The following is a 72,089-nucleotide window of genomic DNA, read 5'->3' as shown; positions in this document are numbered from 1 at the left end:
GGTATAAAGGAAACCCAACCTAGTTGACTGGAGATCTCAAGATCTAGGTTCAAAGGGACAACCTAATTATATAAACTTAGTGATGTCACTGTGGGGGTTATCCCTAAAACCATTCCTATATAAAATAACAGTGATATTGTAATGGAAAGGATAGCATTTTGCTTTAATGATTCTTAAGTGGAGTAAACAAATTACTCAAAATTAAGTAATCACCTATGTGAGAGAGAAGTGGGGCCGCTTCAAAGGAGAATTATTTAAGGGCTAAATTCTTTAGAAACTCTTGTAGAACCAGGTTGATGTTCATGGCCAAAACGAACATAACTATGAGAACTGAACAAACGTTTAGATGATTCCTGTGTGAAGTGTACGGTTCATTTACATAAGAAAGCTGGACAGTTCAAGGACATCATGTCTACTGGACAACTAGTAAAGTAAATATACATTCACAAGGAAAGGTTCAAAGGGTAACACCTACCTATCCTATGCAGGTTTCAATTGTTGAACACTATCACAGAGTCAAAACTAAAACAATTTTAATTCATGTGGGGGATTGTTGGAAATATGGGATAAATTGATGGGTGAATGAATGAGAAATTGATGCTCAAAGAACACCCTTGAGTTGGAAGTGGAAAGTGGAAAAATACTATTCTCACATCGGAAAAGAAAGAAGACTATGGAGTGCTTTATATACAGTTACACTTATTTGAAGTGGTAACTATCATAGCACAAACTCTCTGCCTCGCACGCAGGCGCAGGGGGGTGCAAATCCGACGCCCGACAAGTTGAAACTTGGGGGCGAGCGCACATCCCGCGAACACGATTGCAGGACCGAAAAGTGGGCCTCGCGACGAGCCCAATTTTGCCTTCTGATTTATTTTTTTCAACTCAAACTGTTACGAATTTCGTAACGTGCGGCAAATTTAATCAACCGTTATTCCCATGCGTATTGATTTTATAACGGTAGATTTAATCGTCCGTATTGATTTTATAATGGCAGAATTAATCGTCCGTTATTCGTATTGATTTTATAACGGCAGATTTAATCGTCCGTTATTCGTATTGATTTTGTAACGACAGATTTAATCGGCCGTTATTATTCCCGAAATGCTCTCCCCTGCGTTCTATTTTATCGAAATCATTCTTCCTCTGTTTTAAAAAAAAAAAATCTTTGCATTTGCACTATTTTTCGGTAGTGTTCATTTTCGAGTTTGTTCAAGTTCGCCGAAAGCTTGGAAGTGCCGTGATCTCTTCTTCGCTGTCAACCGTTGTATCCTGGGAGACAGACGTTCACGAAACCTCAATCGCGTACTGGAGGGAACGAATCTGTTTTAAGGAAACTGTGTCAAACACAGGCCTCGGTATTCATTTGTATCGATTTCGACTTTGTTATTGCAATTTCATTTCTTTACAATTATGTATTGTTTGTAATATTTATGCTAATGCCGATTTGGATTTTCGCAACAGATACTAGTACTAATTATGTGGTTAATGTGCAAAGGAAATGGACCACATTGATTTGCGAGTTTTAGTAATTAAAAATTCTTTATTTTTGCAATTCCAAAAATCGAACAATATTATTCGTGGTTGCAGAAGATTTTTCCACCTAACAATCCTCTCTTAGCAAGTGTGCAAAGATAGGTTGAAAATGGTAAGTAGTTAAAGATTGACCGACTGTTTATAGTAAGAATAATTACGCAGAATCTCTTGGTTCACATTTGGATGAGAGGTTGGATGATCTGAACTAAAATAGCAATGATAGTATGATAATCTAAACAAATGAACAAGTTGCAAGGTTGAAAGTGATACCTTCGGAAACCTTGAATTTATGAAAAAGCTGAGGTTGCCCAACTTTCAGATACATGAAAGTGACTGGATTAGGGATACTAACGGAGTGAAGTGGCCCCTTTTAGGATTTTCCACATTTTCTTTTATTATTTTGAAATTTTGGAGTTGGTAACTTAGTGGGGAATCTGGGGACCGCAGCCAGAAGTGCTGATCTTAATCATTTTATCATTTGACTTGATCAAAATAACAAATTTTCCCTTTTTTTTAATTGTCAAATAAGTAAATATACATGCTCGATATTAACCCTCATTATTAACAGATCAACTTCAAATTTAAACATTCTAATGCCATTATTCGTTTATGTGTGAAAAGATTGTTATTTAGCATGTTTGAGTGAGGCAAAAATATTATCACGATTAGGATATATTAGCAATTCATTACATGTGATGTCCATTTACTAAATGTGGCCTAATTTTCTTTTCACATGTAAAGAACTAAAGCATGCAACCTATTAGTCTTATGACTATTAACCTTGCTACATATAATTTCTATATTGGTCACCGCTAAAGTGAAACCGAGTCAAGCTATTCTTGAAATGCTCGACTCGATCAATGATTATAAGAGAGATTAACTTGATTGAGCTCGAGATATTCGAATATCTTATTAAGTTAGAGCTTGCCAACACTTAGCTCGACAGATGAATCTAATCGAGTATCTTTGGAAAACTGGAGGCATCGCCTACCAGCTTCATGTGAGCATGGTGAGGATGGCCGGACCATTGGCCAAGCCCGAAGAGGTGGATAGAAGAGGTTGTTCAGCATCGTTTCATCTCATTGTTTGACCTAATCATTCACCCATAATTCAGTACGCATATAAAGATTGAAGTCTCAAACATCTGGTATTAATGGGTAAAAGCCATTTGGGACTACGACATACACCAACCGCCAGTGTCAGAGATTGGTCAAAATCAATGTCTGCGCACCAGTTCTCGCTGGTGGCAAAGAGGGCGTCATTTTTTGAACCCATTTGACAGTTGAACAAGTAGAAGACCCATACGTAACGCAATTACCAAAAGAATCAGTTGTAGTTTGACTCCAGTGTCAGCACACCAGAGCACACAACTCTCCATCAGATCATCATTGGGTTCCCCCCGGCGTATTATAAGTTATAACGTTATCACAGTGCATGGCATGATACATCGCTCTTCCTACTTAATTAATCTACACCATACCTAACACAGCGGAGAGAAATTATACATCAGAGTCGAGGGGCTGCAAAAGCAAGCGTGTTTGAGCCGCAAGATGGGTTATTATTGGAGAGGGAGGGCTGGGAATTCTTCGCTTCCTATCTATTCAAACATATCTTATCTGGATAGTGGATATGGCTGACAAGGTCAATACAGCGGAACATGATCTAGATCCACCGGCGGCTGCTATTATAGGTTGAGTTTTCTTTTCGCGGTAAGGTGTTGGCTGATTCTTCTTCACCGGCCTATGCAGGAGAGTTCTCACCTCGCGATTGATGAGAGAGTGCATCCTTTGGTCACCGTTGCTGTGGGGCAATATTTGATGATCTTAATTAACAGCTGATTCTATCATGTCAGAGTTGTCCTAAATTGCATACCCTATTACTCAATGAGTATATCGTGTAGCAGTAAATATGAAATTCACCAACATTTTGTATGCCGTACGTACCAATCGACCTATATCTATCGCCGTGTTTCAAAATTTGCAAATGAATAACTTTTCTCCCGCATACTTTTTTAATAACGGATGAGATTACTTTAATTAGTTTCTTTATACCTTAAGTAGTTGGGGTAGATTTGTCCTACACCTACCCGGGGGAAAATGGCTAGAAGGTTCGTGGTAATTTAAGTTTAATCGCAACCTAAACCACTTGGAAAGCACACTCCTGATGTGATAGGCGGTACTAAACTATGTTTCTATTAGGTTGTTGTCCTTTGAATTTTCCCAGTTGGGACTGCTGTGATTGGTGCGAAGATGACATCTTTCTTGCAAATGCATGACATAAGTCAGTGCAACTGAGAGTTGTTAGCCCGTCCCCAGCTGAACCACTTGAACGATTGCAAATAAAGTCGCAGAACCCGGGATGAGTCTCAATATCTTTTCTCGTCCTTAGGCATAGAATATAAACCAAAATTATGTGAAGTCGCGGAGAGAGGTGCACTAATTTGCATTTTATATAGTAATCCCAACCCCAACACAATGTGGCCTGGAGAGATTGGTGCTTCCTGGTTGTTGGCTCGGAGCAGAACGCCGACCGAACTGCTGCCAAAAGGGTTGGTGAGAAAAAAACGAGTCAATATGTCCGTGTCATCTTCACTTTCCGAGGTCATTGTCCCCCATTTTGTAATGGACTCCGTTCACCTCCAGAGATCCCACCCCCTATGACGTCCCGCACGGTTCCCGCCAAGATTGAATTATCTAACCCACTTTATCCAGCGGGTATTTTACAATTTGGAATTCTGATGTTCAAAGATATCAGATCTATCAGGCACATTAACTATTGTCCTCGTGAAAGACATCCTCCAACTGTTACAGGGCTGCAATATGCTTCCGGGCAAGAATAGTCCACATATGATGCCGTCGACGTCAACTCGAAATTGATGTGTCGGCTTCTTTCTTTCTGAATCGACACGACGACGAGGGGAGTACCGCGACGAAAGAGAAATGTCCCATGATTTCCACATTAATGTCCTTGCTGTAGAAAATGTCAGGAAGCAGACAATTACTATTCGTGATGTGCATTGACAAAGAAAGGTATGAAAATGAACAAATGCTTCCAAGCCTTGAAGTCAGCCGTGGTAGGTCGTGATCATTAGTCGGGTTTCCAGCAACCCTTTTAAGTGTACCCAATCAAATAATATCCTGCTAATGTGACTTTATCAACCCCATTACGTGTTTCGCAATCTTAAACATTATCATACTCAATGCGGATCATGACAACAAAGCATTGGCTAAGGGATATCATACAACATTGACTTATCCCAAATGTATAAAATACATTTCTACTAATGCAATTTGGTGATGTTCGGATTAGGTGTACAAACATAACGAAATATGGAGTAAATGCGAGAAAGAGAAATCAAGACACAAGATTTTATCTTGGTTCACCTTTAGACTAGAGCTATATCGAGTAAAGGATTCCACTATAATTATCACTTCCCATTGCTTTGTTACAACTTTATATTACCAAAAAAAAGAGAGATTATATATAAGTGACACAAGAAAACCCTAAGAGTCGATAAAACTCTAGACTACTCACTAACTATTCATGGGTCCAAACCCAAATTATCAATAAAATACGGGTCCAAACTATAAAAGCCCTCCAGCTGTTCGGGAGAGTTACTCCCTGGGGCGGTCCCTTGCAACCATGCTCGCTCGTCGGGGAGTGGGATTCTATACCTTTCTGCCGATGGGATTTATGCATTACATCCCAATAGGTGTCACTCCAAAACAAATAGTCGTCTGCTGGGTGAACAACAAAGAAACTATTTGGTGAACATCTTTGTGCGGGAAATTATAGACTGAAATAGAAGCCACAATTCACTTGTAAAATTTTGAAGATTGTTAGCTTTGTTAGAATTTCCAACAAAAACATTAAGTAAATGGATGGAAGGAAGGAGACCGCGTGTTGTAATTACGTCGTCAATAAGCCTATCCTTAAACTTTTCGATGACCAATAACTAATATCGGAAAGGTAATTTTGTGTTCTCTACCGAAGAATGAAACTAATGGCACAAGTCCCTTTCATGAAAAAAAGAGAGCGAGGACAAAGAAGAAAAACACCAAAAACATGGAAAGGGATCGTTGAAAGAATACCGTATGCAAAAGAATCAGAGGACGCTTCCAATTCAGACAGGAGGCTCTCTTTTGCCAGCAATTATTGGGTAAGCCGGCTTACTGGTTAAATTAAGGGGATCGATTTTGTGAGACCACTGCTAATTATTCTAAAAGTTTAAACTTAATACTTCCCCTCACACGTATGTTATAATTTGAATGTAGGCTGGACTTTGTATTAAGTCTAAAACATAGAAATTTGCAATTGGGGAGACAAATAAGGGCCTATAAAGATTTGAACTTAAGACCTCTTGCTTTGATATCATGTGAGATTCCAACTGTTCTAAAAGCTTAAGTTGTTACATGAAAGTGTGATTTATTATTTAAATATTCAAACAGATCTCAGATGAGTTCGATTTCATTTGATAATGCCTGTGATAGCCAATATGTTTCCTCTTCTGCACCCCTCTCATACGAAAGTTCTCGATCATGGTCATTGGTTCTACTTCTCCATCAAAATCAAGCTTCTGATCTCATTAAAAACTTCCCCAATTTTGATAAACGCTTAATCACATCTACCGTGGATGTTATTCATTGTGGGGCTCTCTTACAATTGCGAGCATCATAGACAAGCGAAGCCATCGTCAAATGTCTAGACAGGTGAGTGTCTAAATCGAGCACATCTTGATCGAGCAACTAAAGTTGAGCACCGTGGGATAATGCAATTTAGTTTGCTGCAATTTAAAATGGTTTCCACATGGTTATATCATGTTCATGTGAGAAGATGTGCCAACTTTGTGACGATGTGTATCTTCATGACTTGTCTTAAATCCGCTTAAATTTATCCACATCCCTTCTTTAGTGTAAGGAGGCTTACAGGGCAAGTTGGTCCCAGACAAAGGAATAAGCTTGACTTGTGGTGTACTTCGAGAACAATAATGCCGACGACAAGACTGGCTTGGACACCCGAAAGGAACACCCCCCGATGTGTGAAGGAGAGACCAACGTGATTCACGAGACAGAGTCGCCTTCGGGGACAATTAGAGCATATACGGGACCTCGAATAGTGCTACTCTTGAAAACAATCAATTGTGGCTGCTCTCGAGGATAGAGCCAATAGAAACGATGATGACGGGTATCGTGCTCTTGTTTTTTGGTTTTGTTTCAAGTCTAACACAAAAAAGAAAGCTAAAGCTAAGGTCTAATAAAAAGACATAATTAGTCATTCTTATAACCCTCGATCCCATTTTTTATGTTCTCGATTCCTTCCAAATCGTAGTCAGCTTTTTAATGTTAACAGCCTGGAGTTGAATACTGTTCATTGAAGAGATAGCTTTACTATATAAAAAGTGCCCGAAGTTTCAATGTGCGTACATGTGGTCTAACTGCTAGCACGGAGTCTTTTGTTAACCAACCGAATAAACCAACCAATAATGTTAGGTTCATGGTTGAATCAGACATACGGTGACAAAATATTTTCACGAGAGAGAAGTACTAGGACCCAACTCGAACCAGTTTAAAGGAAGAAGACAGGAACCAGGAAACATTAATATATTTCATTCTCAAATCACCGACCATGGCGCAATGTGGAAGCCTGATGAGATTCGACTGATTTCGGATGGTTATGGCCTGACATCGTTAATTAAATTACTATGTGTTTCGTATACACTCTTGAATCTTGTCCTATCTTTCATCCATGATCATGCTATTAACTACAGATCAAAATTTTATATGGTACACATGTTATGTGGTTTGTATATTTGTTTGTAATTTATCTTGTGTTGCAAGGAGAACTTACTCCCCCGTACATAAGGTTTCTGTCACGTTCACATATAATGAGCGATTCAAAATGTCCGCATTGGTCAAATTGCTTATGACATTAGACGACAGTGAGTAAGTGATATCATGAGGATCCAGTAAGAAAATACACGAGGAACATAAGGTTTTAATCAAATAGGACAAACAGCAACGAACGACAGGGTTGATGAGACCCATGAGGGTACATACAGACGACGACGAAGAAGAAAAAAGAATCAAAGAAGGCGAAGATAGTGAGGGGTCAGAGGCCTGAAGACGGTGGGAGCTTTGGACTCAATGAAGGCCACCTGAGACCGGGAGAGGTGGAGGTAGACCACCCAGTCGCCGTTGGAGAGCGGGCTGGGCATCGGCATAACGTACCCGGCTTCCCCTCCCCACGGGAAGTGGTAGGACCCCAGCACTGGCTTCCCCCACCCGAAGTCCATCTCGGTCACCGGGAACCTCTGTCCCGATGACACCACGAACGCCGTCGATCCTTCCTCCTCCTCCTGCTCGCTCCTGGGCTTGCAGTATATCCTTGCCACCGCTGGCACTGGCCGGTGCTCTTCCACCCAGTCTATCAGGTCCAGGAAGTGCTCCTTCGTCGCCGCACTCTCCACAAACTCATGCACCGCCTCCGCTACCCAGCTTAACGGCTTCTCCACCACCTCCATCGCCCTCTTCTCTCCAAATGGTATCGACAGCACATTCCCAAAGTAGGACGCCATGGGTGCGGGCTTGTCGTCCACGCCCTGACTCATCAACCTACACCTGCCATCCACCACGATCCCCATCCTCGACATCGTCTTGTTGTCATCATTAGTAGCAACCGAGGAGGATTCCGCCACCATCTTCCAAAGGAAAGCGCTGAACGATTCCAACTTAGACCTCTTGCTTCCGTTGGAGCAGGCCCTCTGCTGCAACTCGCTTAGCTTGGCGGCGGTCACATAGTACATGCGGCTTACCAGACAGTCGTCATCCCTCGATGTCGGCGTCTCGCATTCCTCATCTGCCTTCTGCTTTTGCGGGGGAGGTGGGGGCAATGCGGAGACTGGGATGTACATGCTGTCTAGAGAACGGTCAACGCAGAGCGGATGCCTAGGGTTGAGAAGAGAGCGGCGGAAGGAAGGAGGGAGCGAGATCGGGGCATCGGAGCGAGCCGTCTCTGCCCAAAACACCATGAACATGTTGGCCGAGTGGGCGTCAGCTATCCGATGGTCAAACGTACATGCCACCACTATCCCCCCACACTTTAGCTCCGTCGCCTGAATGTTTTCCATCAAATAAAAAAGAGAAATAATTAACAGTTCATTTTGGATCAAAAAATAAATAATTACAAATTATTGTGAGATCCAATCCTTCATGAATTTGTGGCTCAATATTATTAATTTCACATTGGCCCAAAAACTGTTATATTAGCAATGCTCAATTTAAGGGAAGTTCTAAATATTCTTGACCGAGAACTTATCACATGAAATATTGACCATCTGGAACAATATTATTTAAATAAGTAATAATATGTGTCCCAACATGGGTACACATGATTAATGGTGGAAACGAACTTGATCTTCATTTAGTAATTTTTCGGCATCACCACAGTTTTTTCTTGCCCATTCAGCGAGGCAGTTCAACCACTGAACTATGTTTTAATCCTCCATTTAATTTAACTAATCGCTTCTAGAAGCGAGATGACTTCATCATGTAGACTCACACAGGACAAAAACAAGAGAGGACAGATTCCTTAAGAGTCTCAGCATGTTTCCCCTGAAGTTGATGGTGAAAGAGAGATTCCACCTCTTCCACATAAAGAGAGATTCCGTCAAGTTGAGGGCACTGATAACCCACACATAACATTACGGTCTCAACATATTAATGATTGATCCTGAGGTGCACCCTCGCAAGATTTTTCCATTCGTTCAATGCCGTCCATAATAAAAAAGAAAATGATAATCTCCTCCATCACTATATTACTATCACTCATGTACCATTCTATTATTATCTCACTGTTCCCTATGGGCGCATCTAGTCAATGTATGATCTCAATGATCACATAAATAAACCAGAGTAACTCGTGTAAAGTGTGAGATTCTTTTTCCTTTGAACATTTAGCAATAAATCTTTCTACATTGTTATGTTTCGTATGAGAAATCCTTGATGCATGTAATCACTGATCATGATGTTACGCGGGATCAAAGCCCAAACATTATTCTTCTTTCTGAACAATGGTAAATGGTATCCAAATTGATCGGTCAAATTCGCATACTAAACAATGTAGCTTTATATTTAATACCTATTAAAAGAATTTCAATATCATTGAATAAACCAATTTTGTGAATTGTTCTCAGTAATGTCGGAGAATCCGACCGATAGACTTAGAGGTAGAGGATACTCTATTTCGTTTGACGCTGGTTATGCATAAATAAAAGGTTAAAGAAAAAGACTGTACATTTAGGCTCCATTCGTTTCGCGAAAAATATGGCGTTTCTGGAAAATGTTTTCTAGGAAGTCATTTTCCAGGAAAATAACAATATTTTCCGATGTTCTGCTGAAATATGAAAATAAATTGGAAAATATTTTCCACTGTGCGGTACTGAAAATATTTTCCTTCATACACTACTTTAAAAAAATCGAATTTTTAATTATTCTTATTTTTGGAATTTTTAATATTTCTTTTCTCTTTTTTTTTTCCCTTTCTTTCTTCCTGGCCGGCGACCGGCCGTCGACTGGCCACAAGCGAGGCTCGGCCTCGCTTGCCCAAGGCCGGAGAGGCTCACTGTGACCGGCGACCAGCCTCGGGCGAGGCCTCGCCTTGTCTCGCCAGATCTAGCAAGGCTCGGCCTCGACTCGCCGGTCTCGAATGAGGCCGAGCATCGCCGGATCTGGCGAGGCAAGGCTAGGCTTGGCCTTGCTCGAGCTCGCCGGCCTTGGGTGAGTGAGGCGGCCTCGGGCGAGGCCGAGCATTGCCGGATCTGGCGAGGCGAGACTAGGCTCGGCCTTGGGTGAGCGAGGCGGCCGGAGGAAGAGGAGGAGTGGCTCTGGAGATGAAAACCCCAGGTTGCGTGAGAACGATGGGGAAAAGGAGCAATCCAGAGAGAGGAGGAGAGGACGCGTGAGAAAGAGGGGAGATTGGAAAATGTTTTCCTTCCTTTCAAGAAAGGAAATCATTTTCCCTGGTCTTAGAAGGAAATTCTTCATTGATCGGAAAATATTTTCTTTAACCACTTATTTTCTGCCCCAAACACCGGAAATTATGGAAAATGTTTTCCGGGAAAACGTTTTCCGTGAAATGAACGGAGGCTTAGGTGAAATGAAGATGAAAATGGGAGCATATACAGTGATTTGATCTCTTGAGATGGATAAACGATATATAGTGCGGCCGTATCTAACGTCTATACCTGAACAGCAAGCACGCCTCGCTTCTTTGTGGGCACCAGTTTCCCTTCAATGGTTTCGTCGGGATTATACAGGTTGAGATGGCGGAGTTCTACATCTGTGAAAGCTTCGATGAAGTCGACCCCACGATTGTTGCACAGGAGCTCAGGCTCACCCGCCGAGTTCTGGACCACCTCTCCGGCGAGAGCATAGTAGGAAACCAGAGCTTGGGCCAAGGCGGCTTTCAGAATGCCAACCATGGACCCATATCCCAGCCTCTGTGAGGCGGTGGTGGTGGTTGGGTTGGTGTAGCAGAAGAAGACGCCTACGTCAACCGGAGGCAAGAGCAAGTCGAGGTTGGAGAGGGACAGCCAATGCTCTTGTATGGGCAGTGCTGCCGCCACCACTTCTTTCTTGCCCAACTGCACCGCGAACTCTCCGCCTAGACCTGCAACTGCACCCATTTTATGTACTACGTAGCGAGATTGAGAGAGAGAGAGAGAGAGAGAGAGAGAGAGAGAGAGAGAGAGAGGTCGCGGAGAAGAAGGAAGGGGATGGACCTGTACGATTGAAGATGAGCCGGTATTTATAGGCCCAAATGATTGTCATACTGACTCCCTCCGAACTATTCCTCAACTACCGTCCAGTCCATCTGATCCGGGCTAAATACACACCACAGATCCAATAAATTATTCGTCCCCACTCGTCCCCACAGTACATATGGAGGGCTTCATGGGGTTTGGTTAATCTCATCTACTCTCACCCGGATTGTTCACGTTTACACTCCAAAACTCCGAAGAGATCATTATTTCCTGGCAGAAGTCGGAAGAGGTCAAGCGTGCAGATAACAGTGCAAAGGAAAGGGCTAAGTAAAGAATAAGACCCAGCCAACTTTCCCTCCCGCTCCCCTCATTATTCATTTCCTTTGAAAATTGCAAATTCGCATCAATTATCAGCCAAAATGCCACTATTTTCCAAAAATGTCCGCTCCCAAAGACTAAATTCCCTCACTCGCTCAAATCACCTAAAACCAATTAAAAATTAAACCGCCGAACACTAAGTTTGATGTTTAAATGAGTGCGCAAGGAGGACAATTCAGTCATTTCAACGTGGGGTTTTGTTAAAAAACATTTGAACAATATTTGCAATAATAGAGTTATGTACGTTGTAAAAAGATAATGAACAAAACATGTATGTTTTGAAAATAATAATAAAAAAATGTTTTCTCAAAGGGAGCTTTGACACGGCAAACACATTCCAACTAGAAAAGTCAGGGAAGTTTCATGTTCGCTGGAAAGGGTATCTAATCGCTGGAAAGGGTATCTAAAAGCCCCTGGACATTTCTTGGAAAAAAACCGCATGACAACTGTCCTAGGTCCGCTGTGGCCGGCGAGGGCCCGGTCATGTTCCACGATGTTTTAGAGAGTGGCGTTACATATTTTGTCGTTCGTTGGGAGCTTCGAAAACAATGGGTCCAGGCAGGAGCGTGCAAAAACCATAGTAGTTTTTGTTCGGAGGGGAGGAGGAAGGAGGCGGTGACCCCACCTTTGACCTGCTCCAGAAGGACTGCGATTTTTGAATCGTCAACTTCTCACGTTTAAGCTCAGCGCGCGGAGGACGTCACAATTCCTCACCGGGCGTACATACGAACCAATCTTCGATGGATGGTGAAGTGTTTTCTCATCCTGCTATGGAAAGAGAGAGAGGTTGTGTATTAGAAATAAGAGAACCAATCCGGGAGAGTGACGATGCGATTTTATAATATTAACAGACCGCAAATTTGGAGTTGTTAGGTTGGCCTATCGACTTTGGCAATCATCCAGAACTCCGGAAAACTAATTCATACCGAAAAAGCTCAGACATATTGCAAGAGAGTAGGTGTCAAAACCAAATCCAGAAGTTAAAACAGTCCCAGCTACAAAAGGCCCACACGCGAGAGACCTTTAGCATGGCTCGCATATTCCCACTATAGAGTTATTTTAAATTTCCACTATCCCATCTCATCCCATCTAGTGTGATGCTAATATGTACGTGTCAGGTAATTAGTCTAAAGACACTGGAAAATCGAATGCTTTAGCTGTGTGTTTGGTGGCGTTGGGTAATTCATTTTGAGACTGAATCCGTGAAAATTATCCGATCCAAAGAGAGATTCCTAAACAAATTGGACTTTTGACTGACCCAGCACATGAAACAACAACAAATCTTTATTGGAGTTGAATTTCTAGTTTTGCTTTTAGTACTTGCACTACAAAAAAACATGATTATTGCGACGGAAATTTGCGACGGATTATTTTCGTTGCTAATTTGCGACAAACTTTGCGACGGAAAATAAATCCGTCGCAAATTTGCGACGGAATTATTTTCCGTCACAAATTTGCAACCGATTTATTTTCCATCGCTAGTTCCGTCGCAAATTTGCGACGACTAATTTTCCGTCGCAAATTTGCAACGGATTTATTATCCGTCGCGACGAATATTTTATCCGTCGCAATTTGCGACGGATTTTGCAACGAAAAAGGGTTCACTGCTAATTTGTGACGGAAAATTAATTTTTTGATATGCACCCCACCCCACCCGTCAATTTCTCTCTCTCTCTCAGTAGTGATTCGTCAGGTCGCCCGCTTTTCTCTCACCTTCTCCGTCTATCATTTCTCTCAATAATCCGTGCGTCCAGAAATCAATCTCGGTGAAGCTTTTCCACCGGTAAGTATCGTAGCTAATTTCGTGACTAAACATGCCACTAATATGGTCCTGTCCTTCTGATTCGTCGTTGGATGCGAATTTTTTTTTTATTGATATTTTTTTCTGTTTTTGTTGTACCGGCGACCGGCCACCAATTTGCGACGGACAAAGACCGTTCATCGCAAATTTGCGACGAACAAAATTGGTCCGTCGCAAATTTGTGACGAACCTAGACCGTCCGTCGCAAATTTGCGACGGACACACCTGGGCGAGGTGCCGGTCGACCTCGCCGCCATGGCGGCAAGGTTGACAGGCGACCATGGCGAGGCCGCGCGGGGTGGCCATGGCCGCGGGTCGACCTCGCCGTCACCTAGCCGGGAGACGGCGAGGTCGACCCGCGGCCCCGCCGAGGTCGACCCGCGGCCCGGCGAGGCCGCTCGGCCTCCCAGGACTGGGCGAGGCCGAGCGCCTCGCCCGGGGCCGCCGGGCTTCGACTCGCCGCCGCCCACCGGGCGACGGCGCAGGTCGACCGGCGGCCATGGCCAGGCCGCTCGGCCTCGCCCAGATCAGCCGGACCGGCGGCCATGGCGAGGCCGAGCGGCCTCGCCGGCGTCAACCGGTCGCCGGACCGCCGACCGGAGAAAATTGTAAGAATTTTTTTGTTAAATTCGGAAAAACTAAAAAATTATTTAAAAATGAATGTTAAGTGATTTTGCTTTTATTTAGGTACGTGTCCGATGGAAGGTCTCGCAATTCTCTTCAAATTGACCACTTTCTGCTACCAAGATTTCAGTCAAATATCTGGGTAAGTCTTCTTTTCATGGTAATTTTTTCATTTTTTAAAATTTCAAAGTAATTGTTGCTTGAAAAACAAAATTTTAATTTTCATAATTTTTTTTTAATTAACAACAGTAGATATGATATTTGAAATATTTTACGAGATTTTTTTATTTTAATACAGGCATAATGCAAAGAAACAGGGCTTGGATGTATAATAAGAACTTACCTGGACGTCAAGGATTGACCGATGAGTTTCTTACTGGGTTGGAACTATTTTTAGACTTTGCTAGTAGTAAATATGAGTTCATGGATGGAAATAAGTTAAGGTGTCCGTGTAGAAAGTGCAGTAATGGTAAATTTCATGTGCGTGATACAGTTGGAGAACATCTTTGTAGATTTGGGTTTACTCCGAATTATTATAATTGGACTTGCCATGGTGAACCATTTATATCTGATGAAGGATATCGAAGAAGTAAACAATTTTTAGTTAGGGAAGAATGTAGCTATTATGACCAATTGAACCCATACGAGAGGATGGTGATTGATGCAGCTGGTCAGAATTTTGTTTCAGATTCGAACCATGCAAGTACTAGTTTTACTCCTACACATGAACAAGTGGGCACTAGTCATGCATCACAAATGGAAGAGATAGGAGTAACGGGTTTTGATGAGAATGTGTGTAATGGAGCTTTTTCATTAATCAGTTCTGGGAAGTGTTGAAAGCAGCAGATGAACCTTTATGGTCAGGTTGTGACAACCATACTAAGTTATCAGTGACAGTAAGACTGTTAAATATCAAGGCATAGCATAATGTGTCGCAAGATTGCTCCAACTCTTTTGTTGAAGTAATGCGGGAAATAATGCCTCGTGATAACAGCATGCCAAGTGATTGTTACGATATGAAAAAGCTAGTGGATAACTTAGGTCTTCCGGTTGTAAGGATTGATGTATGTAGTAGGGGTTGTATGTTATATTGGAGAGATGATGAAAATGGAGAATCTTGCAAATTCTGCAGCCAACCTAGGTACAAGATTAACAGGAGGCAGGGTCGTAATCAGAAGCGTAGACCATGCAAGCAAATGTTTTATCTGCCCTTAATCCCCAGATTGCAAAGGCTTTATGCGTCTCAAGCCACAGCTGAACACATGACTTGGCATGCAAATCATGAAACAGAAGAGGATCTAATGTGTCATCCTTCAGATGCAGAGGCATGGAAGCATTTTGATAGAACGTACCCTGAGTTTGCGATAGAGCCTCGAAACATTAGGTTAGGTCTTTGTGCTGATGGATTTGCCCCATTTGGGAAATCAGGAAAAAGTTATTCATGTTGGCTAGTTATCTTAACGCCGTACAATCTCCCACCTGGTATGTGCATGAAGACATCTTATATGTTTTTGACATTGATTGTGCCTGGCCCGTAAAATCCGAAAAAGTTAATAGATATTTTATGCAACCATTGATTGAAGAGTTACAACGGCTATGGGAGGAAGGTATCCTTACATATGATGTTTCTACCGATCAAACATTTGTAATGAAGGCTGCTCTTCTTTGGACGATAAATGACTTTCTAGCTTACGGAATGTTATCTGGATGGAGTACAGCTGGGATCTTAGGATGTCCGATATGTTTGAAGAGATCAAAGTCATTTAGATTAAAACATGGAAAGAAGCCCAGCTATTTTGACTGTCACAGACAATTTTTACCGATAAATCATACATTCAGAAGGAATAAAAAAGAATTCATGAAGAATAGGACTGAAAGAACACGTCCACCATTGAGGTTGACCGGCGATCAAATTTGGGAGCGGGTGCAGGAGTTTCCAACTGTTGTTCAGAACTCTCACGACACGACTTTTGCGTACGGAAGTACACATGAGTGGACAAAACATAGTATATTTTGGGATCTACCATATGGGAAGGCCCATCTTATTCATCATAATCTTGACGTCATGCACATAGAAAAGAATGTTTTCGACAATGTCATAAATACTGTGATGGATGTCACTGGAAAAATAAAAGATAACTTGAACGCAAGAAAAGATATGAGAGATATTTGTGATCGACCAACACTAGATGTGGATGCAAGCAGCAAGGGACCAAAACCAAAAGCAGTTTATACATTGGAAGATGTGTTGATTTGAATGAATGCAAGTTGACAGGTTTGAAGAGTCATGATTGTCACATATTAATGGAAAGACTAATTCCAATAGCTTTCAAGGAAGTTCTACCGAATTTTGTTTGGAGCTCCATTACAGAGTTAAGCAATTTCCTGCATGATATTTGCTCAACAGTGTTAAAAGCATCGCACATGGACAAACTAGAAAGAGATATTCCAATTATTCTTTGCAATTTAGAAAGGATATTTCTTCCATCATTTTTTGATTCGATGGAGCATCTCTTAGTTCACTTGCCTTATGAGGCCAAAGTTGCGGGTCCCGTACAATTTCGATGGATGTATCCATTTGAGAGGTAAATTTTTTTTTTAAATAAAGTTCAAATTACTTTATTATATATTATGTTCCGATAAACTTCTTTCTATTGCAATTAGATTCTGATATCATTTGAAGAAAAAAGTGAAGAATAAAGCACGTGTTGAAGCTTCAATTTGTAATGCATATATTGTGGAAGAAGTGACAACATTTGCATCATACTATTTTGAGCCGCACGTGCAGTGCAAAAGGCGAAGAGCAGGCAAAAATGATGAGGGCCCCATTGATCCCAATTGCAAAGCATTCTCTATTTTCAATTATCTGGGTCGACCAAGGGGCGCATGTCAATCTCGTTACCTAACAGGCGAAGAATTGCATGCAGCCCATACATATATTTTACTGAACTGCCCAGAAGTCGAGCCATACTTCGAGTAAGTGTAAATTTGCAAATATATGTATTGTATGTCAAATATTTGCTAATATATAAATGGTATTTATTACTAGGATTTTCCAAACTTCAATGTATGGACTACCACAAAATGAGTTTGACCGTATGTGCGACGAACAATTTGCAGCATGGTTCAAAACATATGTAAGTTACCTATGGACCGTTCACTTGCCTTATTAAAATTTTATACATCATTTATTGAAATATATATTATTGACTTTGCGTGTGTAACCTTAGGTTCACAATAATCATGATGAACTTGGAGAGCAAGGATTGCTATATTATCTGTCATGGGGTCCACAGTTAAGAGTGCGGAGTTGGCCAGCATATTTCATAAATGGATATAATTTTCACACTCAAGAATATGGAATGGGAAAAGCTACAATGAATAGTGGTGTGTCTGTTCGGTCATCCAATGGTGGCAGATCAAAAGATGATTTTTATGGATTGTTGGATGAAATCATAGAGATAGAGTACCCTAGACCATTAATGATGCGGGTTGTGTTATTTAAGTGCAAGTGGTTCGACCCCGTCAAAGGAATGAAGGTGCATACGAAGTTTAATTTGGTTGAAATAAATCACAAGAAAATGTATATGAAATATGAACCATTTATCTTGGCACAACAAGCAATTCAAGTATGTTATGCATCATATCCTAGTTTGAAACGTGATAAAGTTGATTAGTGGGCTGTATGTAAAATCAAAGAACGGAGAAAAATCAAGGAATACCGGAAGGATAGAGCCTATCAACGAGAGGAAGTTTGTAACACAGTTGAAACTGAGGAATATAACATTCCAACTTTACGAGATCCATGTGGAGCTATGATAGATGTGGATCCAACAGAAATTTGTGAATTAAATGTACAAGATTGTTCAGAATCTGATTTTGAGACAGATGATGAAGACGAAGAGTAAGACGAAGACGAATTGGAAGATGAAGACGAAGACGAAGACGAAGATTAAAATTTTTGTGACAAAATACTAATGATGTGTAATTATTATTGCGACAAGTGTTATTTTGGTTGTCACAAGTATTATTATTGTTCTTGTTATTATTGTTATTGTTATTAACATTATTGTTGTTGTTATTACTGTTGTTGTCGCTTATTCTTCTTAATTTAATTGATCGTCGGAAAATTTGTCGCTAAATGACGACAAGTCAAATATTATTCGTGCGATGACATTTGCGATATTATATTTTCCATTGGATTTGGCTCGTCGCTAATTTCGTCGCTCATTTTACGACAACAACTTATTCGTGGTTACTGTACATCGAAGAATTATTGAAGGACCAAAAAATTCATGGCAATTGTTCGAATCTGTCGCAAAATTTGCGATGGATTCGAAAATCTCCTTTATTTTTGGAATCCGAAATAAATCCGTGGGAAATTTGCGACGGAAAAATATTGTCTGTCGCAAAATTGTGGATGGGAAAAAAATACGTCATAAGTTTACGACGGAAAAATACTATCCGTCGCAAATTTGCGACGGACCAAAAAAAGTCTATCGCAAATTTGCGACGGACCAAAAAAAGTCCGTCGCAAATTTGCGACGGACCAAAAAAAGTCCGTCGCAAATTTGCGACGGACCAACATAATGTCCGTCGCAAATTTGCGACACAACAAAGTCCGTCGCAAATTTGGGACGGGAAAAAATTCCCGACGGAAATTTGTGACGGACAAAAAAGTCCGTCGCAAATTTGCGACCGACATAATGTCCGTCGTAAATTTGCGACGGACCAAAAAACGTCCGTCGCAAATTTGCGACAGACCAACATAATGTCCGTCGCAAATTTGCGACGGACACAACAAAGTCCGTCGCAAATCTGCGACGGAAAAAAAAAATTCCATCGCAAATTTGCGACGGACCAAAATAATGTTTGTCGCAAATTTGCGACGGACCAAAAAAAGTCCATCGCAAATTTGGGACGGGAAAAAAAACTTCCCTCGAAAATTTGGGACGGGAAAAAATTTCCTCTCAAATTTGCGACGGAGAAAAATGTCCGTCGCAAATTTGCGACAGACTATTTAACGTCCGTCTCAAATTTGCGACGGAAAAAAGGTCCGTCGCAAATTTGGGACGGGAAAGAAAATTCCCTCCCAAATTTGCGACGGCAAAAAAAGTCCGTCGCAAATTTGCGACGGACTCACCGGAAATGTGCGTCCGTCGCAAATTTGCGACGGAAGAAATAGTCCTTCGCAAATTTGCTTTCCCGCCTGCACGCGCACGTGCCCCCGTCAGCTTTTCTTCTCTGACAATTTTTGTTGTCTTCCTCCTCCTCTTCTTCTTCTTCTTCTTCGTCTTCCTGCGGGTTGTCTTCGCCGAGTGCACTGATCCGCCGCTGCCGTCGCCGTAGCCGCCGCCCCCGTTGCCCCCGTCACAGTCGCTGCCGCCCCCGTCGCCGTCGCCGTCGCCGCCTCCTTGCTCGTCTGCGCGCCTCGCCGGCCCGCCTCGCAGCCGCCTGAAGCCGTCATCGCCCAGCCTCGCCGAGCTTGTCGTCGCCGCCCAGCCCGCCGCCCAACCGTTGCCGCCCGCCTCGCCGAGCTCCCCGTCGCCGCCTAGGCGCCGCCTAACCGTCGCTGCCCAGCAGCCGCCCAGCCTCGCCGAGCTCGCCGTCCCCGCCCAGCCGCCGCCTAGTCCGTCGCCGCCCAGCAGCCGCCCAGCCTCGCCGAGCTCGCCGTCCCCGCCCAGCCGCCGCCCAGTCCGTCGCCGCCCAGCAGCCGCCCAGCCTCGCCGAGCTCACCGTCGCCGCCCAGCCCCCGCCCAGTCCCTCGCCGCCCAGCCTTGCCGAGCTCGCCGTCGCCGCCCAGCAATCGCCCGAGGCCGTCGCCGCCCAGCTCGCCGCCGTCCAGCCGTCGCCCAGCCGCCGCCGCTCTACCGCCGCCCAGCCGCCGGCCGACACCCGTGCCGAGCCCGCCACTATTAACCAGGCCAAAATATAATTATTGTTGGGTTTTTCTTGGCCTTGAACCAAGTAAGTAACTCTCTAAATCCTACCTACTATAATGAGTATTAATCGGACTTGTTTACGGATTGTTTAGTGTCTGATTAGTTGGCTAAGTTAGGGGTCGATTTCAGGATTGCATGTGGCTTTGATCGATGTTCGACTGGTTAATTTGTCCATTATATCGACGATTAAGCGTTTAATGATCATCGGGTGATTGATTAAACGTTTATTCAGAAAATGCATTAAAATTGAACAATTCTGGAAAAATTCCGAAAAATTTCGTGAAAATTTAATAAAGTCATATTTTGGGAAAATATTAAATTTGGTGAATTTTTTTTTTAAATTAAAAAAACCAAAATTTCAAAATATCACAAAATGGCAAAAAATAACTGTGGCCACCCAATTTGAGTGAAATTTAATTTTTTTTAGGTGCTCGAAAAAGGAATAATAATAAAAAAATTCAAAATTTTCAAAATATTATAAAATGGCTTAAAATACCTGTGGCTACCCATTTTGAGAGAAATTGTAAATTTTTAGGTGCACAAAAATGTAAAAATAATAATAAAATAAATAATTGCAAAACTTCACAGAATGGCTTAGAATAAATGTGGCCATCGACTTTGAGTGAAAAATAATTTTTTTGGGTGGCCAAAAAACAATTAAATATTTAAAAATTTTGAAAACTTCACAGAATTGCTTATAATACCTGTGGCCACCCACTTTGAGTGAAATTTAAAATTTTTTTATGTCGCTAAAAAAATTAAAAAATACAAAAAAAAATATTTCAAAACTTTATAGAATGGCTTAGAATACCCATGGCCACACACATAAGTGACATTTAAATTTTTTTAGGTGCCCAAAAAATTGCCAAAATAATAAAATTAATTTTATTATAAAACTTCACGGAATGGCTTAGAATACTTGTGGCCAGCCACTTTGAGTGAAATTTCAATTTTTTTAGGTGCCAAAAAAAAAATTTTAAAAATCAAAAATTTGAAAACTTCACAGAATGGCTTATAATACATGTGGCCACCCACTTTTAGTGAAATTTACATATTTTTAGGTGCCCAAAAAAATTAAAAAATAATGAAATAAAAAAATTTCAAAACTTTACATAATGGCTTAGAATATCTGTGGCCACCCACTTTGAGTGAAATTTAAATTTTTTTAGATGCCCAAAAAAATTAATGGCTTATAATGCCTGTGGCCAGCCACTTTGATTGATGATCGTGTGGCCGAGAACGAAGATCATGTGACTGAAATTGATGTTTCATGGTTATTCTTGTACTTGATGAATTATCGTGTGGTTTGAAAGTGGATCGTCTGGTTAATTATGGCTAATGTCGGCTTACCATGGCATATCGTGCTCATATATTGATGTTTGATATCAAATTGAGTGCGATTCATAGTATATTTGTTCGTAGGTAATTGCACGTCATAAACACTCGGCATTGGCTAATTAAGAGGGAACATTTTCTGCTTGTCAACCAAAATGGTAAGCTTCGTCATGTACGTCATTATGTGTCCGTAATACGTGTTCATATTTTTGTACATATTTGTCTAACATTCCTACTTGTCAGTATAAACGTGGAGGTCACATGCATAGAAGACCAGCCTCTTCAACGGGGTCGTCCCCGGCCCTTTTCTCGTCTCCTGTCGGTTCATCTAACCCGCAACCACAATATGCTGATGGACAATATGGACACGTTGGTCCTTCCTCCAATGCTCAAGAATATGTTATGGGACTTGGCCACATGCCAACTCAATCTCCTCCAGTTCCATCTCCTTTGGCTCCCTATTCTTCCGTTCCACCTTATTATTCAGCGCAACATTCACATAATGACGGAAACGAAGGTGAAGAAGATAACCGATTCCTGATATGCCCATTTGGAGATTCGTAAGTACTTCAATTTTTTTTTTAGTATATGTAATATTTATGGCTTTCGATATGGATGTCAATTGAATTGTCGATGTTGCACAATATCCGTATGTTTGCAGATTCACGGATGCTACGTTTGTTGTGAGGGAACTGAATAAAATAGTCAAAAACTATTGGATGGGGGAGTATGTTAATTACAGAAGTGTTCCACAAGAGGTGAAAGATTTGTGGTGGAATGAGTTCAAGGTAAGTTTTAGATATTTTATTTTCTTACCAACTAAGTTCGGTGTAGTATATTGATGGTCAAGAATGATGTAAAGGGACCAGAACAGCTCTTTACTTTTCGGTACTAAAGGGACCAGATATTTTCCCCGATATGAACTTAACAAAGTCTATCGGCGAATTGTCTGGTGCATGGTAATGGATATGTGACCATCATAATAACTTTCAGTTTTGCTTGTAATGATTGCAGCGGAAGTTCAGGTGGGATGACCAGCAAGAGAATGAAGTGAGAAGAATTTTTCAGAAGAAAGTCAGTGATCACATACGAAATGTGATGAATAGAGCGAAGAGCAGGAAAGTGAAGCCGGCTTTCATTACAATTGACAATTGGGCGGAAATTAACAGAATTTGGGAAACTGAGAAGAGTCAGCAAATCAGTCAGCAGAATGAAAAGAATCGATTTTCCAGTTCTAGTGAAGGGTCTGCCACATATGCTGGGGGCTGTCCCAACATTGGGGAGCATCGCAAACGACTGGTAAGTCTGTTAAATAAGTTATAAGTTAATTTAATTCAATTACTCATGTTTACATTTTTTAGGCACAAGAATTGGGGACGGAACCGACATTTGCAGCTACATTTGAACGCACATTTCAAAAGAAAGATAAGACGTGGATTGGCGATCGAGCAAAAGCTATTAAGGTATGTAAGGTTATACTTTGGGCTTTATGGAAACTAGAATGAAAATCGTGAATGCTTTTAATATTTATGGTAGATATATATATATATATATATATATATAAAGTTATTTTATTTTCATCTATATTGTTAATGTAGGAAAAATATGATGAACTTTTAATGGGCAATGCTAGTGGTAGTGATGGTTCTGCAAGTGCTTCTGAGCCAGCACTTGACAGTATGCCATTATGGGTGGAGGCAACGGGTGGGGTGAAAAAAGGAAAAATATTTGGGATGGGATCCTTGTCAAGGACGTTCATGCCGAATCAAGCTGGAACTTCATCATCCAATGCGACTGGTCGAAGGAGGACACGACATGACGAGCAATTGACCCAAGAAGTGAACCAACTGAAAATTATAATTGTAGAGAGGGATGAAGAAATAAATGACTTGAAACATCAAATGCAAATCGTTATGCGACACCTCAACATCAATCGCGGTGAGGTTCCTCCTGTACCCCCTGCCAATCCAATAAGTGATGAGCACAATGATGAGCGACACAATGATGATGACATTGATGATGATGCTGATGATTTTCTCGGTCATTTCTAGTTAAAATTGCCAAAATCGGGGGTAAGCTTGCTTCACAATCTTATATGACATAAGTGCAGTTTCACCCAATTTGTTCCTACCCTACAATTACTTTTTGTGCACAACTTTCTTACTGACAGGTTCAACGATCTAATTTTTCCTATTTGATAGAAATACGGTTTACAAGGGTGAAAAAACTACAGTGGATGTCAAAATTGACTCATACTCATATGTAAGAACATTGATGTTTGTCCTGAAACGTTTTTTTGTTAACCCTCTTACTTGTTTTTTTATACCTAGTTCCACATCCATGCATAAGCACTTCTTTTATATTCTTGACTGATTGAATATCTTTATTTATGTATCTACATTTCATCAGGTGTCGACAAAAGTGACTGCTTTTGGTGTCCTACCGAGCACCACAGCTACCCAATCTTGTGTCTGGTTTGTCGATTTTTCATTTTCTAAGCAGAATCTAGGGTTGTCCCGCCTCCTATGAATGTTTTGAATGTATTATAAGATTTGATATCAAATATCATCGTGTCAGGCTTTACAACTTTGCATATATCATTATTTTTTGCGGACTAGCATCTTTCCTTCAGTTACATTTTTCAATTATATGGCATTATGTCTGGTTTGTTTGTTTTCTGTTTCTGAAGCGGAATCTATGATTTTCTCGCGTCCTTTGATTGTTTTCAATGTATTACATGATGTTCATTAATGCGTAGCAATTGATATGGATAAGATTTGATGGCCGAAATGCTGTAAAATTTGCGACGAATATTTATATACGAATTTTGCGACCATTACAGTTCGTGGCTAATTTGCGAATCAAGTTCATGCCTAATTTCCGTCTAATACATTTTGCGACGGATTTTACGACGAATTTTGCGACGAATTTTGCGACGGATTTTGCTACGGATTTCGCGACAAATTTCGCGACGAATAAAGTTCGTGGCTAATTTGCGACGAATTATTTGCAACGAATTGTGCGACGAATTTTACCACGAATTTTGCGACGAATTTTGCCACGAATTTTGCGACGAATTTTGCGACGAATTTTGCCACGAATTTTGCGACTAATTTTGCCACTAATTTTGCGACGAAATTTGCGACGAATTTTGCGACGAACTTTGCGTCGGATAGTGTTCGTGGCTAGTTTGCGACGATTTTTCCGACGAATTATTTGCGACGACCTAGTAGCGACGGAATCTTTTCCGTCGCTAAATTTGTCGCAAAAACGATTTGCGACGGATTTTTGCGATTTTTTCGTTGCAAAATCCGTCGCAAAAAACATGTTTTTTTGTAGTGTTGAGTGAGCAAAGGTGCATTTGGCCATAATAGTCAATTGCGCAACGTGTTGGGATAATTACCAAAAAGGTCTTAAACATATTATGTGAATGCCAATTCAGACCTAAATCTTTCAATTTGACCGATTTGGTCCTAAACTTTCAATTTGATCAATTTAGTCCAAAATATTTTGACGATTTGCTATTGTAGTCATTTTGGCCAGTTTTAATTGGCAACCACTGAACGTGAACGCCAGTCATCTTACGTGGCACAGCCGGCACTAACATGGATAATGTTACAAATTTTCTAAAACTTTTTTTTAATAATTTTTATAATTTTATTCTTCTTCCTTTTTATTTCCTTATTCTTTTTTCTTCTTTTTTTCTTTTTCTTTTTCCTTTTGAATTTTTTGGACGAGTTCGGTTCCTAGTTCTAGGAGTGGAATCGCCCACCTGCCTACTCGAATCGAACAGGTATGTATGTGTATATATATATTTTAAAAAAAAATTCAACTCACTTTCAACAAAAGTGAGTCTTTCTCGCTTGCCTTTTGCCATTTACCCTATAGTCCTACTCGCGTCTCGTGGTCCTCGAAATTGAAACAAAAAGGAAGAAATCCTAGCCTCATCTCTCTCTCACCGTGAGAATGTCATGCAACCATGCCTTCAACTCTATCGCAGACTTGCAATTGCCTCGCGCCTCACCTCCGGTCCTCCTTCACATCTCGCATCAGGCTCTCGCCTCGCCTTCAACTTTATTGCTGAGTTGTGGACTTGCAAGTGAAATTTTCTACTTGAGGGTACTCATTCTTTTTGTTGCTGTTGGCAAATTCGATTTCCGACCTAGGGTGCTTCAAATTATGTTGAAGTTTAGTTTGAGATTTGTTAGTTTTTGGCTTGTCGTTGCCTTTTGCTCTTGCTCTAGTTGTGACTCCAGGTAATTCTGCGCTTACTTGAGCCTCTGTTAGTAGATAATTTCAGGGAATATACTTGGTCACCATGTTTGTATTCTGGTTGTGAATCTGTAGGGATTAAGTTCTGGTTCCATGGACTGACCCAGGAACTGGATCGAACTAGCGGTCCGACTCTAGAGTGGATCAATGGAACCAACGAGTGATTTCCGATTCCAATTTTTTCGGAACTGGTCTTTAGTGGGCGGTTCTTAGTTCCAGGGTCACCCCTACCTGTGGCTAGTTATTGGCCACTGCTGAGGCCTAGCAAACGGCGGAGGAAGAAGCAAAAAAAAAAGAAAGCAAAGAAAAAAATTCAGAAAGTGTTTTTAAAAAAATTGTCACCAGCCGAAAGGATTATATTGGTAAATTGTCAATGGTTTAAGACTAAATTAGCATCCATACAATAGGTTGATGACTTTTTTTTGGGAATTTTGAAACAGTGTTTGTGTGACTCGAGTGGGTTGTTGTAATAATGTGTTTTGATTATTTGTTTCTCGCGACGTATACTGTCCAAATTCAAGCCCATCAAGATATTTAATTAGACCTACATTCACTCAAAAACTTATACAAAATAGTTGTAAGCCAACAATGATATTTAATTACTCTACGCCACATAATTTTCCGACGTGGGACTTTTTTAAGACAACTCTTACATGGTAAAAGAGTTGTTTAGTTTGGTTTTTCATTGAGTCGAGAGAGAATGACACAAGAGAGAGAAGGGAGAAGCGGGGAGGTTGACGTGAAAGGTGGAAAGGGACAAGGAGAGCTGAACGCCCCGGCAGATGCCATCAAAGTGATGGGAGATGATCACCATCCTCATGATCCCACAAAATTATGGTGTTAATGGTTCGATTCGAATTTCCTGAAAGCTCGAACCGTTAGGGCATGCGTTTGATATGAACTGAACCACTACAAAAAAACATGGATTTTGCCACGGAAATTTGCGACGGGGAATTTTTTGTCGCTAATTTGCGACGAAATTTTTTTTCCGTCGCATATTAGCGACGAAAATTATTCGTCGCTAATTTGCCACGAAATAAAAATTCGTCGCAAACTTGAGACGGAAAATAAATCCGTCGCAATGTCCGTCGTAAATTTCGTCACAGATTTGCAACCGATTTTGCGACGGATTCCAAAAATTGTATTGCATTTTCTAATCCGTCGCAAATTTGCGACGGATTCCAAAAATTGTATTTGCATTTTCCAATCCGTTGCAAATTTGCGACGGATTCCAAAAATTGTATTGCATTTTCCAATCCATCGCAAATTCGTTTAGCGACGAATTTTGCCAAATTTTTCGTCGCAAAATTCGTCGCTAAAACCTTGTTTTTTTGTAGTGTTCTAAAACTAAACCTAAGTTCTTCTAAATCTAATCACGATGATTACCATGTCTCAATCTCTCGTGATAAGGACAAGGACTACATAAGGAATATACTCCATCACAAGACAAACTAAATATTGCCTAATGAAATCAATCTAATGTAAACTAACAATTATTAATTGAAATTCAAACTAAATTGGATGATTGTCACAAGTTCAAATTCAAAAGAGATTGGACGATTTGCTACACGTCCAATTCTAAGAGAGATTAGATATTACAAATTCAAATTAGATAAGAAGATCTATTATAAATTCAAGATATTAGATAATCTCTTAAAATGTTCTCATCCCAAATAAGCCTTTTTAGATTCGATAGGTGCAAATCTTATCTTCTTTTTTTTCAAGACTTAGATATAGATAACACAGATATCTATTTAGTTGAATATGGCGGTTTCCTCCGCACGTAGCTCTTATGTATGCATAAATATAGGGGTAAATAAATTATAGCAATTTTCAAATAGATCAGAATTGGGTGGATGTATGAAATGTAAAGTCAATGTATCTATATGGGGATATCTATAGGAGATCATATAAAGAGATATTCTTATTTAGACCTAACTAATTTGATCTAACCAATTAGATGATTTACTCCTAAAGGGTTACATCCGAATGATGAGTGAATAGAGGGCATACATTCTATTAGAGAAATATTTAGAAGATTCCCTATATTTCCTTTAATTGATTGTAATTGATATTTTCCCTTTTAGATAGTTATCCTATAAAACCGATAAATAGGTTCGTGTACTCTTCATTTGACAATGATATATATATATATATATATATATATATATATATATATATATATATATATATTGCTCTTAATTTTTTTTATCACATTCTTGACTTGGTATCAGAGCCCTATTGTTATTTGAGAAAGTGTCAATTGAGTCTCTTTATAACAACGACATCCACATCAGTCATGTTTCTCCACAGTGTTCGTAATGCTAGTCACATCGGCCCATTTCGCAACAACCTCCCGTAGTTGTTTGACATTCCTCCGCTGCTCTAATGAAAAAAAAAAAACATCACTAGACTTGCCGCCCTTAGACGTAGATCATGACATTTACTAATTCGTCAAATATGAGTAATGTGTCATTGTATGTAAAAGTGTAGAAGCATATCTACTCAAGGTTCCGACGGAATTAGCAACAGATTCGAAAAATTGGTCGGTATAAACATTTCCGTCGCTAATTCCGTTGCAAATTAGCGACGGATTTGAAAAAATGGGCGCCATGTGCCGCGAAGATCACTTCCGTCGCAAATTAGCGACGGAAAAATAAATCCGTTGCAAATTAGCTACGGAAAATAAATCCATCGCAAATTTGCGACGGATTTGGAAAAAGCCCTTTATTTTTGGAATCCGTTGCAAAACCTCGCGCGCACGTCCTCTGCTCCAACCTTCTCAGCTCCTTCTTCATCGCAAATTAGCTACTGAAAATAAATCCATCGCAAATTTGCGACGGATTTGGAAAAAGCCCTTTATTTTTGGAATCCATCGCCTCTCCTTGCGCGCACGTCCTCTGCTCCGACCTTCTCAGCTCCTTCTCCCTCTTCTTCCTCTTCCTCTTCTCTCTCTCTCTCTTTCTTGATCTCTGCAGCCTGGCGATCTCTCCTCAGACCCAACGAGGAATCGCCGCGATCTGTCCCCCTCTCCGCTGCTCCAGCTCAGGTAAGATCCTCGCATTCCCCCCTCTTCGCTCCATCATCGGCCATCAAGGTGCAGCTCCACGTGTCTCCCTTTGTTTCTTTTAGCTGTTCTTTGTCTTTGGGCTTCCGGAGGTTGCATTTTGACTTTCTGCTGTTTCGATGCCCGCGTGCTTTTGGAGTTTTGGGTCTGTTCGTTTGCTTCTTCTTGTTGTGAAATTTCGGAACTTGGGGAGGTTCGAGCTGATGGGTGTGTTGTTTTTTTCCCCTCCATCGACTGTCTCGTGCAGGTCCTGTCATGAGCTGATCGCGTCTCGCTGTTGGGTCGTTCTTCCGGCGGAGGATTTTTGCGGGATCTCGAAGCGGAGTGAAGTAAAGTTGTTCCGAAGTTTAAGCTGAATCTCGTGCCTTTTTTGGGGGTCGATGAGGAATACCGCGGCGACCGGCGCTGGGGCGGCCCTGGTGTTTCTGTGCTTGTCCGCGTCATTGGCGGTGGCGGTGGTTTTGGGGGCGAACTATGTGCCCACCGATAAGATCCTGCTGAATTGCGGGGCGGATCCGCAGACCACCGATACCGATGGCCGGGTGTGGACCTCGGACATCGGTTCCAAGTTCCCGTCTTCCACCGCGAACTCGATCACGGCTGCGGCCGCCACGCAGGACCCCTCGGTGCCCCAAGTCCCGTGCATGACCGCGAGGATCTTCCCGTCTAATTTTACTTACAGTTTTCCCGTGGCATTCGGTCGGAAGTTCGTCCGGTTGTACTTTTATCCCTCTTCGTACAATTCGTATAACGCGTCCAATGCCATATTCTCTGTTTCTACTAGGGATTATACTCTTCTGAAGAACTTCAGTGTGGCCCAAACGACGAAGGCTTTGAACTTTGCATATGTTTTGAAGGAGTACTCGGTCAATGTTGAGGGGCAGACGCTGGACCAGTTGGTCGCAAATTAATGACCAAAAAAAAAATTCATCAAAAATTAGCGACGAATTTTGCCACGAATATATTTCGTCGCAATTTTTAGACCAAAACAAAAACATTTCGTTGCAATTTAGAGACCAAAAAAAAATTTCGTGGCACATTAGAGACGAATTTTGCGACGAATACAGTTCGTGGCTAATTTACGACGAATTTTGCCACGAATAATTAGCGACGAATTTTGCGACGGACAATTAGCGACGAATACAGTTCGTGGTTAATTTGCGACGAATTTTTTGCGATGAATTTTGCGACGAATTGTTTTTGTCGCAAATTAGCGACGAAAATTGATATTTTGCGACGCCGAATTAGCGACGGATTTTTTTCCATAGCAAAATTCGTCGCAAATTCGTTTAGCAACGAATTTTGCGACGGACAATTAGCGACGAATTTTGCGATGAATACAGTTCGTGGCTAATTTGCGACGAATAAAGTTCGTGGCTAATTTGCGACAAATTTTTTTTCGTCGCAAATTAACGACGAAAATTGATATTTTCCGTCGCTAAATTTTGCGACGCCGAATTAGCGACGGATTTTTTTCCGTCGCAAATTCGTTTAGCGACGAATTTTGCCAAATTTTTCGTCGCAAAATTTGTCGCTAAAACCTTGTTTTTTTGTAGTGAACCAAATATAACCCCAACAGAAAACTCAGTTCGGTTCGGTTAGGTCGGGTCAAGTTTGTGGCCCTCGAAACTGGAGTATGGGAAATTGAGGCCTCTCCATGTCCAGCATCAGATTTATGCCGTCCTCAGTTTCTCTTACGCCTCCCCCAAATCGAAACACCCAAAGGAGTCATACCATCGTCCATGGTTCAGAGTTAATCGCAAGCCTTGTTCGGATGCTCCGTGACTGGCAAGCCCTAACTGTCTTCTCCCTCTGCTCGATAGAAGGGCCAAAGAAGCCTCGGTTTAGTCTTGGCTCTGCTCGATGAGCGAGTGAGCATTCAAATGTCTTGCTCCACGGTTGTCTGTTGCCGACCTTCTACCATTTTGTGCTTGGCCATGTAAATCTAACGATGGATTTTGGGGAAAATTACCAAAAAAATCCTAAATCTATTACACTTGTGTCAATAATCTTAAGTATTTTAATTGTGCCAATTGAGTCATAAACCTTTTCATATTTTGCAAATTGAGTCCATCCGGCCAATTTTAGCCGAAAATTTCTAACGTGGACGAGGGTCGTCCTATGTGACATGGATAATTTTTACAATTTTTTTTAAAAATTCTAATTTTTAATAATTATTTATTTTCTTTTTCTTTTTCCTTCTCCCTTTGCCCGTTGCCATGACCGGTGAGGCTCCACCTCGCCTAATCCCCTCGCCTCTAGCAGGTTGCCGGCCATGGTGACTGACAAAGGAAGAAGGAAAAATAAAAAAAATAAAAAAAAAAGAGAAAAGAATAAAAAAATTAATTTTTTTTTAAAATTGCAAAAACTGTCCACGTTAGCGCCGATCGTGCCACATAGGACGGCCAACGTCCGCGTCAATATTTTTTGGTCAAAATTGGCTGAATGGTCTCAATTGGCAAAATGGGAAACGATTTATGACTCAATTTGCACAATGAAATGTTTAAGACTGAATTGGTACAAGTACAATAGGTTTAGGACTTTTTTGGTTATTTATCAGTGGATTTTGCGCCGCTTGATTGTGTAGCTCCTTTGCGTCGCCTATGGCTCGTGGGATTTGATTAGGCGTTTCTCTTTTCTCGATTGTTTTCTTAGAAACCAGGTCACCTCTCAATCGCTCTCTAGCCATTCTGCCATCATTTTTTACAAGCATGCAGCACTTAATGACATTAACAGCAGCAACCAACCCATGTACATTACTACCATAACCAATAGTACCGGTCATAATCTGCATTGCCTTCTGAACATTTGTGTCGGGTGTAACTGTGATCAGTCTATAGCTTCGCATTCAGCAGTAGTAATCTTAACCTGCAGCATGAGCTCTTACAAGAGAGAGGCTGTAATTACCTCCTCAGTCATGATGTCTCCAACCTTGGTCTGATTTTGATGATCTTCCCTGTACAATGATCTTCCTGAGGTAATCTGGAAAAAGACGAGTGAAATAGCAAAAAAGTTGCACAGGTATGGAGCCCTGAATTGATTGGAATATAAGGATGCCGTGTCTTACCACCAAGGCACAGTACAGATGACGACACATGAAATAGCATAGGAAGAAGTTACTCATTGTAAAAGCTTTCTCAGCAAAATCCCCTGCAAGTCTTCAATGGGGGAATCACACCTAGCTATTTCGTTTGGATCACACAACTATACTAAACCGTGCAACTTCAGAACGTATCACACAAGACCTAACTAATCACTCTCAAATTGGCAAGAATAACAGCCACTTTATTGAGGACACACACATGACCAATATGTTGGGGACGGATTTAGGGATAAAAGCAATGTTTAATCGCAACTTTTCATAAATTTCAATTTTTTTTGCAAAAATAAAAGTTTCTTTAGACAAGTCAAGCCCAAGATGCCCTAAGTGCCCAGTCAAGATTAAATATAGTAAGGCATATCCAATGCGCAATGTCCACACTTGTGAGCTCATGCCTTCATACAACACTTATGTAGGTGCTCTCATATTTAAACCAAATTGTTTCCTTCTATTTTTTCTAAGTACTACTCTTTTTCACATTCACGCTACAATCTCTCTTAACACTATAATGTTTGCGAAACAGGAAATATCTTTGCCACTAAAATGTTTGTGGCGAAAGCAAACGAGAAAACCAGATGTGACGATACAAATAGCGGTTGTGTATGTTGTCGATGTGGCTGTTCTTCAGATGCAGTGCAGAGGCGGCACCTACATGACTACACCACATCGGTGGAACACTCGAACATTAGGAAAATTGACAAATTAGTTGTACTCATATATAGATTTTATAGCTTCTTTTTTTACTGCTGTTAATGACATACATATAATTTCAATCATAACTACGTATGCCTTAGACTTTTGCTCTATATTGGGGCAATATTTTTTGTAGTTGTAATCCTAAAACTTGTAACTCTGTTACTGATAATGATAGTGAATAGATTGCCTATTGTTGTATCATGGTTTTACCCTTTCTGATTTTGAAAAGGATTTTCCACTTAAAAAAATATGTTCATCTTCTTCTCTATTTTTTCTCTACAATGATTCGTGTTCCTAACAACTGGAGTTAGAGCCTGGTCCAGTGAAATAGTGGGAACGACGAAGGGAAGGTGAAGATCAACTGGTTTGACGGCAAGGACTTTGGTTTATGGAGGATTCAGATCGACGATTTGCTGTATTAGAAGAACCTGCATCAGGCTGTCTTAGGAGATAAACTAGATTCGATCAAACAAGAAGACTGAGAATTGTTAGATCGGTAAGCTCTGAGTGTGATTCGTCTCACGTTGGTGCCGAACGTTGCCTTCAACATCACCAACAAGAAGACAAAAGCAAACTTGATGAGGGCTATGTCAAACATGTACGAGAAGCCATTTGCATCAAACAAGGTATATCAAATGCGTTGTCTTTTTAATCTGAAGATGGACGAATTTGCTTTTGTGACAAATCACATCAATGAATTAAACGTAATCACGACTCAATTGAGTTTAGTGGAAATCAAAATCAATGATGAGGTAAAAGCTCTAATTTTGTAATCTTCTCTACCTAAAAGTTGGAGTGCAACTATGAGTACAATAAGCAGTTTGTCTTGTTAGAAAAAGATAGAGTTTCAAGAAATCTGAGATTTGATTCTTAGCATGGATATTCGTAGAAGAGAGTTATGTGAATCTTCGGGTGTTGCCTTGGATACTAAAGCAATCAACGAGGGTGGAACCAGTACCATGGTAGATCGAAGTCCAAAGGGAGAAGCAAACCAAGACCTTGCGGTGAAATAATTTGCTAGAATTGTGAAAAGAAAGCAAATATAGGATGAGATTGTAGAGCCGAAAAGAAGAAAACTCAGGATCGAGATCGAAATTAAAAAAAAATGAGGAGTTTGTGAATGCTACTCTTGAATAGACGATTGACAACGATGCCTTAATTTTGAGCATTGACAGTCTAATTGAGTCTTGAATTCTATACTCAGGTGTGTCGTTCACTATACTTCGTGCATAGAATTAATGCACAATTTTGTTCCTGGAATGTTTGGAAATGTTCTTCTTGCTGATGATGAACCTTTGGATATTATGGGGAAGGGTGATGTTCACATAAAGATTACTAAAGGGTATCAATAGAAGTGGCAAGATGTCAGATTTGTTCCTGGCTTTAAGAGAAATCTAACCTCCATCGGTCAATTAGACAACACCGGATACATAACTATTTTTAGAGACAGCTCGTTGTTGACTCCTAAATTTTGATTAGCCATTTAGTGATTAATTGCATAGAAAATTAGGGATTAAATTTTAACCCCTAAAAAAAATAATATTAAAATTGCATAGCGTATAGTTTAGGTTCATATAGATTAACTGCATTCCACATCGAACCGGCGGTGGCAAGTGAACTGAAAATCCATCGCGCAAACCGAGCTCGAGCACTGAACGAAACTCGGCTCACTCGGAAGACGGGGGCCGAAAATCACAAGTCTAAAAGGCCTTGGTTGCTTTAATTTGAGCTTAAATTAGCCCATTAAGCTTAATTAAAGAAAAGCCCAAATTAATTCAGTCAATTTGGAATTAAATAAAAATTAAAGGATAAAGCCTAAGCCTAAGCCAAAGCCCATTAGGACTAGAAAACCCGGTCAATTAACCTAGGGTTGCAATATAAATATGTGATTATACCCTTCAATGAGGGGGCTCTCATAATTCCCGGAGCAGAATTTTCAGAGAGAACGAGAAACACACGTGAGCGAGAGTAAGAGTAAGAGAGAGAGTCTGTCGCCAACACGCACGGCCACCCGAACTGCGGACCCCCTGCTCGCGCCGCTGCTGTTCTTCCCCAAAGCCTACCATCGAGCCCAGGCTTTCGACGAGTTCCCGCTGCGCATGATCTCCTCTGTCCAGTTCGGGCGGAGCCTTATTAACTCGGGTTTTGCATACGGTCCCGGCAAGTTCTTGGCAAGATCCACGAAGAGACGACTGACAATTTTGAGGACATCCACGATTGAGAAAAAAGGATTCGTGGACATTGCCATCTCATCCACGTGGGAGCTCATTGGACTTTTCACGCCTCCACTTCCACAATGCATGAAATATTACAGGAGAGAATGCTGAGAGGGCACCAGTGAAATCTGAGCCTTCAAAAGCCAAGTCTTCTCTGCCACGATCTTCACGTCCAGGATTAGAACTCCACTGTCCATCACCAATCCGAGAAGTCGCCTGTGATCTCCCCTTCTTGCCGCTCATCACTGAACGTCTCATCCTTCGCCGCGAGCCACCCCGATGACGTTGCCATCCGCTGAGCCCGACGTTGCCGTCGAGCCGAGCCCGACACGCCTGTTGCCTGTCGAACCGAGCCTGCCGAGCCGCTGTTGCTGTTCTGCTTGTGAGCTGCCCTACCGTGCCGAGCACCACCGTGAGCCGCCCTATCGTGCCGAGCACCACCGCGAGCGCCATCGTCGTCGCCGCCGCCGCCGGCCCACTCGCCGTCGGTCATCCTAATCCGATCCCGATCCCTTGCAAATTCGAATTTGGGAATTATCCGCCAATTAGGTAAGATTATCTGAATATTTCTTTTAAATATTTAATTTCCTAGTTTTCGGATAATTTAGATATTTCGTGAAAATTTTGGTGGATAACTAGATATCTTAGGATAAGTTTGTGATATCCGCAATATTCAAAAGATACCAATTTGGCAACGTATCTGGACGTCTATCCGACCTTATCCCTAAGGTACGATACGCGGCGATACGGAAAATCGTTATCTTATCCATAATCACTTGGATATGATAATAGATTTTATTTGCTTTCCAAATTTGAACAATCAGCTTTCCGTTGATATCTATAGCCCTATAGGTATGACCGTTAGTTTGATTTCTTTGCCTAATTTGAATCTGATAAGAAGAATCTTGCGGATTGCGTGGATTGTTTGAACGTGGTTGTTATCTTCGTTTAATTGTTTTCCTTTTAAATAAAGAAAATCAAAAAAATAGGTTGGTTAGGATTTAAATTAGAAATTTTGCATGCTTAGGGAATCTTAAATATAACCAAAAGAATAAGATAATTATTTGATTTAAATTGGGATTTAGGGTAGCATATTTCCTAGTTTAAATTAGAGATTGTTTTAATCTTAGTGGATTATTTAGGATATTTGATAATTTCGAATTTTAATAAAAATCTCAAAAAAAGAATCACTTTAGGATAGATCAAATCATTTTCTCTAGGATAGATTGCATGTTAATTTGAGTAATTTTTTAATTCCGAATTTCATTTGAAAATACCAAAAATAAATCATTTGTCTGTCATTAGAATTAGGTCACGTCGTCGCATGACATATAGTTTGCATGTTAGGCTGCATTAATCGCATGTTAATTTTTGCACGTCATTACATATAGGTTAGTTTTCATTTAAATAAGTGAAAATCCTAAAAAATATTGAGTGAACTGCTTGTTAATTAGAAATCATATTAGGATTGTTGATGTGATTTTCTAGTTAACAATGCAGATGCTTACGTTGCTTCGAGGTAAGTAATTCTCCCAATCTTGCAATTTATTTAATGTTTTGATTATTGGGTGTTACTTTGGTGGTTTGCGCACCCGCATGATCATCTCACATGCTAGTGACTAAGTTAAAATGGATCCAGACTGCATGCATAAGCATTTTTTGAAAAGAAAAGGTACCGAAAGGGCGTTAGACTAGATCTAGCGTAACCAAGTCCCCGAGCTTAGAATCTCTGGTTCGTAGGAATAAAACATATCTCCTTATGTTTTATTTAGGTTTCTAATCGACCTACCATAAATAGATTAGTGGCGACTCCAAGCATAAAAACTTTTGCATGTTAAAAACTTAAACCCTAAGTTGCGAATTGGTAGGGCTTAGGAGGGCCCGAGTTAAGCTTAGTCTTAAAAATCCATTAGCTTGAGAAATTTTAGGTCGCGATAGCTTGGCGACTCCGCTGGGGACTTGAGTTAAAACTCTTAGTGGACTTAGGCCAGTTTTTCTTTTCAAAAAATATTTTTTGCTTGGCAGCGAGGATCCCAGGTACGTCCCTAATATTTTAGGTGTTAAATGTTTTTGCAGAATGGGAGGTATAAGGGGAGGCGTGATTGTTAACCCTTGTTTTGCAGGGAGGTGTTTGGATGTATGGTTTATTTTATGCACGAAGCGCTGTATGATATAACTTGCTGTGCATGCCTTGCATTTACACTACACCGCACACACTACCCGCTGCCGAACCTGGGCGGCACAGGTTTAGGATGGTACTGAGACAGCGGACACCCCGACCACACCCACGTGGTACGGTGTCATTGAGTTCCCACCACGGTTGCACCCTTTGCAACCCTGGTCGGCTCCTTGACTGAGCCAGAGTCAGGGGAACCCCGGCCTAACCACCGCCATAACTGGTTTAGCTCGGTAATCCTCGCGTCTCCACTTTGCAAGCCAGAGTCTAGATAGAAATCGAACCTCACGTTTCATGCGCGTGTCTATATGGTTGCCATGGTCCTACTAGGTGAAGTAAGTCTTCTGAACTCTCCTTTTTGCAATTAACTTAGTTATTACAATTTTCGGGTCGGTCTATGATAGGTCTAGGTTGGTTTTAAATTTGAAAGTAATAATCATTGAGTCTTTTTTATAAAAAAAAAAAAGAAAAGAAAGAAAGTTCTTTTAGAGAATTTATTTTCAATCTATGTCTTTATTTTCCTAGATGTGTCATAGGTAATTATTTTCCTAAGAAGTTTGCCGTCGTCTTTCTTTTACAAAAAAAAAAACGGCTTTAGAGAATTTGTTTTCAGTTCATAGTTTCTAAGGAGTCTCAATTTTTGTTTTTCATAGTTTTATGATTAGGGATTTTGGTGCTTCTATTTCCTAGGTTGTGTCTAGGGCGTTATTTACATTTCTTTGCCTTGATCACTTTTCATAAAGTCTCGTCCATATATGAATATTTTCATGAATATACAAAAAAAGACTAGAAGCGTGTCATGGACCAATCTTGTCTTTGACCATGTGCTTATTTGGTTCATTTCTTTTACATCAGGTAATTACGGACCGATCACGATCGCCTATTCGTACACGGTCGAGAACTAGAATGGCCGATCAAACTGACTTACGAGATCGTGTCGTTGGCATTGAAGACCAAATGAAGCAATTCCTCGCCGCAATGCAACAGATGTCCTCCGAGATTAAAGCCCTTCGACTGACTCCCATTCCTGCATCCCCTGAGGCATCAACCCTAAAGCAGAAAAGTGGAAAGAATGCCGATAGTGAGGAAGATGACGATCTTCTTGATTTAGTAGATGACCTCGTCCAGATTATCGTCAACAAGGACAAACCTGATAAACGGGTCAACAAACTTGAAGAGAGAGTGAAGCTGCTGGAAGGTTCACAGGATTCACCTTCGATCGACCTGTCTCTGTACACACAGATCAAAATTCCAAAAAAGTTATACAATGGCACCTCCTGCCCAAAAGCCCATCTGCAGCTATACCATGTACAGATGACCCCGTATGTTGATAATGAACTCCTGATGATCCATGCATTTCAAGCAAGTTTGACGGGTCCCGCCTTGAACTGGTATCTCATGAAGAAGATAAATAGCCTCAAAATCTGGAAGGAAGTTAGTGAAGCATTTCTAAAGCAGTACAGGTTCATAACGGACATCATTCCCACCTGCGAAGACCTCGAGCATGCTCAGATGAAAAAGACTGAGTCATTCAAAGATTATGCTATCAGATGGAGAAATATAGCCGCTCAGGTTGTCCCAGAACCCATAGACAGTGAATTGAAGAGGATGTTCATTAAAACTCTCCCGTTCGAGTACCGTAATCGGATGGTAGCCATTCCGGCTGAGAGCTTCAATCAACTCATCCCTAGAGGTGAACAGATTGAGATGGGGCTGAGAGACGGGTGGTTCGTAGATATTGTCCCTGACGGATGGGGAGGTATGGATGATCCGACACCTCCAGTGACAGAAAACCCTGATGATGCGATGGAAGGAATCACTACCCTGTTCGATGATTTCTTTATTGGAGCTATCGAGGAAGGACCGTTGGATGGAATGGGCACTAGCCCACAAGAGTAACATCTTTACCTTTTTCCGCACACTCCCCTGCGCAGGAATTTTTACTGCTTTCTAGGACTTGCCCCGTCTCGGGAGCTGCTTTTTAGGATTTTTCATTTCTAGGACTCATCGTTGCAATTTCCATTCAATAAATGTAATTCATTTGGTGATAATCAATGAAATTACAAATTATTTTCATTTTTGAGGGCATGTTGAGGTACATCAAATCAGTCCGGTGATGATATCCAACCAATAAAAGAAAAATATAGTCCAAGGAGAATTCTGAGACTTGGGCTTCTTCATGCTCCCTCGTGTTAAAACCTTTTTGAAAAGAATTTCAGAAAAAATCACAAAAAAATTTTAAAAAAAATTTAGAAAAAAAAAGAGAAAAATTTAGAAAAAATGCAATGTTTAGCCCTGTTTGTCCTTCTGAATCCCTTACTTTATGTTTCAGAGGCAATCTTGTGACACGTGAGGGTATGAGAACGGTCCAATATGATAAATTATGTGCCGCCGAGCCTGATCTCGATGACACCGACGATCTTGAGGGTCCCTCGGAAATGCTGCATGGCCTAGAATGACATGAAAGCTCCAAAGTTCTCACGTCAGACCAAACTGTCACTATTAACTTGGGTGATGCGGAGGAAACCAGAGAAGTGAAGAGAGGGGCAAATCACCCTAAGAGTGAGACGAAACGCCCGACCCAGTTGCCACATGAGTAGGTAATTCTTTCAACCAAAAAGTGCGTCAAAGACACTTCGATGTAAATGATCTAGTCCTAAGGAAGGTACTGCCAGTCTTTCGTGTTCCTGGGGGTAAATTTGCCCCAAACTACATCGGCCCATATGTGGTCAAAAAGGTGCTTCCTGGAGGTGCCCTGGTTCTCGCAGAAGTGGATGGTCGTGAGTTTTCCACGCCTGTTAATTCTGATGCTGTGAAGATGTATTATCCCTGATAAGATCTAACATTTTTGCGGCAAAAGTTTTCAAGTGTTTGGTTTTATACTCTGAGTCACAAACATTTCACTTATGAATAAATGGTTTCAATCAATTTAAAGATAAGATGTGTGCATTGGCTTTAAATTCTGCATGGTTATTTTGCCGGTCTGCATCATCGATTTCAAAAGGGGAATCTATTTGGACAATCTGATAACTCATGTGGAATGAATTGAATGTGTTGAATGAGGTACATCGGGATGATGAAAGGCAAGCCCTATCCTATATATAGTCCCATGCACTAATCCCCAGTGAGTTGAGTGGAAAAATTCCATGTTTGCAAGGTAAAGGGGTATCTCGCAAAAGGTACGGCAACCGAAGTGACGAAAGGCGGTTCATTTCTCTATCCCAAACACCACAGGTTATCCATTGTTTCACCACTTTGAGCCTAAACGCTTGGAGAAATCCTTTCAAATTACCCCTATCAAGAACCACCCCACATCGGGGCAAACTGGAGGTAAGTCAGCATTATAAGGTGAAAAATGAATAGAGATTGTCTTGCTCTCACTTGCATCAATCTTCGAGTGTTGCTATTTCAGATGAATTCACACGAAGTTCAAATGCCTTAAGATGACGAAGAGCATTTCTTTATCTATCCTATACACACTTTATCCTTTGCTAAGCCCAATTGAGCCTGCAAATTCGTTTCTTAAACCCAATTGGTGATCATCCCCCACACTGGGGTAAGGTAAAAGCCATCACTGTCTAAGCAGCATATCCAGAGCGCCGATAAAAGACAGAAATCCTTGAAAGTCCAAATGGCGAGTCATTCAGTCAGAGTATAGTTGGCCAATGTTTACATTGTAAACAACGTATGTCAAGTGTAAAAAAAAAAGGAGCAAGAAAAAGCAGTGTGCATGATAAAAGCAAGGCCAATGCCCGTGAAAAGAAAAAGAAAAGAAGAAGAAGAGAATGAAAGAAAAAAATGAAGAAAAAGGAGAGAACTTCGGAGTAGAAAATGTTGAGATGTGTCAAAGTCATCCACAGTCTTAAGGAGTCAAGTGATAAGCTCTCGAGGCCAATGGAGCATCTACCGAGAAGACAATCCCTGGCGAAAAAGAGGACCGGTGATAATGCCTAGATGATCACCAACTCTCACCCCTATTTATACACATTTTTTAGCCTTATGATCCATTCATTTCTCAACCCATGAGCCTAGCCTATATTACGTCCCTTACAAAGTCTCTTCAGATTATGGTACTTGAACTAACGTAGGATTTGGATGTTTATAAGCTTAACTCGAAGAAGTACGAGCAAGTCCATTTCTATCTCATTTTGCAGGGTTCTTGACTTGTAAACCCGGAGAAGATTGCGGAGTATTTTCTTTCAATAGCCTTGACTCAAAGAGTCCCCTTTTGCTAAGCCATTGACCAAGCCCACGTTACGGTCCTAGCAAAGACCTCTCGGATTGGTAAGGTTGTACCGCTTGCGAGAATACTCGGACCCTTGTCGACATGATGATGGTGAGATAGAGTGATTTTCATAAATTAGCCACTTTTCGATGAGAGTGAGTGAAAGCCCTTTCAGACCGGAAGTCCCTCATTTGACATTTTCAAGACACCCACTTGTGAGTTCGGATTGTCTTATCATGATTTTCCCCAGTGAAGTTTTGTAATGCCGATTCGATAAAATCGTCATGCATGAAAACCAGTCAAATTTATAATGCATGAATATATGCGTCCTTGATTGCCAATGAATGCATATTACTTGTAGTCTATAACCGTGTCTAGCAGGAGACACGCACTTAAGAGTCAGAGATATCACCAGGTAAGTATGTCTCTACCCCTTCAGGTGCCTATGTTTATCTAGGTATTCATTAACTTGTTCGAGTAATCGACAGGCCTCCAATTTTTAATCAGTTGTGTTGCAGTCGTTCGACGTCTTTGACAACGTCCAAATGTCTATTGATCAAGCCTTTTCAAGTACCTCTGATGATATCCAGGTAATTTGTTAAGCAACCCCTGAGCATTCAGGCTAGCCCCTGGTTCACCGAATTGTTAAGTGTCCATGACGATATCCAGGTATTTATCAATCAAGTCCTTTCAAATATCTTAGATGATAACTAGATATTTTGTTAGGCACACTTTTCATACAATCTCAGAAGATATTCCCCCGTAACACACCTATGAGGAAGGTATAGGTGCAACGGCCAAATCTTTATGAGTACTTATGAAGAAGGTATAGGTATTTCATAAAGATCGGAATATTCTCCTAATCTCAGAAGATTCCCTCGTGACACGCCTATGAGGAAGGTATAGGCGCAGCGGCCAAATCTTTACAAGTGCCTATGGCGATGTATAGGTATCTCGTAAAGGTCGGAATATTCTCCCAATCTCAGAAGATTCCCCTGTGACACGCCTATGAGAAAGGAATAGGCGTAGCGGCCAAATCTTTACAAGTGCCTATGGCGATGTATAGGTATCTCGTAAAGGTCGGAATATTCTCCCAATCTCATAAGATTCCCCTGTGACACGCCTATGAGGAAGGTATAGGCGCAGCGGCCAAATCTTTACAAGTGCCTATGGCGATGTATAGGTATCTCGTAAAGGTCGGAATGTTCTCTCAATCCCAGATGTTCCCCCGCGGCTCACCTATGAGGAAGGTATAGGTGAAGCGGCCAAATCTTTACGAATACCTATGGCGATGTATAGGTATCTCGTAAAGGTCGGAATATACTCCTGATCTCATAAAGTTCCCCCGTGTCGCACCTACGATGATAATTAGGTGCAGCGGCCAAATCTTTACGAATACCTATGGCGATGTTTAGGTAGTTTGTAAAGGTCGGAACATTTTTCATTTTGCTAAATCTTTCTCTCGAGAACCCCAGATGATAACTGGATACATCGAGCTTTCTTTGCGTGTCTTGACTGAATTGCAGGTCACCGGAGTTCATCAGCGTTCATCAGGCAATACCTTTGGGATAGAGTCCAAACATTTGCCAAACAATCTCAAGGATCATGGCAATGCCTCAAATTACTTCACCATTCAAGTTAGGTCAGTAACTCCAGGTATGTTTTCTATTTTACGCCAGCATCCATCATGACATATTGCATTCCAAAATGGGATTAATACTCCCACAAAAAATAACATTCATTGCATGGTTAAAATTTAGGTATCATTTAGTCTTTGAATGCAACCTCTGCGAGCTCACCTTCAAAGAGGGGCAACTGTTGACACCTAAATTTTGATTAGCCATTTAGTGATTAATTGCATAGAAAATTAGGGATTAAATTTTAACCCCTAAAAAAATAATATTAAAATTGCATAGCGTATAGTTTAGGTTCATATAGATTAACTGCATTCCACATCGAACTGGCGGTGGCAAGTGAACTGAAAATCCATCGCGCAAACCGAGCTCGAGCACTGAACGAAACTCGGCCCACTCGGAAGACGGGGGCCGAAAATCACAAGTCTAAAAGGCCTTGGTTGTCTTAATTTGAGCTTAAATCAGCCCATTAAGCTTAATTAAAGAAAAGCCCAAATTAATTCAGTCAATTTGGAATTAAATAAAAATTAAAGGATAAAGCCTAAGCCAAAGCCCATTAAGACTAGAAAACCCGGTCAATTAACCTAGGGTTGCAATATAAATATGTGATTATACCCTTCAATGAGGGGGCTCTCATAATTCCCGGAGCAGAAATTTCAGAGAGAACGAGAAACACACGTGAGCGAGAGCAAGAGTAAGAGAGAGAGTCTGTCACCTACACGCACGGCCACCCGAACTGCGGACCCCCTGCTCGCGCCGCTGCTGTTCTTACCCAAAGCCTACCATCGAGCCCAGGCTTTTCGACGAGTTCCCGCTGCGCATGATCTCCTCTGTCCAGTTCAGGCGGAGCCTTATCAACTCGGGTTTTGCATACGGTCCCGACAAGTTCCTGGCAAGATCCACGAAGAGACGACTGACAATTTTGGGGACATCCACGATTGAGAAAAAAGGATTCGTGGACATTGCCATCTCATCCACGTGGGAGCTCACTGGACTTTTCACGCCTCCACTTCCACAATTCATGAAATATTACAGGAGAGAATGCTGAGAGGGCACCAGTGAAATCTGAGCCTTCAAAAGCCAAGTCTTCTCTGCCACGATCTTCACGTCTAGGATTAGAACTCCACTGTCCATCACCAATCTGAGAAGTCGCCTGTGATCTCCCCTTCTTGCCGCTCATCACTGAACGTCTCATCCTTCGCTGCGAGCCACCCTAATGACGTTGCCGTCCGCTGAGCCCGACGTTGCCATCGAGCCGAGCCCGACACGCCTACTGCCTGTCGAACCGAGCCTGCCGAGCCGCTGTTGCTGTTCTGCCCGTGAGCCGCCCTACCGTGCCGAGCACCACCGTGAGCCGCCCTATCGTGCCGAGCACCACCGCGAGCGCCATCGTCGTCGCCGCCGCCGCCGCCGGCCCACTCGCCGTCGGTCATCCCGACCCGATCCCGATCCCTTGCAAATTCGAATTTGGGAATTATCCGCCAATTAGGTAAGATTATCTGAATATTTCTTTTAAATATTTAATTTCCTAGTTTTCGGATAATTTAGATATTTCGTGAATATTTTGGTGGATAGCTAGATATCTTAGGATAAGTTTGTGATATCCGCAATATTCAAAAGATACCAATTTGGCAACGTATCTGGACATCTATCCGACCTTATCCCTAAGGTACGATACGCAGCGATACGGAAAATCTTTATCTTATCCATAATCACTTGGATATGATAATAGATTTTATTTGCTTTCCAAATTTGAACAATTAGCTTTCCGTTGATATCTATAACCCTATAGATATGACCGTTAGTTTGATTTCTTTGCCTAATTTGAATCTGATAAGAAGAATCTTGCGGATTGCGTGGATTGTTTGAACGTGGTTGTTATCTTCGTTTAATTGTTTTCCTTTTAAATAAAGAAAATCAAAAAAATATGTTAGTTAGGATTTAAATTAGAAATTTTGCATGCTTAGGGAATCTTAAATATATCCAAAAGAATAAGATAATTATTTGATTTAAATTGGGATTTAGGGTAGCATATTTCCTAGTTTAAATTAGAGATTGTTTTAATCTTAGTGGATTATTTAGGATAGATCAAATCATTTTCTCTAGGATAGATTGCATGTTAATTTGAGTAATTTTTTAATTCCGAATTTCATTTGAAAATACCAAAAATAAATCATTTGTCCATCATTAGAATTAGGTCATGTCGTCGCATGACATATAGTTTGCATGTTAGGCTGCATTAATCGCATGTTAATTTTTGCACGTCCTTACATATAGGTTAGTTTTCATTTAAATAAGTGAAAATCCTAAAAAATATTGAGTGAACTGCTTGTTAATTAGAAATCATATGAGGATTGTTGATGTGATTTTCTAGCTAACAATGCAGATACTTACGTTGCTTCGAGGTAAGTAATTCTCCCAATCTTGCAATTTATTTAATGTTTTGATTATTGGGTGTTACTTTGGTGGTTTGCGCACCCGCATGATCACCTCACATGCTAGTGACTAAGTTAAAATGGATCCAGACTGCATGCATAAACATTTTTTGAAAAGAAAAGGTACCGAAAGGGCGTTAGACTAGATCTAGCGTAACCAAGTCCCCGAGATTAGAATCTCTGGTTCGTAGGAATAAAACATATCTCCCTATGTTTTATTTAGGTTTCTAATCGACCTGCCATAAATAGATTAGTGGCGACTCCAAGCATGAAAACTTTTGCATGTTAAAAACTTAAACCCTAAGTTGCGAATTGGTAGGGCTTGGGAGGGCCCGAGTTAAGCTTAGTCTTAATAATCCATTAGCCTGAGAAAATTTAGGTCGCGACGCTCGTGAAAAATTGTTAAAGGTGATATTGGTTGTAGCACAGGAAACAAAGTTGGGAACATTATACATTACTGAGAGTAGTAGAGAAATAGCAGCAATTGCTGAGTCGGAAGTTGATTCCAAATTGGGACACCCCTGGCTTGGACACATGAGCGAAAAAGGGATGAAGGTGTTAACATCAAAAGGAAAACTATCTAATATGAAGTTCATAGATATTGGTCTATGTAAGGATTACGTTCTGGGCAAGCATAAATGTGTCTTTCGAAAATTAGGAGAGAACTAAAGAAAGGAAAATTAGAGTTGATGCATACAGATGTGTGGGAGTCAGCCCCTGTGCATTCCCTTTGAGGATTGAGCTACTACGTCACGTTCATTGATGTACTCTGCTAGAAAACTATGAATTTGTTTTCTGAAAAATAAATCCGATATGTGCTACTTTTGAGAGATGGAAAGCTGAAGTGGAGAATGAGATTGGCCTGAAGATTAAATGTCCAAGGTCCGATAATGGTGGTGAGTATGATAGCAATGAGTTCAAACAATTTTGTGCAGAAAATGGAATAACAATTACAAGAATAGTTCCCAACAGATCACAACAAAACAGAGTTGCTAAGAGGATAAACATAACTTTAAATGAGCATGCAAGAAATATGAGAATGCATGTGGGATTACCCAAGACATTTTAGGCAGATGCAATTAACATAGCAGCATATCTGATTGACAGAGGACCTTCAGTTTTACTTGATTTTAAGCTACTAGAAGAAAAAATGGACTAGAAAGAAGGTGAATCTCTTGAATCTGAAAGTTTTCAATTGTGTTTCATATGTTCACATAGATGTTGAAAATAGAAATAAGCTTAATACAAAAGTAAAAAAAAATGTTTTTTCATTGGATATGAATCTGATTATTTTGGCCATCATTTTTGGGATGACAAAACATAAAAATGATAAGAACTACTGATGTTACATTCAATGAAAACATGCTGTACAAGGACAGATTTGTGGTAGAATCTAGTATAAAAAACAAATGACGTACAATAGAGAGATTGAATTAGGGGGTTTTAACAGTGTTTTGTTTAAGAATTCTGAAATTTGCTATTGTAGACTCTGATAAAAAACCAAAACAAGAATCACATACACCTAAACCCACTTTAAGAAGATAGTATAACATCTAAACTTGTACAGAGGTGTTCTCCATCATTGCATTATTTGCTTTTGACTCACGCTGGCGAACCAAATTTGTTTTTTCAAAAGTAGTACAGGTTAAAATTCTATTAAGTGGGAGTTAGCAATGTGAGATGAGTTGGATTCACTCAAGAAGAACAATAATTGGGGTTTAACTTAGTTACCATATGGGAAGAAGGTATTGCAGAACAAGTGGGTATACTGAGTCAAAGAAGAACCTAATGGCACCAAAAGATACAAAGCAAGGTTAGATGTAAAAGGTTTTCAACAAAAAAATGTATTTACTAAACAGAGATATTCTCTCCAGTTGTGAAGTTGACTATTATTAGGCTAGTATTGTTGTTGCAGAGAACTTGCATCAAGAGCAAATAAACATAAAGATTGGATTCCTCAATGGTGACATAGAGGAGGATATCCACATGGTAAAACCTAAAGATTTCAGGTTTTCGAAAAAGAAAACTTAAGGCCTGTTTGGTAAGTTTCAGTCTTTTTATTTTTCTTTTGTTTTGTTATCTGGAATACAAAAGAACAAAAATCCGTTTGGTAACGCCAGTTAATTTTGCTATTCCTCGGAATAGAAAAGTGGCTAGGAAATATATATAGAACAGAAATAAGAGGTAAAAAAAAATCTACTTTTTTTGTTCCCGAGAACAAAAAGAGAAAGAATAGAGAAACAAGATCAGCTCTCTCTCTCTCTCTCTCTCTCTCTCTCTCTCTCTCTCTCAAGATATTCCAATGTTAAACCCTAAAGCCCAAACCCTAAAACTCAAAATCCTAAACCTTAACCCTAAAACCCTAAATCTCAATACCTAAACCCTAAAACCTTAAACACTAAAACCCCAAACCCTAAATCCTAAACCCTAAAATCCAAACCCCAAAACCCGTATCCCTAAAACCTTAAATCCTACATTAAACCCCAAAACCCAAACCCCAAACCCAAAACCCAAAACACTAAACACTACACCCCAAACCCCTATACACCAAACCCGAAACCCTAAAGCCATAAACCCTAAATCGCAAAACATCGAAACCCTATACCCCAAACCCCAAAAATCAAAACCTGAAACCCCAATCCCTAAATCCTAAACCCTAATCCTAAACTCCAAACCCCAAAACCCAAATCTTAAAACCCCATATCCAAAACCCGAAACACTAAACCCTAAAACCATAAATCCTAAACCTCAAAACCCAAACCCTAAAACCCCAAATCCCAAACCCTAAAACCCCAACCCCAAACCCTAAATGCATTTATTTTAGGAGTTGAAATTTTTAAGGTCGTGCTAAATGCATTTATTTCCTTTTTCTATTCAGGGAATAGAAATTTTATACAGTTAACAAACACATTCTTCTACTCAAAGACTCATCTAGGGAATAGAAATAGAAAAAACTATTTCTGAAGAGAAATTTTTCTCGGGAGTAGAAACGTTACCAAATAGACTCTTAGTCTGCAAGCTGAAGAAATATTTGTGTGGCTTGAAATAGGCTCCTATGCAGCGGTACAAGAAATTTGGTACCTTTATGTGCGGTAACATGTTCACTAGAAGTGAAATTGATCACTGTTGTTATTTCAAGAAATATAATGACTGCTATATTATTTTGCTGATGGATGTGGATGATATGCTCATTGTAGGATCTAGCATGAGGGAGATCAACATATTGAAGTAGCAATTATCAAAAGAGTTTGAGATGAAGGACTCGAGAGTAGCGAATTAGATTCTTGGGATAAGGATCACGCAAGATAGATTTGAAGGAATTCTAAAGTTATCTCAGGAAAAATACATTGAGAAAGTGTTGGACAAATTCAGAATGTAAAGCCCAAAAGTACTCCTTTAGGAAGTCACTTCAATGTCTTGAATGAGCAGTTATCAAAGACGGATGAAGAGCGGGAGTATATGGCTAAGGTACCTTACGCTTTAACTTTTGGTAGTTTAATGTATGCTATGGTGCCTTGCCAAAAAAAATGTATGCTATTGTGTGTACCAAACCAAACATAGCTCACACAGTAGGAGTTGTGAGCATATATATGGCTAAATTAAGAATAACGTATTGGGAAGCTATAAAGTGGCTATAGGATACCTAAAAGGCACTTCATGTATGTCACTATATTTTATGGAAAAACAATTTAACTTTACAAGGCTTTGTTGATGCAGATCTTGGTGGTGACTTGGATAATAGGAAGAGCACCTCAAGTTATGTTTTTACCTTAGGTGGCACTGCAATCAGTTGGATGTCTAGACTTCAGAAGTGTGTGTCCCTCTAAGCCACTAAAGCAGAGTGTGTCGCTATATCCGAAGCTAGCAATGAGATGATTTGGTTAAACAAATTTTCAAAGGAGGCAAGGAGTAGGATAACAATGTTCTTTTTAGTAACAATCAAAATGCTGTTTGTCTTGCAAACAATTTGGTATTTCATTTAAGGACAAAGTACATTGAGTTGAAGTACTCATCATATTTGTCAACTGATAAATGATGGGATATTGTCATTGAAGAAGATTCTTGGTGCAGAAAATCTAGTAGATATGTTAATTAATGTTGTCACCACTAAGAAATTGAGGCTGTGCATTGCCTCAGTTGGCCTCCATGGTTAGTAATGACGAGGCTGCCGCACTAGGACAATTTTGGTTACAAAGATGAATGAAGACTATGAAGACTATTGCCGTTTTGAAGATCAACCTCCAAGTGGGAGATTGATGAAGTCATGGAATTTGAAAGAGAAAATTAATATTAAATCTTAGAGCTTTTACTGCTAATGACATCTATGTAATTTCATGTTAAAGTAGAGAATAGAGCTTTTTTTAACTGTTGTTAATGGGATTTATGTAATTTTCATCATAACTATGCATGCTCTAAACTCCTGTAATATATCGGGACAATATCTTTGGTAGTTGTAACCTTGAAGGCTGAAGCTTGTAACTATGTTACTCATACTGATAGTGAAAAGATTGCCTAGTGCTGCACCGTGACTTTTCCTTTTCTAATTTTGAAAAGGGCATTCCATGTAAAAGTTCATGTGTTTTCTTCTCAATTTTTTTTCTTCAACAATTCGCGTTCCTAATAAGATTTTCAGCGTTAACAACCCATGTTGGAGTTGACTACTGTTCATTGAAGATGTGGCTAGGATATAAAAGATAAATTCCTGAAGTTTGGATGTATGTAGGTGTAGTCTAATTGCTTGCATGGAGTTTTTTCAACACCAACCGCATCAACTAATCGATATTGCTAGTAGGTTCATGGTTGAATCGGACGCAAAGCGACGGAACATTTTTATTGGAGACGGGTACAAGGTCTAACTTGAACGCCTTTGAAGGTAGAACGTCAAATCACCGAACATAGAGCAATAGGAAAATTTGACAAGATTAGACTAATTTCGGATGATTACGGGGTGACATCATTAATTATTTTCTTCGTCTTTCCCGTATGAGAAGTTACTTGCACGATGTTTATGATACAAAATGCCGGCATTCGTCAAATTGCTCATAACTTTAGAAGACAGTGAGCAAGCGATATGTGTTATCAACAGAAAGTAGACATATGCTTCGGATTGATCGATATGGAGAATAAGGACAGAGTAAGATGCATGTCGGGAAAGAAAATACACAAGGAACATAAGGTTTTAATCAAACAGGACAAACAACAACCACCAACAGTAGCGGTGAGGCACGAGAATGTATTCATGCAGAAGAAGAAGAATCAAAGCAAGCGAAGATAGTAAGGCGTCAAGGGCCTGAAGACGGTGGGAGCTTTGGACTCAATGAAGGCCACCTGAGACCGGGAGAGGTGGAGGTAGACCACCCAGTCGCCGTTGGAGAGCGGGCTGGGCATGGGCATAACGTACCCGGTTTCCCCTCCCCACGGGAAGTGGTAGGATCCCAGCACTGGCTTCCCCCACCCGAAGTCAATCTCGGTCACCGGGAACCTCTGCCCCGATGACATCACAAACGCCGTTGACCCTTCCTCCTCCTCCTCGCTCCCCAGCTTGCAGTATATCCTTGTCACCCCTGGTGCCGGCCGATGCTCTTCCACCCAGTCTATCAGGTCCAGGAAGTGCTCCCTGGTCGCCGCCCTCTCCACAAACTCATGCACCGCCTCCGCCACCCAGCTCAGCGGCTTCTCCACCACCTCCCTCGCCCTCTTCTCTCCAAATGCTATCGACAGCACGTTCCCAAAGTAGGACGCCATGGGTAAGGGCTTGTCGTCCCCGCCCTGACTCATCAACCTACACCTGCCGTCTACCACAATTCCCATCCTCGATATCGCCTTGCTGTCCTGGTTATTAGCAACCAAGGAGGATTCGGCCACCATCTTCCAAAGGAAAGCGCTGAACGACTCCAACTTAGACCTCTTGCTTCCGTTGGAGCTGGCCATCTGCTGCAACTCGCTTAGCAGGGTGGCCGTCGCATAGTAGATGCGGCTTACCAGACGGTTGTTGTCCCTCGATGACTTTGGCTCAAATTCACCACCCGCCTGCTGCTTGTGCTGGGGAGGTGGGGGCAATGCGGAGATGGGCACGTACATGCGGTCTAGAGAAGGGTCAATGCAGAGCGGACGCCTTGGGTTGAGAAGAGAGCGGCGGAAAGAAGGAGGGAGCGAGATCGGGGCATCGGAGCGAGCCGTCTCTGCCCAAAACACCATGAACATGTTGGCCGAGTGGGCGTCAGCTATCCGATGGTCAAACGTACACGCCACCACTATTCCCCCACACTTTAGCTCCGTTGCCTGAATGTTTTCCATCGAGAAAATTTGTTCAAATCTTAGCCTATTAGCAACTTATGCAGTGGACAGAATCAATCCCAACAGAAATTATTTATGTCTTGATGAGATCTAGTATTACACATATTATTGACATTTATTTGGCAGCTTGATCTAGTAGACTTCGTCTACATAGAAGACTTACTCATGCATCACCGAAAAGTTATCCTATGATGGACTTGATCTTCATAATCTATCGACCCTACTATATTTTTTCGGCAACAGAATAGTTTTCTCTTGCATTTCAATGAGGCAGTTTAATGTGTAATTTTTTTTTAATCCTCCATTACTTTAACTAATCTCTTCGAGAAGACTTTATCATATAGTTTACTAGCTACTTCTTTCCTCGATGACAACAATAATATCCATTATTTAATTATTTCGCACAAGACTAGCACTCTTGTTTCCCATTTGGCGCATTAATTAAATGCATGAAGTTGTAGTGAAAGAGAAATCCCACCCTTTCCATATAAATATGAATCTTTCGCGCTTGAGGTCGCTGTGAACCTTGCCATAATGGTGCGGTGTCTCATCAAGCTAATTATTAATTCTAAGATTCTTCCATTCATTCAATTCCATCCAAAATCGACAAAACGATAATTTCCTCCTTCATTTATATTATTATCACTCATGCATCACACTATTTTTATCTCACTATTCTCAATGGACTCAATGAGCAAATGCATAATCTCAATGATCACATAAATAAATCAGTGAAGCTCGCACGAAGTGTCGGACTTTTCTTCCTCTGATCATTTATCAATAATCTTGATACATTGTTCTGTTTCGTGTATACTTATTGATGTGACTTTGATTAGGACATCTTTGAATTATTACAAGGAAAATAGTAAACTATAAGAAACCCTTGATAACGTGCGATCACCGGCTATAATATCAGACGTGTGAACAAAGTCCAAACATCATACTTCTGTATCAACAATGTCAAATAGTAGCAAATTTTGATTTGTAAAATTTGCATACTTAGTGCCGTGAACGAAAGGTTTTATTTCGACATTAGATGAAAGAACTTCAACATCGATGAATGAACCAACTTTGTGAACCATTCTCAGTAAAGTTGGAGAATCTGACCCATAGACTTACAGATATATGGTACACTATTCCATTTGACGCTGGTTATACTTATACGCCCATGCATATACAAAAGATTTAAGAAAAAGAATTGTAGATTTAGGCTCCGTTTGTTTGGCAGAAAATGAATAATTTAGAAAACATTTTTCCAAAAATAATAGCTTGTATTGCTTGAAATAATTGACCATTTATATTTAAATATTTTTGTGGGCGATGAAAAAAAATTTCATTCATTCATTCATTTTTGTAAGTGATACAAGCAATAAGTTTTGGAAAATATTTTCTAAATCATTCATTTTTTTTGCGAAACAAATGTAGTCTTGGTGAAATGAAGATAAAATTGGGTGCATATACAGTGATCTAATCTCTTGAGATGGATAAACGGTACATAGTAGGGCGGAATCTAATATCTATACCTGAACAGCAAGCACGCCTTGCTTCTTTGTAGGAACCAGTTTCCCTTCAATGGTTTTGTCGGGATTATACAGGTTGAGATGGCAGAGTTCAATGTCCGCGAAAGCCTCGACGAAGTCCACCCCACGGTTGTTGCACAGGAGCTCAGGCTCACCGCCTGTGTTCTGGACCACCTCCCCGGCGAGAGCATAGTAGGAGACCAGAGCTTGGGCCAAGGCGGCTTTCAGAATCCCCACCATGGACCCATACTCAAGCCTCTGCAAGGTGGCGGTGGTGGTTGGGTTGGTGTAGCAGAAGAAGACGCCTACGTCAAGTGGAGGCAAGAGCAAGTCGAGGTTGGAGAGGGGCAGCCAATGCTCTTGCATGGGCAGTGGTGCCGCCACCACTTCTCTCTTGCCCAACTTCACCATGAACTCTTCGCCTGCACCTGCAACTGCACCCATTTCGTTGACTATGTATGGAGAGATCGAGGGAGATAGAGAGCGGAGAAGATGAGCGGGTATTTATAGGCCCAGATGGTGATATTGATAATGACTCTCGTCGATGACGATTCCTCAACCACCGTCCATCTTATCCTTGGACAATAGTTACACACAACAGACGCACTATATTACTCTTCGTCTCCACGGTCGCTTCAATCTCACTCCACTATAAAACATATGGCGGCTTTATGTGGTGTTTTTTTTTTTGGTCATAACTTCATGTGGTGTTTGGTTAATCATCATCTACTCTCACCTGGATTGTTCACCATTTATACTCCAAAACCCCAACGAGATTATTATTTCCTCTCAGAGATCAGAAGAGGTCAAACGTGCATATATGCATGCTCTATGTTTCTCCGGGGAATTCAAGTCTAAGCAGTTAAAATCAAATAATGATAAACGAAAGAAGAAAATGGGACAAACGCATATCAACGATGCCGTCTGGAAGAAATCCTTCCTTTTAATTAATCATAATCTGAAACGTTGTCCGCTAAACTGAAATCCTTCCCTTTGGTTTCGATATCTAGGCTCAAATGCTATTGTAGAACTAGTCTGCGTATTAAGAGAAGACGAATTACAATGGTCAAAAGACATGTCTTTGGAAGGGCTTTGAATAAATAAATAATCGGCAAAAAAAAAGAATAAATAAATAAAATTGCAATACTAAATAAAGAAATGAAAAATTAAATTGTGGATATATCATTATATTTAGGAAAAATACAAAAAATAAACACATACCTCACATTTCACCCAATGATCGCTTACCTATCTCAATTTTTTAAAAGTACTAAACAGGTACCTGAATTTTACTTCTAGAAACCACTTTCCATCTTCGCATGAATTATTTTATCCAGTTATCCTTATTTACAAAAGTGTCATTGTCTTCCAAGAATGCCCAAACCCTAAATCCTAAATATCTGCTCCCACTCAAATCATCCAAAACTAAATGAAAACAAAACCATTAAATCCGAGAAAAGATACCAAAATGAGTTTACAAGGACAATTTAGTCATTTCAACATGGGGTTTTGATATAAATGTGAATTATATCTGCACAAATAAATATATATTTGTATATGAAATAAGATATGTTCTTGATATTTTTGCCTATATTTAGAAAATACCACAACAAAGTCTTCTCAAGGACTTTGACTGCTATACAAAAATAAACAACCCCTCCAATCCATCGTATTAGATTAGTCTTAAGCTCTTAACTGCTTCAGGCGAGAAAAATACCACAACAATGTCCTTCTCAAGGACTTTTCTACACATCAATTTTCTCAACTACTCTATTTTGTTTGTATCGTCGTTTTTTCTACGTGGTACTATAGATCTTGGGAATTTCCTCTTACGTAGTTGCTGAGCAATTATGACCCCCGGAAAAAATTGCCTGTAGAAATAGACCGAGCTCTTGGCCTATCCATGAACAATCTTTCGATCAAATCATGATCAATCCCCTAGATATCCGTTCCGACCATACTTGTCTATCCATGACCGATCCTCGGATAGTCCGTACACTAAATCCATGGCCATTTTCCTTTGGTCGTTTCGGTCCAAATTGAGGATGTCACAATTCTCTCCCTCTAATAAAATTTCGTTCTTGAAATTTAAATACATACCTGGTTCCTCAAACAAATTTTAGAGCGCGAATGATAACCATTATGTTTCCCTGTTTTTCTATTTTTTTTTTCTCGGGAACAGGTTTGGAACAGAAATCCGTTTGATAAAATAATTTCATTTTGTTATTTCTGGGACAAATTTTGGCCCAAAAATAGATTTGGAACAGAAATAAAAAGTTAAAATTTTTTACTTTTTTGTTTCTGGAATAGAAATAGAAATAAAAACTTTCTTTTATTGCTCACCCTTGCCGCCCACCACCGCCCACTTGCCGCCAGCCGTCGGCTATCTACCGCCACCTTTCGCTGGCTGTCCGCTGCCACTCGCCGGCCGCCCACCCCACCCACCGTCGGTCGCCCCCCCCCTCCCCCCCCCCCCCACCACTAGCCGCCGTCGTTCACCGGCCTTCCCTCCCCCATTGCTGCCCACCGCCGCTCACCAACCGTCCACTGCCGCTCACTGGCCGGTGGGAATAAAAATTTTGCGTCGTTATTACAAGAATTTCTATTCCAGAAACAAAAATTATGTGTTGTTATCAAACACTAAATTATGTGTCGTTATCAAACGTTTCATTTTGCTCAGAAACTCGTCTGGGAAAGAGAAATGTTGTCATTCGCACCCTTAGTTACCCTTAATGGAATTATGTTATGTAGATTTAATAAGAAAATCTCGATTCCGAAGACATCGACTTAGGGTGCGTTTGGTAACCATTTTGTTCCCGAAAACAATTTGTGCTCAGAAATGATTTTTTTTTATTCTGTTCCCGGAAACAATTTCTAAGCATTTGAATACGTTTGGTAACGGCCAAAATTTCCATTCCTAAAATAGAAAAATAGCAGAAATGTGTTTGGTAACTGCACAAAATTTCTTTTTATTAATACTATTTTAATAATATATTTTAAATATTTTAATATTTCTTTTTTCTTTTCCTTCTCCTTCTTGGCCTTGGCCGGCGAGGGCTGGACCCTTGCAGCCTAGGCGAGGGCCGCCGTGGTTGGCCATTTCCAGCCCTTGCCCAAGCCGGCGAGGGCCGCCCTCGCCGTCGCCCTCGCCAGATCCGACGAGGGCGGCCCTCGCCCAAGCCGCGAGCCTCAAGGGCGGCCCTCGTCGGCTCGGGCAAGGGCTGGAAATGGTCGGCCAAGGCCGCCCTCACTCGATCCAGTGAGGGAGACCCTCGCCCAGGTCGCGAGAGTCCAGCCCTCATCGGCTCTGGCCAAGAAGAAGAACAGGAAAGAAGAAAAAGAAAAAGAAATCTTTTCTATTTTTCATTCTTGTTCCCAAAATTAAGAATCAACTTTTTTTTATTTCTTGATTTTGGTCCAAAACTGATTCGGGGAACGAATTTGTGCCCGGGAACAAAAAATTTACCAAATGGATTTCTGTTCTTTTTTTGTTTCCCAGAACAAAAGAGTAAAATCAATTACTATTTGGCCAGTTATCAAATGCACCCTTATACGTCACGAAAGCACTTTTTTTGGTCCTCAGTATTGAGCCCGGCAGATCTAATTCCATAGGTAAATAGACACTGTCGGTGTAATTGGTGGTATCTTGTGGTGTGAAAGTTAACGAAACAAACATTGGAGTTGGATCCAAATTTTTTTTTTCTCTTTTGGCTTTTAATGTGCACAAAATTATTATTATTCGGTATATTCGGGAGAAGAACAGCAGAAGTGTCAAAAGTTGTGTACGGAGCTCACTTTGGTGCCAAAAGTTTCATTTGGATAATTTAAGTGCCAAAAGTTTACGCCGACGGTCACTTAAGTGCCAAATCGGAGAAAAAACGATCACTTAAGTGCCAACGGCGAGAAATTCCGATCAAATTTAATACGTGGCTTTTATATTTAAATTTTAATGACACGTGGCATTTCCATGTGTATAATTCAATTTTTAAAATTTTTTTTTTCTGATGTTTTTTCTTTCTTTTCTTTTCTTTTTTTCTTTTCTTTTCTTTCTTCTTCTTCTTCTTCTACCATGGCCGGTGTCCGGAGGCCAGCCACCGGCCATGGCCGGCCTCGCCGGGCGTCGCCTTCCTCCGGGCGAGGCTCGGCGAGGCAGTCGTGGCCTCGGCGAGGGCCACGGCGGCCTCGCCCGAAGGAAGGCGACGCCTCAGCGAGGCAGTCGTGGCCTCGGCGAGGGTCGGCCTCACCAGATCTGGCGAGGCAAGCCCTCGCCAAGGCCACGGCGGCCTCGCCGAGGCGTCGCCTTCCTACGGGCGAGGCCGGCCATGGTCGGTGGCCGGACGCCGGCCATCGGAAATAAGAAGAAAGAAAAGAAAAAAAGAAAAGAAAGGAAAAAAGAAAGAAAAGGAAAAAAAAAATAAAAGAAATGCCACATCAGCCCCCGGCGAGCCACATCAGCTTGAGAAATTAATAAAAAAATGCCACGTCGGATTTCCGGCGAAGTGACACTTAAGTGAACGTTTTTCTCAACTTTTGGCACTTAAGTGATCCGATTGAAACTTTTGGCACCAAAGTGAGCTCCGTACACAATTTTTGGCACTTCTGCTGTTCTTCCTCCCGGTATATTCGATGGTCTACAAAATTTAATATTATCATATATTGATGTATCGCCTCTGAATCAATTTTTTAAATAAGTGCACCATCTATCGTATTTCAAATTATTCTCGGCACGCTACGCATTCATTCAGATTATATCACATCAGCTTGTGTATTGATTTCTGCATAATTTCGTGGGATCTCGCACATTACCTAAAAATTTAACACATGAAGTACACCAACAGAAACGAGAAGATCCAAAGCATACTTAAAACTTAATCAACCCTCACCTCCAAGTAGCCAAGTCCCGGATTGATAATGGAAATGGTGTTACGTCACTAAAAGTTTCATTTTACGAAACAAGTGAGGGTCATGTGCTGTTTCTTTCAGCTAGGAAACTTTTGTCATGTCAACCTTGACTCTTGTTCATAGATTGCTTCGTCCAAGGATAACATTGGGATGCGCATTTTCCACCAGTTCTGCTTTCTATTTAAGTCATCACTGTATATTGATGGGAACTTTTCGTACCGACAAAGTGTACCCCGGAGAAAGATTTGTTGGAGTTTGATGCTCGAGACATCATTATTGTCTAGAATTTTTGTTGTGAATACGATCGTGTTTTGTAGCCCAAATTTTATTTTTGCATAGGGTATCCATTGATTGTATTCGTCATTTGATGGTGCAATTCGCATCAGAATAAGGGTGAAACAACCTAGAAAAAGACAGAGATATGGAATGCGAAATTCGGAATGGGGTAACTTTATTCCAATGGGCTTGAACATATGAATTTCATGACAAAAAAAGTTATTTAAAAACCCAAAATATATACCTTAGTATTACCATTTGAGACCACTTTACATCTTCAGATAGTTATCCTTTAGTCCTTATTACGAAAATGTCATTATCTTCCAAAAATGCCCACTCCTAAATCCTAAATTCGCAGGCCCACTCCAAAACGAACTGAAAAATAAAAAATCAAACCATCGAATCCTAAACAAATGCTAGAATGAGTTTTGCTTAGAGGAATGTAAATACTATTTGCAAAACTAGAGACATGTAAGTGGCCATGGAATATAAAATAAGACATACGTTCTGATATTTCCCCTGTATTTGAAAGATACCACAACAATGTTTTCCAAGAAACACGTGCTAAACACATTCTAAGTAGAAATTTATTGCTGAAAAGAGCATCTAAAGTCCTTGGACATTTTTGAAAACAATCCTATGGAAAAAAGCGCAATTGTCCACTACCTTCTAGCAAGTGGCATGTGAGGGGAAAATGTACCAATTCAGATATAAACATTTCAATTGAATCAATTTAGTTATAAACATTTTCATATTGGTAATAAATTAGTTCATCCATCCAATTTAGGCTGGAAATTGCTGACGTGGATGCCAGTGCTGACGTGAGCATTTTTAAAGAATATTTTAATAATTTTTGAATATTTATAAATTTTTTTTGTTCTTTTATTTTCTTTTATTATTTTATTATTTCTTTTTTTTTCCTTCATTTTGGCTGGTATGGGTCACCAGCCCCGTCGGCCGTAGGCGAGGCCATCACTGCCTCGCCGGTAGCGAGTGAGGGTGTGAAGGCCCTCACCCTCGCCAGCAAAATTGAAGGAAAGAAAAAAAAAGAACAAAAAAATTATAAAAAATTTACAAAATTATTAAAATATTTATAACTAAATTAATATAAATATAATAAGTTTAAGATTTTTTTTTATTATTTTTGTACTTTTCCTGCATGCGAGAGTTCGGAACCTCAAGTACCATGTTATTTTGTGGTGTTAGGCAACCAGTGAGTCAGTGACCCCACCCTCTCACCTGCACTGACACTGACAGTACAGCCATTACGAATCATCATCTCCTCTCGTCAATTCACGTCCACAGAGGGTATAACATATATTCGTTGGGTTAGTTGAAGTGGTTTCTGATTCTGCTAGGTATTATGCATGTCCATTGTCCATGCAAAGAGAAAAGAGAAGGTTATGATGGACTACAAATAGGAGCTAGTGTATCAAATCCAGAAGAAGTAAAACCGTCCCAGCTACACAAGGCCCCACGCACGGGAGACCTTTCGTTTGGCTCGAATCTTCCACTATGGATTTACTTATATTTCATCACTTAACACACCTCACCCCCGTCTCATCTGATGCTCATACGTACGTGTCAAAGAACAGGAATTAGTCGGAAGACCTTTTGCGTACGTAGGCTATTCAGAAGGAGCCTGGCAGATGCTGGCATGTCACCGCAGGGAGGATGAGGAGGATGGTGGGAAGGGACAAGGAGAGCTGCACGCCCCGGAACATGCCATCAAATTGACGACTAGAGATGAGAAGAAGAAGAGTAAGACTAAGGACGACAAGATAAAGGAGAGGGTCTTGGAGAAGCTGAGGGCGACGGAGGGTGTCTCTGTCTCACAGGAGGCAGTGGAGAGGGTCGATGCATTGGAGCTGCTGCACTAGGGGTGAGCAACTTAGACTACCGAAATCGGGACCGGACCGGACCGGACCGAACCGGACTGGCGGGTTTGGTCCGGTTCTTAGGACTATCGGTCCGGTTCCCGGTTCCTAAAAGCGGAACCGATTTCCGGGCGGTCCGGTTCCCGGTTCCAAGGAGAAACCGGACCGACTATTTAATATATATTTTTGTTATTTTTTTCTTTAAAAAATTAATAAAATGTGAACTAAACTCTAAGTGAACTTCATTATCATAAATTCATTGATAAAAATTAGTAAAATGTGAATTAAACCTTAAATGAACTTCATTGACAAAAATTAGTAAAATGTGAACCAAACCTTAAGCGTTTAATAAAAAAAAAAAGGGACAAGTGCACTACAAGTCCTAAAACTTGTCACAAAAGTGCATTTAAGTCCTAAAACTTGCAAAAAGTTCATTTGAGTCCTAAAACTTGTCAAAATGGTTCATTTGAGTCCTAAAGTTAACACCGTTAGATTTACTAACGGAAAAAGCTGACGTGGCGCCGACGTGTCATTTTTAATTATTTTTCTTGAGACACGCGGCGCCACGTCAGCAAAAATAAAAATAAAAATAGAAAAAGCTGAAAAAAACAAAAAAAAAAGGAAAAAAAAAAAAAAAGAACCGGCGGTGGCCAAGCCCGGTGGCCACCGCCGGTGGCCGAAGCCCGACGGTCGGGAAGGACCGGCGTTCATCACCTGGGCCTTCCCGAAGCCCGGCGACCCTCGCCGGCCCCGTGCGAGGGCCGGCGACCCTCGCTCGAGATCGGGGCGAGGGTCGCGCCCTCCCAGATCGAGGGTCGCCGGCCCTCGCCGGGACTCGCCCGGGGCCGGCGAGGGTCGCCCGGGCCTTCCCAAGGCCCGGCGACCTCCGCCGGCCCCGGGCGAGTCCCGGCGAGGGCCGGCGACCCTCGATCTGGGGGAGGCGCGACCCTCGCCCCAGATCTGAGCGAGGGTCGCCGGCCTTCGCCGGGGACTCGCCCGAGCCGGCGAGGGTCGCCGGGCTTCGGGAAGGCCCAGGCGACCTCCGCCGGTCCTTCCCGGCCACCGGGCTTCGGCCACCGGCGGTGGCAGCCGGGCTTGGCCACCGCCGGTTCTTTATTATTTTTTTTCTCCTTTTTTTGGTTTTTTTTTTTTTTCAGCTTTTTCTATTTTTATTTTTATTTTTGCTGATGTGGCGCCACGTGTCTCAAGAAAAATAATTAAAAATGACACGTCGGCGCCACGTCAGCATTTTCCGTTAGTAAATCTAACGGTGTTAACTTTAGGACTCAAATGAACCATTTTGACAAGTTTTAGGACTCAAATGAACTTTTTGCAAGTTTTAGGACTCAAACGCACTTTTGTGACAAGTTTTAGGACTTGTAGTGCACTTATCCCAAAAAAAAAAAACTAAACTCTAAATGACCGGTTCCATTGGACCGGACCGAAATCGGACCGGACTGGTGGTCCGGTCCGGTCCGCGGTTCCCAAAATTGGGAACTGGTTCTCTCGGTCCGGTTCCCGGTTCCACTTTGGAACCGGACCGGACCGAGAACCGATCACCCCTACGCTGCACTGACTGAAGCAGCTTTTGGTGGACATCTTCCCCATCCTCTCCCCTGCCACCGCCTCTCGCCTGGTGGATGATGCTGCCGATGAGGTTGCGGCTCTCTCCTCTTCCTCCTACCCTCCCTCCAAGCTTTGATCACTGTCTACTTCCTTGCGGCCTTTCTACTTGCCATATATTCCCTTCTCTCTTTTTAATTCCTTTTCTTTTCCCTTTCCAAATGAAGGTTTATCTTATCTTCGTATCCCCTTTTATGGCTTCTTTGGTAACTTATCTTTTGCTTCATTCACATTACGACCATTGTTGTTAAATAGATTTTGTTGAGGGAATCAATAGTTTAAATCTATGAATGGATCGAGAATCGAATTGTCCTAAAATTAATTCATAATTATGCAAAATTTCTATTTGGTAATCTGTCTTTTGTTTCATTCACATTACGACCACGACCGTTGTTGTTAAATCAACTTTGTTTAGGGAATCAATAGTTTAAATCTATGAATGGATCGAGAATCGAATTGTCATAAAATTAAATCATAATTATGCACAATTTTCTATTTGGTAACTTGTCTGGAACCTGAGAACCGAGCCGTGGGAACCTTCCATGTTCCAAGGTATATAAAATATGTTGGAAATATGATTTTACATTGTTGGAAATATGATTTGATTTTGATTGTAGTGCCGACCTCGATTACGGACTAATTGATCCAAAGGATCCGTAATTGGTTTGGTAAATATGAAGTTGCGATCCTTGTATATTATTTCCTGTTTTTTTCTCATTTTTTACGGTATAAATAGATCAATGTAAATGTATACAAATCATATCAATTCAATACATTTTTTCTCCAATTTCCTTTTGGTTTCTGTCATGGTATCAGAGCCACTCTTCCTGGCCTAGCTTTCGTGAACCCCACCCTTGAATTGCCTCCATTTTTTCTGATTTGTTATTATGAATCAAGCCCTTCCAAAACAAATCAACACCCGGATAGGAATTTAATTCAGAGATACCATGGCCAAGAACAAGAACACGGTTACTGGAGAAAATTCTTCAACGGAGGAAACTCCAAAGCCACCTTATAATAGAGTCTTGGATCACATTGATCAAACTGATGATCAACGATCCACAGCACAAGACCCTGTTGATCCTGCTCTTGCTCCAATTCACGTCTCCAGCCCGGTCCAGTGGCCACCAGTCCACTAGTTTCTAGTTCAAGGTCCATGGGCTCTCGGGCCAAACTAGTCATGGGCTCAATACGGCACATCTGGAGAAGAAGCATCCCCGAATCTTGGAGCCCAGCGCATTGAAGGTGGGCCAATTTCTTTCAATGCAGGAGCCAACCTAAACGCAGGGATGGGTTGGACGGGTCTGGGCCATAGACCCGAATTCATTCCACCGGGTCCAGGGATAAATTCCTACCCGAATCTAGGACCCGGTCTGATGCCCTATGCAGTTCCAATCAGCAGTGGCCGCCCCGAGCCCGGCGAACCCCTTTACACATCGTCGGCCGACGGGCTAGAATCGTGCCTCATCAGCTTACAACTTGCCGGACCTAAAAACTACAGTACCTGGGCTCGGGACTTCTGGCAGGCCTTGGTTACCAAGGACAAAGATGGGTTCCTTGACAGAACTGTGCCCTTCCCATCCGACGACCGCTTACGATGGCACTGGCGCAAATGCAACCAGCTCGTGTGCACATGGATTTGAAATTGCTTGGCCCCTGAGGTTGCCACCAGACTCCCACCGACTGAAGATGTGAAGACAATCAGGGACAATATCCATGAAATGTATGGAAAATTAGACCGGGCCAAAATCTTCTCACTCACCTAGACCTTGTTAGAGTCGAAGCAAGGGAACCTATCGATTACCACATGCTTCAACTGACTCTCGGCTCTGTGGAACGAGCTCGAAGCAGCCAAAGACAAGCTTGAAGGGTCCGACGAAACGCTTCGGCAATATAGAGCAATGCGAGAAAGGGAGAAGGCTAAAAGATTTCTAGTGATTTTAAATGAAAATTACTCACATTTTAGGTTGCAAATCCTTGCGATAGAACTCGCGCCACCGCTCGGTCGGATCTACCAGTTGGCCGTCCAAGAGGAGAGCCACCACATAGCTGCGACCGAGTGTGCAAGGGTGAGTGAAGGCATCACCCTCGCCGCTTTCTCATCTAGCTTCGCTCCGGCCGAATCGACGAATGGAGCCCCCACTGGAAGTCGCAGATCTCTGGGGAACTCAGGAACTCGAAGACTGGTTGCGCCCAAAGAAAATGAAGGAAACCCTAGGGTTTCTCAAATGGACGGCTATGATCAATGCATGGGATTGAACGGCTCTTATTTAGCCATCAAATCAGTTGAATCTAACGGCTATCAACAGGCCACATCGGCGTCGGCTTATAAGGGATCCTATGTCTCATGAAGTGCCAAGTCATCAGAGATGGTTAGTGAGCAAAACTCTAAATTCAAAAATAAATATTGTGAGTATTGCAAGCGCCTACACCATACTATTGATACATGCTAGAAATTATGTGGCAAACCAAATGTTAAAGACAAAAAAGAGAAGGAATTTTCTGCTTATCAGGTTTCTGCACATAGAATTGATGGGGCATGTGAAACAATTACTCAAGATCAGTATCAGAATATTATGAAAATTCTGAGTCAACTAAAGAACAGTGACAAAAATGACCATACGACTGGCAAACTGATGGGCTTGGGTAATATTGCACAAGGACTATATTTCTGGGTTGATTCTCCAAGAGATTTAGATTCATTGAATAAGGGCATTTCTTGTAATGCTACTATTCGCAATGAAAATCTCCTTTTTCATCAACGTTTGGGTCATAGCACACATTTTCCTCATCCAAAATGTCCAATATGTCCTTTAGCTAAACAGTCTCGAGTATCTTTTCCAATTAGTACATTTCGAGCTAACGGTGCTATTTCGTTACTCCATATGGACATCTGGGGTCCTCATCATACCCATCATCGTGATGGATCCCGATTTTTTCTCACAATTGTGGATGATTATACACGTGCCACCTGGTTCTTCCTTATGCAATCCAAAAGCCAAACCTTTTCTCATTTGTCGAATTTCCTTTCTATGATTAGAAATTAATTCGAAAAACCTATCCAAAAAATTTGTACAGATAATGGGCGTGAATTCTTTATGTATGATTGCATATCATTTCTATCTGTGCATGGGATACTTCATGAAAGTTTTTGCACCTATACTCCACAACAAATGGAATTGTTGAGCGCAAGCATAGACCATCTTTTGGAAGTAACCCGAGCATTAAAATATCAAGCTTCCATTCCGGAAAATTTTTGGGGAGATTGTGTGGTCACGGCAACCTATTTGATTAATTGCATGCTAATTCGAATTCTTGAAGGTCAAACCCCTTCTGAGATGCTTTACGGGAAATAACCAAAAATTGATCATCTTAAAGTATTTGGTTGTTTATGTTATGCAACGACTGTGGGCCCTCAGGATAAAATGGATCCCTGTGCCACTCAGTGTATTTTCATGGGATATCGTTCTCTTCAGAAAGGATACAGAGTTATGGAGATCTCTACAGGGCATTTCTTTATAAGCAGGGATGTTACATTTCATGAGGATGTATTCCCTTTTCAGAAGAAGATACCTTCATCATCCTCATCATCCGACTACTGTCAATTTTTATCCGATGATGATTTATCCATAACTCCTCAATATGTTATCGTCGCACCAAAACCGTCTATGCTAGTTATGAGAGAATCTTTGAGTCAAGTAGATGAATCACTAGTATTATATGAGGATATTCATTCACCAATTGTGGCTTCATCTCCACCACAGCTTGCTTAGGAATCTTCCTCAGTACCTGAACAAGTACCAACTGAGCAACCTTGACGTTCTAGACTCAATATTTGTCCACCTACATGGACCAAAGACTACATATGCTCTACATTGAGTTCTCCAGGTACACAATATCCTCTGTCTTCGTATGTCCCATTTAGTTGACTCTCACCAGAACATATGTGTTGCATCAGTCACATTTTAGAAGAACAGGAGCCATCTTCATATAATGAAGCAGCACATGATCTTCGATGGCAACATGCGATGGCAGCTGAACTCCACGCCCTCATGGAAAATCACACTTAGGATATTGTTTCATTATCCCCATATCGGAAGCCGATTGGTTGTAAATGGATATACAAAATCAAATTCAAGGCGGATGGTTCTATTGAACGACACGAGGGTCGTTTGGTAGCTAAATGATTCACACAATGAGAAGGTTTTGATTATCATGAAACCTTTTCTCTTGTTGCCAAAGAGGTAACTGTTCGTTCTTTCTTGTCCTTTGCCGCTATTCGTAATTGGCCATTGCATCATATGGATGTGCAAAATGCATTTCTTCATGGAGATCTAGATGAAGAAATTTATATTGAACTTCCATAGGATTTACATAAGCAGGGGGAGTATTGAGTATGTCGTCTCCGTAAATTCTTATATGGGCTTAAATAGGCTTCTAGGCAATGTTATGCTAAGTTCATTGCTACACTAACAAATCCAATTTTTCAGCATTCCAAACATGATTATGCCCTATTCACATGGACTGCAGGTACTTCATCAATTTATTTGCTGGTATACGTTGATGATATACTTATCATGGGGAATAATGACTCTCATGTTGCGAAATTCAAAGAATATTTGCATTCAACTTTCCACATTAAGGATTTGGGACCTCCCAAATATTTTCTTGGGATTGAAATTGCTCGATCTCATAAAGGAATCGACCTTAGTCAGCGAAAATTTATCTCGGAAATTGTTTCAGAAGCAGGAATGTCAGGATGCAAATCAACTGTTATACCAATTGAATAAAATGCCAAGCTGACGACACATGAATGTGATATGAGTTCATCTTCGTCTATCAAGGATCCATTACTTAAGGATCCATCGGCATATTAGCGGCTTGTTGGAAAATTAATATATCCTACCGTGACAAGACCTGACATATGTTATGCAATGCAAATACTTAGCCAATTCATACATAGCCTGAAACAATCCCATATGAATGCAGCATTAAAGGTTGTAAAATATTTGAAGGGATGCCCAAGACTTGGTATATTCTTGTCTCGTGACTACAACATGAAGATGACAGCTTACTGTGACACAGACTATGCTACTTGCCCAATGACCAGGAGATCCATCACTGGTTTTTACATCAAATTGGGAAGATCATTAATTTCATGGAAAACAAAGAAACAGTCAACAATATCATTATCATCAGCCGAATCAGAGTATTGAGCCATGGCAAAAACTGTTTGCGAAATAGTTTGGCTACAAGGACTACTTTCAGACCTTGGAGTGCAAGTTGATGGATCAAGTGAATTGTTTTGTGACAATGATGCTGCACTCAAACTAGCGGCAAATCCAGTCTTCCATGAGAGAACAAAACATATAGAAGTTGATTGTCATTTTGTTCGGGACAAGATTCGAGAAGGGATCCTTGTGACAAAAGGAATTGGAACTGTGGAACAGCCTGTAGACATCTTCACTAAGCCACTATGTTAAATACAACATACATACCTACTAAGCAAGCTAGGTGTTCTCGACATATATAGGCTACCAGTTTGAGGTGGAGTGTTGGAAATATGATTTGATATTGTTAGAGATATGATTTGATTCTGATTGTATCGCCGATCTTAATTACGGACTAATTGATCCAAAGGATCCGTAATTAGTTTGGTAAATAGGAAGTTGTGATCCTTGTATATTATTTCTTGTTTTTTTTCTCATTTTTTTACATTATAAATAGATCAATGTACATGTATACAAATCATATCAATACAATACAATTTTTCTCCAATTTCCTTTCGATTTCTGTTAGCATAAGTTCTAGGTTCCAAAAATTAGGGAATTATTTCGACAAGCAGGTCTAGGTTCTACGTAGAACCTGTAACCTGGAACAAGTTTTTATGTTTTTTTTTATCTGTGTCTTCACGCAATCCTGCTATATTCTATGGCTTCAGATGATGAGTATATAATCTAAAACTACTAATCTAAGCTTGGATTTTATGACTGAGACTATTTCTCATGTGTCTAAGTATGTTGTGTTCAGTAGATTGTAGCAGCAAGCGATTGTTATAAAATGTGATGTTTAATTATAATCGTTCAATTAATAATATATGTGGAACCTAATAGACCTTGGAACCGACCCTAGAACCTATGACAGGGAAGGTTCTAAGTTCCAGGGTATGCAAAGTAGGTTCCATGTTCTAAAAAATAAGGAACCTGTTTCAATGAGTAGGTTCTAGGTTCTAGATGGAACCTATACGAAACCTGAAACTGCTCACCCCTAACAACCATTGTTGTTAAATCGATTTTGTTTAGGGAATCAATAGTTTAAATCTATGAATGGATGGAGAATCGAATTGTCCTAAAATTAATTCATAATTATGTACAATTTCTATTTAAAGTAATATAAGTCACAAAATTTTTGCATAAGAATTATAATTTAGGGAAAAGAAATTTCAGTTTCGATTACACGTTCTCATTCTTATTCAGAAGAAGATACAATTTCATTTTTTTTTTCATATGAAAATTACATTCAAATATCAATCATAAATATTTTATCTGTCTGGCCTCTTAAGGTAGAAGTTCTCCATGAGGCACAGAACAATAAGATTCTGGTTAGGATATAAATCAATCAGTTAAACACTATATTTTTAGTGTTTTCTCTAGCTTGCTTGGCTGCTTTTAAGTTGCGATAAATACCTCGTACACATAAAATATGATAAAGTGATATAATCCAATAGATAAACATAATAAAAAAATGAATCATTGATAGTAACTTTTTAAATCATAGATTGGTTAGTGAATTTGCTTGCTAATTAGAATATTAACGATGTGCGTAATTGATCTGTAGTGTTAAAGCCTCGATTCGAATCAAATTATACTATTGTAGTAATTACAATTATCATAGCACACTTTTTTGCTTCCTCAACTAGGCTAATGATTGGATGTTTTTGAGATAATTGTCCAAAAAGTTTGAAACCTAATGTACATCGGTCAATTCAGTCCTAGGTTTTCAATTTAACTAATTTAGTCATAAACCTTTTCAACGAATTGCTAATATAGTCCTTTCGGCCAATTTACGTGGCGGTGTAGTCTACACCAGACGTCCTAGATGGCACGATTGGTGATTGACCATATCACAAATCTGATCTAATCAGTTCTGTGCTACATATGTATCGGGCTTGTCTTTAGAGTATTAAATTTTAAACCCGTCTATTGATTCATAATTGGAGGGGTCCACCCGCCAATTTATTGTTGGTCCTTTAATTTTCTTAGCAATTCCTATCAACATCAGTCCGCCCAATCCATGATTGAAATGGAATCTGCGGACTTGCATTAACATCACGTAAAAAGCATAAGTTAAATTAAAGTCACCCGAATTTGATGTCCACAAGTTCCGGCGGTTCAGGATATGATAACTTTTGTTAATCGATACTCAATAACAAGTCCAATTGATTCACTCCACTTGAGTTAGAAAACAAACCATGGCTGATGGGTGAAGTAGTCTACTTATTCTGACTGATACTTATTTAGACTTTTAGAGATGTTATTATGATCAAGTAAAAGCGATATACCGAAAATCACTCTTCATTCTAGTAAAGTTTTATATTCAACAAGGATAACTGCTTTCATGCGACAATTATAGGCACAAGGGAATATTCAGCATGCATACATGGGACACGCGAAAAGCGAATAAAAAGAACAGATGATTTCAGAATTTTACAATTGCAAAATGCCAAGGTCAAAGTTACGGATACTTTTAACATTTTGATTTGCGTGTTTAGCAATAACATTGCATTTTTTTTTCTTTTACGTGAGCTAATACATTAAATGAACTAATCGATCTCCTCCCCCAATTAATTAAAGTAGGCGTGGGAAATGCTTGCCCAATTATCAAGGAATAGTTTAAATCTGTTGAGGAAAACTCCTATTGATTTTGAGGTTGACAAAACCTTCTGTGTTATTGTAAATCTAATACTCATTCTGAACAATTTTATTCCAGGTCTGTATATTCTGGAAGTTCAGAAGAAAGTTATTCAGACTTTACAATCTATCAAACATGTTTTTGAAGACCCACATAATCTAAGTTCTGAGATTCAGAAGCAGAAGTTATTCAGATGCAGAAGCAGAATTTATTCGAGATGCGAGATGCGAGACGAAGAAATTATTCGAGACGCAGACGAGAAGTTGTTCGATGCGAGACGCAGAATTTCTTCAGACGCAGAATTCAGAACGTAACACAACAGCTAGTGATCTGGCATGGATTTCACAGAAGGAATGTTCTGATTGTCTCAATCTGAATCAAATTGATTGACAATCAAACATCATGACAAGAATGCATTACAACGGACAAAGTTCTACTTATGGAAACCAAGATTCTGATTGTATGGGCGACCAGAATCAGCGGGATTCAGAATCTGTTATCCAACGGCTACTCAATCCTTAGTATACAAATCTGTCCAAGGTGAAGATTGGAAGATGATCCTCTGAATGCTTTCCAACGGCTAGTTTGGAAGTGGAGGAGTATTTAAGGAGATCAATGAGCAGCAGAAGAAGAAACAGAATCAAGAATCAACAAGTCCAAAGTCTGAGCTTAATCCAATTATTTTCTCTTGTCATTCTGAGCCAAACATTAAGATCTTGAGGGACACACTTGTAAGAGTGATTGTGTGAGATAGAGAGTCCTATCATACACAAGAGTGTTAACACTCAGAAGTTGTAATTCCTCTTGATTACATAGTGAAATCCAGCCAATAGGCTGTAAGCGTGGGAGAGTGGACGTAGGCTTGCTATAAGCCGAACCACTATAAACTTGTGTGCAGATTCTCTTTCCCTTATCTCTTACTTTACTTTCTGCACATCAAGAGCACAGTCTATATAATCTGTCTTGAATCTGAATTTTATTCAGACTCTTCTGTGATTTATTTTGTTTCCGCATAAATTACTAAAAATTGTTTTAGATCACCTAGTCACCCCCCTCTAGGTGATCCTTGCTAGCTACATCAATTGGTATCAGAGCAGGTTGCTCATTTATTGAAGTGTCTTACTTCTGAGCTAACGATCTATATGGCTAGCTATGGTGCTCCAGGACTCATTGAAGGACAGAGCAACAACAGACCACCATATTTCGATGGCAAGGAATATAGTGTCTGGAAGAATAAGATGAAGGCATTCATAAAGTCAATTGATCACATGCAATGGGATGTCATCATCAGAGGTGTCAATCCAAAGTCTTCTGATTCAAAAGAAAAGGCAGATGCAAGCAAAGCAGCAGATCCTCCATTATCTCAAACTGAGATATCCAAAAGAGAAACCTTAGATTCCAAAGCAATTTATTCTCTTTATTGTGCCTTATCACCTATTGAATATAAAAAAATTGCTGCTTGTGAATCAGCTAAGGAAATCTGGGATACTCTCCTTATTACTTATGAAGGAACAGATCGAGCCAAGGAAACTCAAATCAATCTTCTGCTTGGTCAATATGAATCCTTCAAAATGAAGCCTGGAGAATCAATTGCTGATTTGTATGACAGGTTTACTGATATAGTAAACGGTCTTGCTTATCAAGGACAACCAGTTCCAGATGCAATGAAAGTCAACAAACTTCTGAGAGGACTGACAAATCAGTGGGACAACATCAAAACATCTCTTCGAGAGACGCAAAGAATCAAGCCTCTATCAGTGAATGAGTTGATTGGAACTCTTCAATCATATGAGACTGAGAAACGAAATGAGGAGATTGAATCCAAAGGTAATAAATCAATTGCTTTGAAGACTAACATTGATTCTGATGCAGATTCTGAAGATGAAGACGTTGATGATGAAGAACTAGCTCTCTTTATAAAGAAGTATAAGAAAATGAAGATCAAAGGAAGAAACCTCAGAGGTAAGAAGCCTTTTGAGAAGAAGAAATCTTTCGATGAGACAGAAAGATCGAAGGATGTTATATGCTTTCACTGTAAGAAACGTGGACATATCAAGCCAAATTGTCCACTTCTGAAAAAGAAGACCAAGTTTGAGAAAGCAAAGAAGGCCTTAAAAGCGAAACACGGGTGACACGAATGTGAAGACAAGTGATGAAGATTTCGTCTAATGGCTAAGTCGACTCGGACTCGATTCGGTTCCGATCCCAAAGTGGAGATTGAGGTAAAACATTCGACATGCCTATTGAAGTATCAAATTACATTGATGAATTATGCTTTGAATTCAAGATCTGCTCTTAAATGCATCTCTTCTTTGAAAAAGGAAAATTCATCACTGAGGCAACAGGATGTTTCACAAAAAGAAAAAATCGATTTCCTTCAAAAAGAATTTCATCAAGTCAAGGAAAGTCGAGATTTTCTTTCCAAAGAAAATGCAGTTTTGAAAAAGCAAGTTTCAGAAATTACTTCCAAATTTTCAAAGGGTTCA

General features: G+C 40.6%; 4 protein-coding genes across 4 annotated transcripts; 2 read left to right on the top strand and 2 right to left on the bottom strand.

Annotated features, from left to right (window-relative positions):
* Positions 1 to 7,443: 7,443 nt before the first annotated feature.
* On the bottom strand, positions 7,444 to 11,310 carry LOC115693550 (coniferyl alcohol acyltransferase-like). Its single transcript, XM_030620573.2, has 2 exons — positions 10,778 to 11,310; positions 7,444 to 8,647 (listed from the first exon to the last, which is right to left on the bottom strand). The coding sequence occupies exons 1-2, from the start codon at positions 11,216 to 11,218 to the stop codon at positions 7,619 to 7,621; spliced, it is 1,470 nt and encodes a 489-aa protein (XP_030476433.1). The 5' UTR covers positions 11,219 to 11,310; the 3' UTR covers positions 7,444 to 7,618.
* A 15,016-nt stretch (positions 11,311 to 26,326) lies between these two features.
* Positions 26,327 to 62,022, top strand: LOC130140616 (uncharacterized). The gene is given in 3 exon segments (XM_056320457.1): positions 26,327 to 26,381; positions 59,866 to 60,061; positions 61,635 to 62,022. Coding segments are annotated over 3 exon segments (366 nt in total). The 5' UTR covers positions 26,327 to 26,348; the 3' UTR covers positions 61,772 to 62,022.
* LOC115693552 (receptor-like protein kinase FERONIA) lies at positions 28,550 to 29,634 on the top strand. The gene is made up of 2 exons (XM_030620574.2): positions 28,550 to 28,697; positions 28,963 to 29,634. The coding sequence occupies exon 2, from the start codon at positions 29,096 to 29,098 to the stop codon at positions 29,624 to 29,626; it is 531 nt and encodes a 176-aa protein (XP_030476434.1). The 5' UTR covers positions 28,550 to 28,697; positions 28,963 to 29,095; the 3' UTR covers positions 29,627 to 29,634.
* Positions 50,274 to 53,499, bottom strand: LOC115693556 (coniferyl alcohol acyltransferase). The gene is made up of 2 exons (XM_030620578.2): positions 53,018 to 53,499; positions 50,274 to 51,479 (listed from the first exon to the last, which is right to left on the bottom strand). The coding sequence occupies exons 1-2, from the start codon at positions 53,456 to 53,458 to the stop codon at positions 50,454 to 50,456; spliced, it is 1,467 nt and encodes a 488-aa protein (XP_030476438.1). The 5' UTR covers positions 53,459 to 53,499; the 3' UTR covers positions 50,274 to 50,453.
* Positions 62,023 to 72,089: the final 10,067 nt, after the last annotated feature.

Source organism: Syzygium oleosum, unplaced genomic scaffold (genome assembly GCF_021117445.2).
Source record: "Syzygium oleosum isolate NSW1041296 unplaced genomic scaffold, Sole_v2.1 Sole_v2.20, whole genome shotgun sequence".
NCBI lineage: Eukaryota > Viridiplantae > Streptophyta > Magnoliopsida > Myrtales > Myrtaceae > Syzygium > Syzygium oleosum.
The sequence above is the reverse complement of the archived record's forward strand: the minus strand, read 5'-3'. Positions and strand labels throughout refer to the sequence as shown.

Excerpts from the sequence above, each read along its gene's own strand:
- LOC115693552 (XM_030620574.2), top strand. The coding sequence starts at position 29,096 with ATGAGGAATACCGCGGCGACCGGCGCTGGGGCGGCCCTGGTGTTTCTG.
- LOC115693550 (XM_030620573.2), bottom strand. The coding sequence starts at position 11,218 with ATGGGTGCAGTTGCAGGTCTAGGCGGAGAGTTCGCGGTGCAGTTGGGC. Across the intron at positions 8,648-10,777 it reads GAGGCGTGCTTGCTGTTCAG|GCGACGGAGCTAAAGTGTGG; the intron begins GTATAGACGTTA and ends GAAAACATTCAG.
- LOC115693556 (XM_030620578.2), bottom strand. The coding sequence starts at position 53,458 with ATGGGTGCAGTTGCAGGTGCAGGCGAAGAGTTCATGGTGAAGTTGGGC. Across the intron at positions 51,480-53,017 it reads AAGGCGTGCTTGCTGTTCAG|GCAACGGAGCTAAAGTGTGG; the intron begins GTATAGATATTA and ends GAAAACATTCAG.